The sequence below is a fragment of the Pinus tabuliformis genome, chromosome X, assembly GCF_031772625.1.
Source record: "Pinus tabuliformis cultivar Carrire ecotype Pingquan chromosome X, CPIR1, whole genome shotgun sequence".
Taxonomy (NCBI): Eukaryota; Viridiplantae; Streptophyta; class Pinopsida; order Pinales; family Pinaceae; genus Pinus; species Pinus tabuliformis.
The window spans coordinates 1,354,360,029-1,354,432,117 of NC_142308.1; the positions used below are offsets into that span (position 1 = coordinate 1,354,360,029).

A 72,089-nucleotide genomic window follows, 5' to 3' on the forward strand; every position below is an offset into this window, starting at 1 on the left:
TCTTTTGTACAAAGGAGGCGGAATAACAGCAAGGAAAAGGGGTTTCAAACAGACATATACTGATCACAGGTAGCAAAATTCAGGAATAGAACTAGAAATAATGAATCACAGAAGCTACAACTGCACAGAGCTAGTCTAATCAACGCACCTGTAACACAGAGAATCTGAAATGCAGCGCAGGTTGTCCACTCGGGAAGTGCACTGAAATTCAGAATCTCTGAACAGTACCTGCGCTGGGCTAGAAACGAGACTCTGTTTGGGTTCCGGGTCACAGTTTGCAGTTCAGTTCTTGGGTTTTGGCCGAGAAAAAAGCAATCAGTAATGCAACAATCAGGGGTAGATCTAAGGAGGATCTAAGAGCTATCACAAGGGCAATCAAATAGTTTGTGAATCAATTGTTTAAATCATAAACATATCCAGTAGATGGATTGAAGTAGCAGTTATCTACTTTGCATTTGTTATGGCAAATGTAGTTCGAACGCTACTTGTAAGTTTATGAAACAAACAACAAAGAATGATAAACAAACAAACTAATTAGCTCCCCAGTGGAGTCGCCATTTTGTTACAGGGAAAAGTGTCTATATAGAACTGCTCTATCCCACTAAGGTGTGACAACTGCCTTAGAAACAAACAGAGAAAAGCTACTTTCATTTTTCCTTTATGAATTATAGATAAAGAGGAACAGAAAGACCAACCTCTATCTTGCGCTAATCTGCTGATTTGATCCCTCTCTTCTTTGATAGTCCTCAGATACCTACTCCCTTGCACGCCCAGCTTCACAAAGTACCTGTAAGATCACAGAATCATAGCACTATACAAAGACATGGATATATAATCATAAACAATCTAGGATCAGATGTAAATTGACCATACAAATGTAGCAAGCATCAATGACACAAAAGCATGGAGGAAAACTCAAATAGCTTTTATTGATAAACAAGAAAAGAGCCAAGAGGAGTTACAACCAGTTGTTCTGACCCAGCATCAACCTCCCAGCAAAGAAGCCCCTCTTCACCTCAAACAAAGCTTAGATCACCCAACAATCTGATGTTTGTCTCAAGAAACCAACAGCAATTCCTTACAATATGCAAAATTCCAGCCTCTGGATCTCTGGGATGAGGGATCCATATATAGATATCTATAAGGGGAATGAGTCAGCTTGTGATTTGATTAGTGTCTTCTCTCTGATAGTTCTTGCTTCCACTTGGAGACTGATGGTCTCTTACTCATCCTTGGTTGAATTCAGTGAGGCAAGTGTCATAGGAGAAGATTCTGGAAGCTTCCATTGCCTCTCCACCTTGCGGAATGACACTACCATTTGTCATTTCTCGCCCATCGCACCCCACAAAAGGGATTTTTGAAATGAAATGCACCCACACAGTGTATTTAGGTGGGATGCAACGCACTTAGCCAGTGGAGCAGCTGCAATGATCCTATTTTGACCAATTCTGAGCAGTTTCTCGTGGAGAATTTCTGGGAGAAGCTGTAATTTGTTGACCTTGTTCCTTTAGGGGTTAGAACAACACTTTTAGGGACTTAGGAGCCCTTGGTTTATGGACATTTCATGCTTGGGGTTGTAGGGCCCAAAAATGTCTATAACAATGTGGTTATATGTGTGTGATGCACACTATGTTTATGTGCACATGGTTGAGGAGAAGGCACTGGGTGTTTGTCGTGTGTGGCAACTGATCCCGTTTTCATACGAAATAAGGAAAAAAGTAGAAGCTAAGGATTGATTAAAGGATAAGTATTAGTATTTTATTCTATTTCAGTTTTATTATGAATGTGATTTATGATTCGGTCTACGATGATTACATGTGATTTATGATTTTCATCTATGATGGTTGTCTTTTAAGCTAACCTAATGTGATATATTTATACATGATGATCTGGTCAAAGATGCTAGTTTGACTTGTTGTGACAGGAAGTGAACGGAATTGCAAGTGTACCTTATTAACGAGCTACTAATGAGGTATGATGTGAATTTATTTCAATTTATTTTAAATCTAATGGAAGTTATGTGCTTGGTAAAGGAAGCATGGGAATGTCTAATTTGGTGGTCCAAACTAACGGCAAGCATTAGTAACAACAGAAAATGGAATTGGAAAATGCAGCAGTATGCTAGTAAAGTATTTAGGAGTAAGGCCATTGTGTGACATTAGTACCCAATAGTGTCAATTTATTGCCATGAGCATGCTACGGCTGATATGATGGTTTTAAGGCATTGTTGTGGTGACTACAAACACCCTCCAAAATTTTTCCTTAGCTTTGTTTTGGAGCCTTCCTACCACCAATCCTCAGTAGCATGTCTTGCACTGTTAAGCATATAGGCTTCAGTTATTTCTCAGTGTCTTATCAGCTTGTGCATGTCATTTTGCTTCACTCCCCTCACAAGATATCTTTCCGGACTTAGACCATGTGCTGGCCAAGCATCTCCCCTAGAAAATTGTGAAATTATGGAGGCGAACCAACCTTCCCTCCAGAAATTACACAAATCATTTGGCCAACCTATTGAGCTCAAGAATTGCACAAATCAATCTGTCAGGGTTCCCCCAGAAAATTGCACAATTCTGGAGTGGAACTAGCCTTCCCTCCAGAAATTGTGCAAATTAGTTGGTCAACCTACTGAGCTCAAGAATTGCGCAATGTTGCCTGTCAAAATTCCTCTGAAAAATTGTGTAATTCATCCCAAGATAGCTGTTCAACCCAGGAATTGTGCAATCTGCAGAGTCAGTCACCTCACTGGTACAAAATGGATAATTAGTTACTAAAAAAATGACTAAATTTTGTATTTAAACGACCATTTTTCAGTCGGTGACCAGTAGTAGCTAATTTACAGTATCTTATAATGAAACCAACTTTTAGTCATTTTTAACTTAGTCATTAATTGGTTGTCTCAATTTTATCATATAGTAGTATATTTAGTCCTTAATTTGGTCATTAATTTAGTCACTTATTTAGTCATTAATTGCCACAATTAATGACCAAATATACAAAAAAATGTATTACTATATGATCATCCGAAAAAACCAATTAATGAACAAAACAATATGACTAAATTTTGGTCATGTTATAAGATACTGTAAATTAGCTACTAATAGTCATATATATGCAAATTTTAGTCATCGTTTGAAACCAATTAATGACCAATGAAATATGACTAAATTTTGGTCACATTATAAACTACTATAAAATAGATACTAATAGTCGTATATATGCAAAATTTAATCGTCATTTGTAATCACAAATTTATCATTTGTAGTAGTCATTTATCTTTTTTTGGTAATTTCATGTTCATTATATAAACAATTAATTTAATAGTTTATATTCATTTCATTTACTTTCATTAATATTCATTATCAAAGACTAATTTAGTCGTATATGCATTTTATTTGTGTTCATCATTAATCTATATAAACTACTAATTTAGTAGTTTTAGATTAATTTTATGTGTTCATTATTAATTAACAGAAATTAATTAATATGATTTTGCAACTTAATTAAAAAAAATTCCATACAACGTGCATGTTCATCTAATATGAAAACACAAAGTTACATATGTTAATTACAATACTAAATAATATCAAATGCAACTATAAATAACTTCAACCACATAAATTATATTATATGAAATGTCAAGAATTACAATGTGAGTTTCCAACTTAATATTGGTTGGACTACAATTTACACATGAAATATTCTTTCATCACTTCAAAACATCATCATTATGTTGTCAAAGCATTGTAGGTGAATTCACCAACTCTGAATATTTGATCATCAGTCTCTATGTTTGTGTCTCATGCGAGATATTGTCTTTAAGGGTATCACTAGACCAGTTTTCTTCCCTCTCTCTCTTTGCATTTGTCGCTCCAGTGTTATTGTTCTCCTCTTTCTTCAATTCCTATTTTTGACCATCAATATTGAGTTCCTCTTCTAAAATCAAAGAAGATATCATGCAGAGTCTAAGACATGAAATATTATGAACACTAGAATATAAACTAAAGTAGAATACAAATGATTTATATGACATATACCTCAACATCAACTATGTCGATGCCATTTTTTCAAAGAAAAGAAAAAATCTCAAACAAGTTTTCTTCGGTTGGCTATAGTAGCCAAATGACCTATATAAACAAAATGAATAAAATGTCACAATAGAAAAAGAACACCATGGAAACTTAATAACAATCATGTCAACTAAGTTACAATATAAGAAGATCAATTTATAGATATCTTATGAAAGTAAATTGAAAGTGAAAGACAACATATAATAAATAATGTATGACTGCTAGCTAAAAAATGGAATCATAGAAGAAAAAAAATCTCCTATGGTTACTCATACATGTGGGTGGATAACATGCCCCAATATGTTATGATCCTTAGGGTCCAGAGGAAGTAAACCTTCTACTAACATAACGATTGATTGGTTGCATTTTGGCCTTGTCTCTCCTTTGCGAGTCCAAAAAAATAAAAATAAGTCCATAATTAACTAGTTGTACTCCATAGTATAAAATGTCATATATGCCAAACAAATGGCATTTTGGAATTGTTTCTAAAACTATGTCATTTATACCCCCTTCAATTGTATCTAACCAAATGTACCCACTTGATTTTCTTCTTTCATATTCATTTACATCCTAAAAAATATTCATTTCAAAAGTAAAAACAACCCCAATATCTCTAGATCCTAATGCCCATCCATATTTTACATAGACCATAGGAATTAATACTTTCTTATGATCAACATTGTACAATAAAGAAGCTACACAAAACTAAGTATTCATATAAAACAAAAATGAAGCTATCGGTATAAAACAAACAATGAAGCTACACAATGAAGCTTAATTTCTATTAGTATAATGAAACTTAATTTCTATTGGTGACTACATAAAATAGAAATGAAGTTATAGATATAAAAGAAACAACAATGAAGCCACACAAATTACTCAATCAATTGGTATAAATTCCAAACATAATGAGAAAATGAGCAGTGCATCATTCTCTACCATGTGTTCCACCAAATAAAATGGTAAAAATACTAAGAGGAAAACTCTCTTCTTTACAATGCATTTTAAGAAGAATAAATGGATATTCAGTTCCTTATATTCTATTTTAAGAAATCCATTTGCATTCCAATGTCAAAGTACCTCCACATAAAGAGATATAACATTTCATGTTTCCAAATACATCATAGAAATTTAGGATGATACTTCCATAAACAAGAAAATGAATTAGAACCAGACAAATCACATACTTGTGACAAGAAAAAGTATGCAAAGCATTGGTTATCTTGCACAGATCAAAAAGTTTCATTGTTTTGTCTGTGGATCCTATAGCCAATACCCACTCACTGAAATAATTGAACGTAAGACAATTAAACTGAATAAATAAGAATACACTTTATCAGAAGAAAGAAAAATAATACCTCAACCCAAAATAAAACTCATACTACAATAGAAACAAGAAAATAAATGCTATTTATATGTGCATGAAATGGAAGAGAAATGAGAACAATCGCACAAGAAGGAAAGTGCAAGAGAAAATCAAACCATACACTCTATATTATATTATGTATATACAAGAGTAGAGTTAAGAGAGTGATAATTTTTCACCCACCTCATTGTAATAAACTTACATATGTATAAATATTGGACCAAATCAACTAGGCCTAAGTCTCATCACTCAACTAAGTTACTAAAATTACATCATGGAAGAATAGGCTAACCTCAAAAGCAAGTTTTGATACAAAGAAAAACATGGGTTATTGTGAGTATTGGCTCCATTTTTTGTCTACCTCATACACCTTATTTGGATGGTCTTTATAAATTTCTCATTCAATCTAATTTAGCACCTTATAAGTTATATCTTGTTAGGCCGATAGGCCTTCCTTTGACTGAGCTTTTCGTCTACACTTTGTTTCTCTGCTTGACATTTGTTATATGCTTTTCTGTTTGACATCTGGCAGCAAAAGATATTTACCAATTCATTATCCTCGCCACATATCACATCTGGCAAGCATGCACTCATCAGGTTACCTGTATTCCCATGTTTCTAATGGAAAACAGTTATCGAATAGGCAAGCATGCACTCATGGATTAGAAAAATGTGAATGCAGATTATCCTAAAAAGGGCGTTGTGTAGCAGAGGATTTTGGTGTAGCCAGAGGATTTTAGTGGGTGGATTGATTTATTTCGAAGGGAATTGCAATCCATAATGTAGAGGTTGAGGTTGAGGTAGAGGTTTTCTTGGTGTATAATTGTTTTTATTGTGTTTTTTCTTTTCTTTATTGACTGGTCTTATACATACAGCATATGTGAAGAGAGCTCATGAAGGGACATCATTAGCACCGCCCATTCCAGATGCTACCGCCACAGCTTTGCATTGCTTTTTTGGAGCAAAGGTGCCATCTCCTTCTAATTGTAATGGAAGGATTCGAAGCATTTCACCATCCCCATCAGCGGCTAAATCAGCCAAAAGAATGGTCTGTTTCTTTTATCTGTGAATCTACTTGGTTTCTTTGAGTTGGGATTCGGAGTTTTTTGGGGAGTTGGTATTTTTCTTTTCTTGACCGTGTTTGGATTTATTGCAGAAACCAATTGGAACAAAACCCCGTCCTACAAAATTTCTAAAGGTATATCGATAGCCTCAGCCAACTGCTGTGGCTTATTCTATTTTGTCTATTTCCAAAGGAGATTTATTGTAAGCCATTGGGTTTTTCAAAATTCTACAGAAACCCAAAAATGGATTCTGTTTGATTGATAATTTGTCGGGATTTAAATTATGTAGGTGTCGGCAGCATTTTCAGAGCAAGAGGTGGAAGTTGCGGAGGTGTTGTTTGGATTTTCAAGCCAAATTACTAGTGCATAAGAAAATTTAAATGATTTGAAGGCGGCCTCGTCATCTTCTCCTTCTTTGCCTCCAAATGTTTCATCTCCTATGCGTGTATCATCTCCCATTTCTGCTTCTCCGTCCCGATTGGCTCAACCGACCGAGGGTATATTTGCCTTTCTTTTGATTAGCTGCAATCTCATGCTTGATCTTATTTTTTTCCTCATTGATTTTTTTAATTGAAATGTACTGAAATCTCTTTGCAGGTCCCAAGAAGAAAAGGCCTCGCCCCACTAAGATTCATGAAATTGGATCCCTTGCTGCTCCTGCAACTACACTCGCTTATTGTCAATCTATGAGGATTGGAGATTGGTTCTTCTGACAATGTAGATGGTGTTGGTGGGTTTACCAATGAAATTACAAATGTGTTGCCTCCTAAAAATTTTGCAACTTAGAATCATACTACATCTTTGTCCTTTGGTCAGAGATATGGAGAGCTGACTAGGGAAACAGTTACAGTAAGCAAAAAGATTAGTGTTAAGTTTGAGGATTTAGATGTTATTGCCCCCCTACCAGAGGCAAAAACGGTGGATATTCCTGTAAAGGTGGAAGGCGTTTCTGAATTTGAAAGAAATCAGATAGAAGCAAAGAAGATTGATAGGTAGACTGATGTATTGCCATCTAAAAATTCAATAGGGAAATTTGAATCTCCAGTGATGTAAGTCTTTCAGAACATAGATGCACATGCATGCAATTTCCTATAGTTAGGATTTTTTTTTCCTCCAATTCCTTAAGCTGCTTTGTTGGATTTCTATCTGGACAGGTCTCCTTCAATCGTGGATGCTAAGACTACTTCTTTAGAGAAAATGGAGATAGACCTGATGGTATGCTTTTTTGTCAATTCAATCAACTTTTAATTTCTGATTTTCCCGATAGATAAAGAGGTGGTCTAAATAACTATATGATGGGTTTTTTTTCAGGTACCTCCAGAGAAAGAAGCTAACATTTCAGAGATTGACAGTACCGTTGTTGCGGCAGACAGAGCCACTACTGAATTTCCAGCAGAAGGAACTGTAAGAGTGCTTCACTTTCTGCATCCCACGTTGTGTAGTAGTTTTTTGAAATATGGGATAAATTTCCTATAACAAGGATGAAGTATATTAGTGTATAAAAGTTTATTGCAGACACTTAAGTAAGAATGCATGTCATTGTTGAAGTATTTCATGTAAATTCTACTTTGTGATTGTAACAGATGGGAGTCAGAAGTGCATTTGAAGGAAAATCTATATCAGTAGATAAAGTAAGACATCAGGAGAAAAGGGAAGATAGTGTAGACTAAAAAGAAGGGGAGAAGAGATCTTGTAAGGGAGACCTCATAGAGGGGAGTGTTGTTGAAAGACATATAAAGGTGGAAAACATTAAGGAAGAAAGTCAGGTAGACAGTATGCGAGGAAACGATAATGATTCAAGCAAATTTTTGCCACAGATTCAGGAGGGAATCACCAAGACTGATTCAAGAATGCAGAAAGAAGAGAAACCTAGTTAGTGAACTTGCTCTTTTAGTGACAAAAGATTAATCTGAAAATTCAATTTATGGATTTTGTTTGCTTGCTTGTTTTCCATCTAAAAAACATCTTCCATTAGTCATGGTCACGTTTTCATTCTAATATACATCATCATATTTCTAATTGCTGGGTTCCATCAGATGTTCCATCTCTTATCGTTTCAGCTTCGTGTGTTGTCAGTTGCTCCACCAATGGAGCTGTTGGACCTTCACCCATATCCATGGCTGTAGCAGGGTGGCCTGGAGCATTATCTGCTCTTTGGTATGAACATCTCTCTACCCTGTTATGTTGATCATGTTGCTCAGCAAGTATTTTGGACTAGCGGCAGCTACTTGGCCTGGAACATCTCTGCCTGGAATGATGCCTATTGAAGGAAACTTGATGAAAGGCATACAGGTAGCTAATTTGTTTCCACTGATCCTTTAGTTGTGGACTATTTTACATTGCATGGTGAGTCCTTGTAATTTGTTGATTATCGATGTACACTGGTCAATTCTTGGTAATGAAGAAGGGAGCATGTAGGCTTTCATATTTTATATTTTATTGTGAAGTTATTTGTGGCTTCCTAAGGGTTGATTTTCCCATGCTTTAAACCTGTCATATCATTGGACTGTCATAGCTCCTGGCGTGCATGTTATTGTTGTATCTATGAATTGGTTTTTCTGCTTCTTGGCTTCGATCGTGACCTTTTGTGGTGGCCTTCTGCAATGATTTCCATCTGCCTTCATCATCATGAGCTAGAGAGTCTATGATGTGTTTTGTCTTATAAGTTGGCATGTGTTTTGTTTGATCATTCTTTTGTGTCTTCGATCATGGTTTCAGTATTCCTGGATATAGTGACAATGCCAGTGGCTCCTCTCTCCTCCAATTGAGGTGTTATATTTGTTAAAAGATGTTCATATTTTCTCATTTTATCATGAGATGAATCAGTTGGGATAATGAAATGAATGTGTTGGGATATTGGTTTTATGTTTTCCTTCATGAAACGTTGTTCAAGTTGGCATCTTTGAGACTTTCTAATATATCACTGCTTCACTTCATTAGCTGATCTGAATAGTGTCCGGTGTGTTGTTCCTCCTTTCAAGCGTGCGTGCTCATGTTTAAATGGTCGTCTTCAAGCATGGTTGTCTTCAGGTGAGCGTGCGTGTTCATGTTTAGATGGTCCTCTTCAGGCGAGCGAGATCACAATCAAGAAGGCATCCATGGGGAAGAAGTTCTTCTATTATTCTTGATACATGTAATGTTAGCAACGATTTGGTATTTTCTTATTTTTGTTTTTTCCTTTCGGCCTCCTAATTTGGCATTGACCATGATTTTTTAAAGTCTCTATAGACATGGTCTTCGGAATGGCTGTGGTCATTTAATTTCCAACTTCTAAGTTCTCCTTTTGACATTTAAGGTTTGTAATGTCATATTTAGCATGGTTTCGACTATTATATTTTGACTTTCTAATCCCAATCTACAATTATGGTTTTCAATGTAGTATCATTCTATATATTTATATTATTCATTATAAAATATAATAATAATATCATGGTTTCTAATGGAATTAAATTTTTAATAGCAATATATCAACATGTTTTCTAATATTATGTTTTGACTTTCTAAATACAATATATAATTATGGTTTTCAATCAAACATATTGGTAGGGGATAGTCATGGTGGTTATTGCCTTGGTCACTAGCAAGCTTAGTATATGCTTGGCCATCTATAGAGGTTTCTTGATTTTGGGATTTAACTTACTCTAAAATGAAATAACACATTCAATGTGTTCTTTGTAATATAGATATAAACAAAACATCTAAAGAAAAGTAATTGCAGAATGATCCAGTCCAAGAAAACAAGGTTTTCCACAAACCAATCAAGCCTTTCAACCTTTTTGGCTTATTTTCTTATATCAAACATTTGTGCAGGGTTTCAACCAATTAACATTTCATTGAGTATGTATTTACAAATCAATGATTTTGGGATCAAATCCCACAAAGAAATTCTATACCTGCTCTTCAAATTCCTTCAATCTTTCGAAAGCAAAACCAATGAATTATCAATATAATTTTACCATAATAAAAAACAATTAGAAAGCCTTTAGCCAACTCAAATTGCTCATTCGTTAGGCTTGAACCAACATCTCTTCTAGAAAAATTCAACAATTCCAATTTAATAATCCTATCGGCCTCTCTTTGTACCTTTTGGGACAATTGCTAGTTTTATGTCTTCTAGATTTCTCTTGGTTCAGAATCTAGCTTTTATAACAAACATGGAAAATCTTTCCTAAACAATAAACCTCGAAACCTGGTATAATTTGTCACAATCTTGCATGGTAACTGGGTTAAAAGATAAATTGTTGATTTTTTTGAGTTAATGAAGAAATTATTAATCCTTTTTCCATTTTCTATGTATCACCAAAAGAAAAATAGAAGTAGGGCATGTTACATCTATCTACAAGAGATCATATTAAACCCATCTCTATAAGTAATTGTAGTTGAATCCTTGGGTTACTTGATATATATCACATAGAATGAACAAGGTTTAATCAAAGGCACTCCCCTCCCTAAACAAGGTACTGGGTAGCCAATTAATGGGCATTTTGCAGATGATTTCTCACATCCTAGAGGAACATGAATGAGAGGAAAACATGATGGACTGCCTTAAAACCTACCCATCTTCAGGATCATGAATTCAATGTGTCAAAACACAACCAAGTGTTCCAAGAAATGTTTGTGAGACCACACTAGTTTGTTAGTTGATCAACTCTCATCCTGAATTCAACAAGGTCAAAGATGTAAATTCATTGGTATCCCCTTCAACTTCCAGGCTTTACACAAGAATATTTTGGACATGGTCATTCATGGAGTGGAAAAGTAATTCAAAATTTGTTGACCAAGGTAATGGCTAACATTACTAGATTTCAAATATGAACTAAGGTTCTAGATGCTACCCCATCTACATTCATCATGTTGGGGTTCATCATCTAATGCATAACAACATCATGAGAAATCTCTCCAAAAATATCTAGGCTAATAAGGGAGGAGGCAAAGGCTTCCATTGCATCAACAGGAACACCTATTGCATCCAAGGAGACATGAGGTATATGAATCATCAAAGCCTATATCTAAGGCTCAAGCCTTATCTTTTTTTATTTCCTGTGGATTCCTTGAAGTTTAGAAACTTGGTTTTTAGAACAAACATATCCAAACTTTGTGCACAAGTACTTCACCTTGTTGACCACAATCTTAGAACATTCATTCATAAAGGCATTTTACAATTCTAAAAAATAGAGTCAATATATTGCAGTTATATGGGGGCATTTATATGAATTGGGGGTTCTAAAAAAGGTATTTAATAAAAATAGGGTTTTTTATTGGAAATATGTATTGGTAATGGGGTTCAATAAAATACTTTTGGAAGAAGACTAATAATCAAATAAATGTATTCCTGAGGGAGGGCTGAGATTTCAGGGGTGATTGTTCTTAGAGATTGCACCATATATCAATGCTCTTAGGAGGATAGATTGGAGATCAATCATCATATTCTGAAGCTGAGATAATACATATGTTTCTTGCAGAAATTTGAAGCCAAATCCTTTGTGTCGAGAAACATCATTAAAGGGTTTGGAATTTCTAAAGGAGGCTAACATTTTGTACCTTCTTTCTAAGTTTATACCATTTTATACCAGTGGGCCGAGATTAGTCAAAAGTTGTCACCAAGTGAAGCTCCAGTTTCCTTGATCTTCCTATATTGTAATAGCTTTTAAATTAAGGAATAAAATTAATGATTGCCTCTTATTTCCTGTTGTTGTAGTATTTCCCTTACTGTCCATGCCAAGTGTTTGATGAAATTATTGCACTCTAATTGTTTGTAAAAAATTATCAAAGAAAATTTGTTTATGAAGGAAAAAATTGCATAATTTCAAACTGGTACATCACAATGGTATCAAAGCATGCTCCTGGCCAACTACGGAACTAGAACATATTGAAAAGGAATTCTGGAACTAGAATAAAAAGGTCTAAGGTAACTAGGAAGAAAAAAAATGTTTCCAAATAAAAAGTTTGAAGACTATAGACAAGCCTTCATAAAGGTAACAGAACTCTTGGAAGCCGAGGTATCATCAAGGGTTGCCGAGAAGGGAAGAAGTAATGAAAAACTTGAATTTGATACAAGCAAGACTGAAGGCTTAGTACATTTAGTTGAGAAGACAGATAAGGATGAAGATGTGGAAGCAGTTGATTCCATAGAGGATCCAGATGCAATTAAAGCTTTGAAAAATCCATTTAGAGGGAGCCAAAAGGTAAATAAATGTATGGGAATGATGTTAAATCCTACAAAAGAGACAACACCTATATTTGAAGGTGAAGTCCAAGATCGAGATATCAAGGACAAATTTGGAGGAATTTTTCGTGTTGAAGAAAAGTATAGGACAAATGAATTAGTTTCATTATTTTTTGACCAAAATCCTTCTACTCAATTATCTGATATCACAATTATAGTTTATGATCGAGGCAAGGGAAGATATACGCTTAAAATGTGAGGTTGCAGTCTCTTTGAGGATTGCTCAACTACGAAGGTGGGCCATTCTATAGACGTTTTGGAGGCAAAGAAGCTAAAGTCCCATAATCCACAAGAGGTGGATCATTATACACAGACACTACAAATTTTCCCAATCCTGCAAGTTAAGTGGCTCATGGTTTCTCAACAAATGCAAGAAGTAAAATGATATGGTAGTATATGATATCAAAATAATGGAATAAACTCTAAAACCAACATACTGGAACCCATTCCTAAGCAATCAAAAAGGCCTGACAGTCTAACAAATTGCAATGGTTTATTGGAAATGAGCATTATGCAAATGAGTGATGGCTATGTGAAACTTTGGAATATTAATCAGGAAGAAAGTGTTATTCAGTTTCCACTAGGTTCTGTATTGGATACTTGCATTCACATCTGCAGATTATAAAATATATTGTGACAATCTTCGAAAGATAAAAACACCATGGTGCATTTTGGCACATCACAGGAAAACTATGGATAATATCAAGTCTCTTGATTCAACCAACCTTGCCTCAACTTCAATTGATGGTACACTCAAGCCTTGGAACCTGGCAACAAGTACAAAAAGTGTACATTGCAACCCTATTCTGACATATTTTGGGCATAAAATGAAAAGAACCTCATGGGGCTTTCTACTACTGATAGGTATAATTCTACTAGTTCAAAGTCAAATAAAGTGTTTTTCTATCATGAATATTTTCTAATACTAGTGGCATCTTATAAGTTTAACTATGTAGACCTAGTGAATGGTTAAGAGGTATATGATGCCAATGGGTAGTTGGTTTCCTCTGTGTGCTAAAGAGGGTAGACCCAAACTTTGGTTGCATCACCATTGTTAACATTTGGAGGCCTCTATTACACTTCATTTATAAACTTCTTGCATCTCACGCAGTTGTCAAGGCATATGCATAATGTTGCATGAAGAGCAAGTCTGACATTATAGAATATCAGGTATTTGTACCATTTTTTTCAAATGACCCAACCCTCCTTGAACAATGTTGGATTGGGCTTCTCCAAAATCATACACTTCTACATATGTGTGTGTTCTCAAAGGAATACAAGCTATTTCTGGATGGCACTCAATCAATAGCCATTGGATCAGTTGTGCTACCATATCTACATGAAGTCAGACCAATTATTCTTCAATCTAGTGTTTTGGATGCAGCCCCAACGAAGTTTGGGAATGGAAACCCTTACACCCAAAATACCAAAGAAATGAATTCATTGGATACTAACATGTCTGGTTGGATCGTGGTTCAATTGGGAATACAAGATTTTAGTTTTCTTTGGGGCCTTGCAATACTAATTTTGTGTGAGCAATACCATGCAAAATCATTACCATCATCCAGCTCCTATGTCTACATTTAATCCAAGTGGATGTTGGTGGCCACGCACCTATCCCACATGGATACCCACAACTGTCTCTTTTAGCTTTTCAATTTCCTTACTTGTAGCACAATTTACTATTTTTGGAAGTTTTTCAGGTCCTGAACTTCCGAAGTTGGTTTTTAAGGCCCTAAACAATTTTTTTTGGGAAAACCAAGAGCAACATGGGTCATGGACTAATGTTGCTCATTTGAAAGTTTTAGTCCTCAGATATAACTTTCTAATGAGGTATTGTGTGCACCAAATGGAGATCATATGCCAAAGTTATGACCCCAGGAAGTTGATGTACCAATTTACCCAAACGAGGTCCATAGTTTAGCGCTTCATCTCCTAGGGTTAGTTTTTTGGATGTTTAGGGTTTTCCATTGTTTCTCAACAATAAATAAGCCTTCGAGCCTCATTGTAACACAATGCAGAGGCATGTAGTCGCCACATCTCTCCTCAGAGAAAAGCTACCATCGCCCGAGCTACTTTATTTCCATTAATGAATGAAGTGTTATTTCTTCTACATTTTTGTATTTATGGTTATATCTGTAATTTTTTGCGTTCTTGTTTAAATCTAGATCAGTGGTATCATAGTGATCTGCTCTTTCTCTGTTTTTGGTTGCATGTCCTTAACGAGGTTGGGATTTCAGGAGTTATGGTTTGAATTGGTCGAACCTTTGCAAGACCAACCTCACGATTCCTGATGGCCTCCCATGGTGGATGAAAAGAAAGATGAGGGGGTAGGAGATCCTATCAAAATCTTGCTTGAAGAATCCCTCAAGTGAAAAAGAGACATGATTAGGGACAACTTTGCCCAGATCTTTCAGCGGCTACCCAGGGGCGACGAAGCTACTTCCAGCAACTACTCTGGAAACACCGCACCCTTTAAGGTACAAGTTAAATTTGAAATCCCCATATTCAAGGGTCACATAGATGCAGATGTCATAGATAAATGGTTAAATCTTCTATAAGGGTATTTTTTTGTTCATGATTTTTCCAACCGAGAAAACATTACTTTTGCGCTTCTCAAAGCCACACCCCACGTCAAGGACTGGTGGGAAACCTAGTGCGAGCAGAAGGATGAAGGTACGACCTCACTATTTTCAGCCACACCCACTTGGAATTCATTCTGGGATGCCATCAAGGAGTAGTACTACCCTCTCAGAAGCTATGAGGATAAAAATGGACCACGCTGTGGCAAGGAAGGGACCAAGATGTGTCAGATTTTACCATTTTTTTCCATACCCTTCACACGAAGTTGGGTATCAAGGATTCTAAGAAACATTTGGTACTCAAGTACTGTGTCTACCTACACAGGCACATCCATGATGAAATGGAGTTCCTGGACATCTCCTCGCTTGGCACAGCCCGATACATTGTCAAGATTGAGTAGAAGTTTAAACAAAAGAATCAAGACTTTGGATCCACAAATACGAAGCAAGGGAAAGGCTTTCCCAAACCGCGGAACCGAGGACAAAGCCAAGATGGTGTGACCTAAGACAACCCATCAAAGCCGCAAGAAAAGAGCAACACCACAAAGTCAAAGAAGGACACAGGAAAGTGGTGTGAGTTCCATAGCAGCCCCACTCACAACACAAGTGAGTGTCGAGCCAAGCAGTTGCTAGTGGCTGAGTTGAAGGCTTCAAAATCAGATGCATGTTCTAACCCCAAGTTAGAACCCGACAAGAGGAATGGCAAAGGGAAGTAGATCATTGATGCGGAGCCTAGTGTCATTGTTGCCACCTCCAAGATTCAGAAGAATGAACCCAAGGATCCAAAGGAGTGAGAGTGTCTTTTCCACTCACAAATGTGTGTGAAGGGTTCACCACTACAATTCATTGTCGACAATGGAAGCCAAAAGAACCTCATTTTAGTATAGGTCATGGAAAAACAGGGCCTACTGACCATACCACACCTGCAACCATACAACATCAGGTGGCCTCACCAAGGACGAGATTTCCGAGTCCGCCAGCAGTGTCGCCTTCCCTACAACATCAAGCCCTTCATAGATGAGGTATTGTGTGATGTTGCACCTCTTGATGTTTGTGATGTATTATTAGGCCAACCATACTTGTGGAAGTGACATACTGTGTATGATTCAAGTCCTTGCACTGTTATTATTTCTTTGGGTAATTCATTATACAGGATACCAGAGGTAGCCCCACCTACCTCCACCTCTTTGATCTTTGTTAAGAAATGCAGGAAGATCATCTCCCAAACTAGCAAATTCATTTTCTTTCTAGTTCGCTCTCAAAGTAAGGGGAAGATCGTAGCCACATCCATGGCCCCCGGGAAGGGTTCCTCCATGCAATAGAAGCATGTCGATACAGTCATGAAATAATACAAGAACACCTTCTCCTAACCCACAGGGGTACCGTTGCACTGTCAGGTCAAATATTCGTTCGATCTTACTCCCAGAGCACCTCTACCCAACGGGCTGATATATCATCGCTCCATTCTAGAAAATTCCAAATATAAGCAGCGACATGATCAACATTGGGTGCCACACGAGTTTCAAGTGGGCAACAAAGTCTGGTTGCATCTATATAAAGAATTCCTTACAAGATCCCATTAGAAGCTCATACCACTCTGATATGGTTCTTACACCATTACCAAGGTTGTGGGAAACAATGCTTTGGAGCACAGAATTTCCCCATTCATTGTCTTACACTGAGTGTTCAATGTGGACCACCCTCAACCATGCTTCCCACCATCACTAGACACATTAGAGATTGCAAAACAGCTCACCAGGTACCAAGTTCAGCAGAAGTTTCCCCATCTCATGGAGGTACTCAACGCAATGGGGACCATTGCTTCCTAAGGGGGGAGGAATGATCTAGGTGGATGTTGGTAGCCAGCCACCTATCCCACTTAGAACCGCACAACTATCACTTTCATTTTTTTAGTTTCCTTAATTGTAGCACAATTTACTATTTTTGCATTTTTTTGCATCCTAAACTTCCGGCGCTGTTTTGAGGCCCTAAACGACGTTTTTTGAGAAAACCGAGAGCAACAAGGGTTGTCAACTAATGTTTCTCATTAAAAAGTTGTAGTCCTCAAATAGATATTTCTAACAAGGTATTGTGCACGTCAAATGAAGATCATATGCCAAAGTTACGACCCCGAGAAGTTGATGTACCAGTTTACCCAAACAGGGCCCATAGTTTGGCGCTTCATCTCCTAGGGTTATGTTTTTGGATGTTTAGGGTTTTCCATTGTTTTTCAACAATAAATAGGCCTTTGAGCCTCATTGTAACACAATTCAGAGGCATGTAGCCACCACATCTCTCCTCAGAAATAAACTATCATTGCTTAAGCTAGTTTATTTCCATTCGTGTTTGTAAGAATATTTCAATATTTTACATTAATGAAATGAAGTGTTATTTCTACTGCATTTCTGTATTTATGGTTATATTTGTAATTTGTTGCATTCTTGTTTAAATCTGGATCAAAATTATAAATGTAATACTAGTTCAAGGCATCCATACAACTGTAGACTCCAGGTTGCTCTTAAAACAAGACTTTTATGACAAAGAGATGTTTTCCTGCAAATTTTTTCTAGAGCTCTTGCAGATGCTTGTATGGGAAATCACTTCGGCCTTATCAATATTGGAACAGGTTCTCAAGTTTTATCCAAATGATCGCATAAACAATGAAATCATTTTATTTATTACACCTGAACTTTGTATGTATTGCAACATTTTTGGAAATGATAACTCTAATATTCCTAATCATGGTGATCTAATAGCTACATTTTAAAGAATTGTTGCAAGCTTTGAGTATTGGCTGGCTCACATGTTGTTACTTTCAAAGGTCCCAAAAAAAAGTTGAATCATGCTAAGCTTTTGAACAACTGTTTGGAATTTTTAAATGAACAATAGCATTTCGTGGTTTGTGCATGTGCTCATGAACAACTCAATTCCACAATGAACACTAAAAGTGATGTGCAAGTTCATGTTGTTGGGGACCTTAATGCTATGCTACAACAAGAGATGCTTGTCAACACTATTGAAATGAAGGAATATGACACCGCACCAATAAAATTTGACAGGGTTTCAGAGATCTCATTAAACAAATTTTTGAAAATTGATGCTATAGGTTATGATGCCTTACAAATTTTTCAAGTTGATAAGCATCTAAGCAGCATGGGCATTGGAAAAGACAAGGAAGGATTTTTGTTATTTGGCATGTTTAACAATTGTTTCATTGTCATGGTTGATGTCTCTTAAGGACTTGATTCTTAAGGCTATATTAGATCTCAACATTTTGAATGGTTGTTTCAACACTATACCACTACTCTATCATTGTGACGAAATGATGTCAATATTGCACAACACTTTGAAATCTGTGAAAGATATTCCACACCTACTCGAGATTTTGGTGTCCAGGTTATTTTTAAACATTGGATGATTGGCCAACAATTTCAAAGATTATGAGTTCCATTTTACGTACAAGGAAAAAATTTTAAATTGGGATTTTAGAAAGACAACATGAGCATGTAGAAATGTTCAACTTGAATATTGTAAGATAGGATTTTACATGCATTACAATTGAGCTTGTCCATATCTATGAAGTTTGAACTCATAAATGGAGTCTTTGACTTTAATCAAAGCAATAGAAACAAATATAGAATGATGATTGCATTTGACATTTTTCTAGAGTTGGATGAATTGAAGGAAATATATGAGGGCTTGCTGGAGGAGATTTTAGAACTTGAGCTAAAATGCCTCCAATGCCAAGTTAATAATACCAAACACAGGTCCATTGTGTATATACCTCAAATTGGTTATCAATTGTGCCTTTCTGAACTAAAACTCAACAATAGTGAATTGGAAAATCTTAAAGACCTAGAGTTTGCTTATGTAGGTGAAAAGGAACATCAGGTAGCATACTTTTATCGTACTTCAAAGACAAACGAGTTGGATCTTCTTCTAGGAGACATCTATCATAAAATGTTAGATATGGAAAGACCCATAATAAGAGATTTTGAATTGCATCTTTATCCTTTCTCAATGCATTTTCATATGACATTAAAGCTTGTTGCAGCGTTGGACTGCATGCTCTCGTTGGCATTAGTCGCACATTAGTACATGTATGTAAGGATAGTGCTCACTTCAGAGGATGTACTTGAGATATTAAAAAAAAGAAAAGAAAGAAAACAATGAAAGCACTCATTTTCTGTAGGGAATAATGCCTTCTCCCTCTCAGAAACCCCTGCAAGCATTGACAGCCTGACTATACAGAATGTTGATGGCACTATTGTCATTGTGATCAAAAGTTCAATACATAAAAAATTGGATACTAAGGAATCTAATCTATCTTGAACTGGTTTCCTATGCATGCTAAATAGGGTAGACCCAAACTTTGGGTGCATCACCAATGTTAACATGTAGAGGCCTCTATTACCCTTCATTTGTGAAATGGATTAGATGTAAGGTGAAAATCACACTTCTTGCAGCTCACATAGTTTTCAAGGCATATGCATATTGTTGCATGAAGAGTAGGCATGACATTACAGAATATCAGGTATTTGTACCCTTTTTTTCAAATGACCCAACCCTCCTTGAACAATGTTGTATTGGGCTTCACCAAAATCATACACTTCTACATACGTGTGTTCTCTCAAAGGAGTACAAGCTATTTCTAGATGGAACTCAATCAATAGCCATTGGATCAGTTGTTCTACCATATCTACATGAAGTCAAACCAATTATTCTTCAATCTAGCACTTTGGATGCAACCCCAACTTAGTTTGGGCATGGAAACCCTTACACCCAAAATACCAAAGAAATGAATTCACTGGATACCAACACGTCTAGTTGCATCATGGTTCAATTGGGAATACAAGATTTTAGTTTTCTTTGGGGCCTTGCAATACTGATTTTATGTGACCAATACCATGCAAAATCATTACCATCCTCCAGCTCCTGCATCTACATTATAAATGGAAAACTAGCTCAAGACATCCATACAAATGTAGACGCCAGGTTTCTCTCAAAACAAGACTTTTATGACAAAGAGATGCTTTCCTGCAAATTTTATCTGGAGCTCTTACAGATGCTTATATGGGTAGTCACATTAGTCTTATCAATCTTGGAACAGGTTCTCAAGTTTTATCTGGATGATCGCATAAACAATGAAATCTTTTTATTTATTGCACCTGAATTTTTTATGTACTACAACATTTTTGGAAATGATAACTTTGATATTCCTAATCATGGTGATCTAATAGCTACCTTTTCAATAATTGTTGGAAGCCTTGAGCATTGGTTGGTTCATGGGTTGTTATGTTCAAAGGTCCCAAAAAATAGGTTGAAGCATGCTAAGCTTTTGAACAAGTGTTTGGAATTTTTGAATGAACAAGAGCATTTGGTGGTTTGTGAATTTGCTCATGAACAACTCAATTATATGATGAACATTGAAAGTGATATGCAAGTTCATGATGTTGGGGACCTTCTTGCTATGCTACAAAAAGAGATGCTTGTCAACACTATTGAAATGAAGAAATATGACACCACACCAATAAAATTTGATAGGGTTTCATAGATCTCATTAAACAAATTTCTGAAAATTGATGCTACAGGTTATGGTGCCTTGCAAATTTTTCAAGTTGATAAGCATCCAAGCAGCATGGGCATTAGCAAAGAAAAGGAAGGATTTTTGTTATTTGGCATGTTTAACAAATATGTCATTGTCATGGGCTAACGTCTTTTAAGGACTTGATTCTTAAGGCCTATATTAGATCTCAACATTTTGAATGGTCATCTCAACACTATACCACTGCTCCATCATTGTGACGAAATGATGTCATCCCTACACAACACTTTAAAATCTCTAAAAGATATTCCACATCTACTCGAGATTTCATTGTTCAAGTTATCTATCAACATTGGATGATTGGACAACAATGTCAAAGAGTATGAGCTCAATTTCACATACAAGGAAAATTTTTGAGATTGGGATTTCTGAAAGACAGCATGAGCATGCAGGACTGTTTAATTTGAATATTGTAAGACAGGATTTTACATGCATTACAATTGAGCTTGTCCATATATATGAAGTTTGAACTGATAAATTGAGTCTTTGAATTTAATCAAAGCAATAGAAACAAATATAGAATGATGATTGCATCTGACATTTGTCTAGAGTTGGGTGAATTGAAGGAAATGTACGAGGGCTTGCTTGTGGAGATTCCAGCAATTGAGCTAAAATGACTCCCATGCCATGCTAATAATCCAAAAAATGAGTCCATTGTGTATATACCCCAAATTGGTTATCAATTGTGCCTTTATGGACTAAAACTAGGCGATAGTGAATTAGAAAATATTAAAGACACATAGTTTGCTTGTGTAGGTGAAAAGGATCATCAAGGAGCATAATTTTATTGTAATTCAAAGACAAAAGAGCTAGATATTCTTCTAGGAGACATCTATCATAAAATTTTTGATATGGAAAGAGCCATAATAAGAGATTTGGAATTGCATCTTTAGCCTTTCTCAATGCATTTGCATATGACATCATCGTTCATTGGGGAGCTGGACTGCATGCTCTCGTTGGCATTAGTTGCACACCAGTACATGTATGTCAGGTGAGTTCTCACTACAGAGGATTCAATTGAGATAAAAAAAAATAAAAAAAAAATTAAAGCACTCATTTTCTGTGGGGAATAATTCTTTCTACCTCTCAAAAACCCCCGCAATCATTAGTAGCCTACATATACAGAATGTTGATGGCACTATTGTCCCTGTGATCAGAAGGTCAATACATCAAAAATTGGAGACTAAGGAATCTAATTTATTCTGGATTGGTTTCCTCTTTTTTCTAAAGAGGGTAGACTCAAACTTTGGTTGCATCAACACTGTTAACATCTAGAAGCCTCTATCACCCTTCATTTGTAATATAGATTAGATGTAAGGTGAAAATAAGACTTCTTGCACCTCACCCAGTTGTCAAGGCATATGCATATTGTTGCATGAAGAGCAGGCCTGACATTACAAAATATCAGGCATTTGTACCATTTTTTTCAAATGACCCAACCCACCTTGAACAATGTTGAATTGGGCTTCTCTAAAATCATACACTTCTACATATGTGTGTGCTCTCAAAGGAGTACAAGGTATTTCTGGATGGCACTCAATCAATAGCCATTGGATCAATTGTTCTACCATGTCTACATGAAGTCAGACCAATTATTCTTCAATCTAGCGCTTTGGATACAGCCCCAATGAAGTTTGGGCATCGAAACACTTACACCCAAAATACCAAAGAAATGAATTCACTGGATACCAACACGTCTGGTTGCATTTTAGTTTTCTTTGGGGCCTTGCAATACTGATTTTCTGTGAGCAATATCATGCAAAATCATTACCATCCTCCAACTCCTACATCTACATTGTAAATGGGAAATTAGCTCAAGACGTCCATGCAAATGTAGACTCCAGGATGCTCTCAAAACAAGACTTTTATGACAAAGAGATGTTTTCCTACAAATTTTGTCTAGAGCTCTTGCAGATGCTTATATGGGCAGGTCACTTTAGTCTTATCAATCTTGGAATAGGTTCTCAAGTTTTCTCTGGATGATCACATAAACAATGAAATCTTTTTATTTATTGCACCTGAACTTTGTATGTACTGCAAAATTTTTGGAAATGATAACTCTGATATTATGGTGATCTAATAGCTACCTTTTTAGGAATTGCTCGAAGCCTTGAGTATTGGTTGGCTCACAGGTTGTTACTTTCAAAGGTCCCAAACAATAGGTGGAAGCATGTTAAGCATTTGAACAAGTGTTTGGAATTTTTTAATGAACAAGAGCATTTGGTGGTTTGTGCATGTGCTCATGAACAACTCAATTCCATGATGAACATTGAAAGTGATGTGCAAGTTTGTGCTGCTGGGGACCTTCTTTCTAGGCTACAACAATAGATGCTTGTCAACACTATTGAAATGAAGGAATATGACACCACACCAATAAAATTTGACAGGGTTTCAGAGATCTCATTAAAAAAAATTATGAAGTTGATGCTTCAGGTTATGATGCCTTGCAAATTTTTCAAGTTGATAAGCATCCAAGCAGCATGGATATTGGCAAAGAAAAGGAATTATTTTTTTTATTTGGCATGTTTAACAACTGTGTCATTTTCATCAGCTAACGTCTTTTAAGGACTTGGCTCTTAAGGCCTATATTAGATCTCAACATTTTGAATTGTCATCTCAACACTATACCACTGCACCATCACTGTGATGAAATGATGCCAGCCCTGCACAACACTTTGAAAAATGTGAAAGATATTCCACATCTACTCAAGATTTCAGTGTTTAGGTTATCTATCAACATTGGATGATTAGACAACAATGTCAAAGAGTATGAGTTCCATTTTACATACAAGGAAATTTTTTGAAATTGGGATTTCAAAAAGATAGCATGAGCATGCAGGAATGTTCAATTTGAATATTGTAAGATAGACTTTTACATGCATTACAATTGAGCTTGTCCATATCTATGAAGTTTGAAATGATAATGGGATTCTTTGACTTTAATCAAAGAAATAGAAACAAATACAAAATGATGATTGCATCCAAGAGTTGTCTAGAGTTGGATGAATTGAAGGAAATATACGAGGACTTGCTTGAGGAGATTTCATCACTTGAGCTGCAATGCCTCCCATGTCAAGCTAATAATCCCAAACACGGGTCCATTATGTATATACCTCAAATTGGTTATCAATTATGCCTTTCTAGAGTTAAACTCGATGATAGTGAATTGGAAAATCTTAAAGACACGGAGTTTGCTTGTGTAGGCAAAAAGGAACATCAAGAAGAGTACTTTTATCGTACTTCAAAGACAAAAGAGTTGGATCTTCTTCAAGGACACATCTGTCATAAAATTTTAGATATAGAAAGACCCATTATAAGATATTTGGAATTACAGCTTTAGCCTTTCTCAATGAATTTTCATATGACATCAAATTTCATTGGGGAGCTAGACTGCATGCTCTTGTTGGCATTAGTTGGAAACCATTACATGTATGTCATGCCAGTGCTCACTACAGAGGATGCACTTGAGATAAAAAAAGGAAATCCCTCTTTTTTTGTAGGGAATAATGCCTTCTCCCTGTCAGAAACCCCTGCAAGCATTGACAGCTTGCCTGTATAGAATGTTGATGGCACTATTGTCCTTGTGATCAAAAGGTCAATACATAAAAAATTGGGCACTAAGGAATATAATCTATCCTAGACTAGTTATGTCCAAATTGCTTATAGCAGAAAACCATTAGACAATGAGGAAAGGGATCCTATTAAGTTCAACCTTGGAGTATTAGCAAATAGCAAAGTGGCAACAAAAGAAGTGGAAGATGTCAAACATAATGTCACATAGGAAAATGTCACACATAATGTGAGGGTACCCAAAGAATATTTTTGAATTAATGGAAACATGGAGTTAATGATGGTCATCCATATATTCTCAATCAAATAAGCCTAGATTATTTATGCCCTCATGGACTTTCATGTGCTATACTACAAAAATAGCTTTCTATCAAGACAACATCAACACCTATATCTACTCATTTGTGAGAATATTCCTAGAAATCCACAATAAAAGATGTTGTGGCTCCAAAAATTTACAGGTTGGATAAGTCCTCACAATATATGTGGAGTCTTTTGTAATACAAAAGTTTATTCAAAACTTGTTCCCATAGTAAATTTGGGCAATTGTGTTTCTACTGTTTTCAAAAATTTTGTTATTCCTATACTCCTATGTTAGACTAGTTAGTTTGCAATGCATTTATAGTAGCTTTTCATTTACACATTAATTATTGTATCATTCCATTTCCCAGTTTCCTAGAAATTTGTATGTGGCATTTTTAAACATTTACCATTTCCCAATTCCAAATGCACTTTTTGATTCCTGGTGGCAAGAATCACATTAAGTGGAAATATTTTGCTATTGAATTGTGTTTGTATGGTGAAGCACAGATCTTAAAAGCGTATATATGGTAGTTGTCCATTCTTCCCAACCCAAATTGTCCTGCAATGATATTGTACCACCACTTGTTTCTACAAAGGAGTTGCAATCAATCCAGTATGACAAAGATGACACCATAGTGCATGGCTTTATGACTCATATTCTAACAGAAATTATATCAAATGATAGAACAAAATCATAGGTTGAAGTACTTTGTCCACTTAAAAAGCATCTAATACTAGCCAACAAGATGGAAATTCAATAGTGAGGTAGATGGAATGCTAAGCCACCACCATTGTTCCATTCCTTCAATGCTCTCAATAAATTCCTATCTTATTTGTTGGAGAAGGGCCATTTCATAGGAAAGGGGAAAGAAAACTTTAGGAAATATTATCAAACCATGTAGCACATATCCTAGTCTTCACTCTCAAAAAGGACTTCCATTTTTTTTACTAGCATAAATTCCCATTACCTCCAAGGACAACACTTTAATTACTAAATGAGAGTTACAAAAATACTTAGACAAATTACAGGACAAATCATACTAAAAGACATTTACCTATAGAATTTGGTTCTTTAAATAAAGAAGAAGTTCCTTCCATATTTTCGACAAATAATGTAACTTCCCACTACCTAGAGAGACAGTACTCTAATTACTAAATGGAAGTTACAAAACCACTTGGACACATTAGAGGATAATACATATTAAAATACATGTCCCTATTAATGGAGATAGTAATGGGCCCAAAAATTTCTTATAATCTAGATTAAAACACCCATGATCTTCTCCCTACTCAGTGAAATTGTCTCAACTTTTCAATAAACAATTTTCACCATATTTACAGACCATAAAAAGTCATAAAACAATCTTAATCTCGTTCTGATGTAATTGGATTAATACAGATAGTAGAGATATGTCCTTACATATTGTGAATTGGCCTTTACTAGTTGTTGAAGCAGAACAATGATATGCTACCAATGGTCCTCGCTTGTTCTATTGAAGAGGAAATGTCATCCATATAAGTTATTGCATGATTAGTCAAAATCTCAACTATATTTCATCTTTTTGATAGTTCGTCAACACAATTTATAATTGTAATGATTTCAAGATGTACAATTTTCTAAACTATTTCAATGTCCTCTAAAAGGAGGTAGCAAAATAACCTACTTTTTTACTTTATTTTAAGTAAGGAGCAAAGTATAAGAGATGAAGGAGGCTTTCTAGTCATACAAGTATTCACAGAATCATAACTCCACCCTTTTTATTTCCAATCTCGGTATTCTCTCATTTATACTCTTGAGCTTTAGAAGCAACTAGTTTTTATTGACCTCAATAATCCTTTGATCTTCTAGAAACTATTAGGTTCCTATACCAATAGGAGTCATAATTTTGAATCACTAAGATTAAGCCTTGTAATATTGTGTTATGAAACCAGCTCACAAAAAGATAGAAAAGAGAGATCCACGCCTTAGAATTCAGCCTCTTCGAGGGGGCAACCTCCTTTACATTACATAAATGAACAATTCTTGGATGATACAAATGAAAAAACCTCCTTTCTATATATAGGAGTCTATGGAGTCACAATATAATCCAGCCGACCTAACAATAATAATATAAAGCCACAAAAATAACAATAGAGGGATTCTATGGGCACATTAATAACAATATGGGGGTAATGGGGGCACAACAATATAAATAAGGGGTATAACTACAATAGTAATGGGGTAATCACTAGTATTATAGGGACCCAACATGCCCCTCTCCTTCAAAAAAGTGTTGTCCTCAACGCTTGAGTAGTTCTGGATACTTCTGCATAAAATTCTCATCCTCCCATGTGGAATCTTCAGCGGATAAGTTCTTCCACTTGATAAGATACTCTGAAATTGATCGATTTCGTAGCTGTCGAGTTCTTGTTTCTGTGACTGCTTCCGGTTCCAATATAATTTTTCCTTCCTCGTCAAGTTCTGGCAATATTGTTTGAACTGGGAGCTTGTCGCCTATAACCTTCTTTAAACATGAAACATGGAAAACTGGGTGCAATCGAGAAGCTGCAGGAAGCTCCAATTTGTATGCCATAGTACCAATCTTTTGCAACACCTTGTACGGACCATAATACTTTGGTGATAATTTATTATCCTTCTTAGCTTGCTTGAGGGACATTTGCTTATATGGTTGTAGCCGTAGGAATACCCAATCACCTACATCAAAACTTCTTTCACTGCGATGTTGATCTGCCTGTTGTTTCATTCTATTCTGTGCCAACACGAGGTTATCCTTTAAGAGTTGGAGGACTTGTTGTTGATGTTCGATGTGATGTTCCACTGCCTGAACCTTAGAATTTTCTCTTAAATATGATGTGATGGATGGTGGTTGATACCCATAAAGTGCCATAAATGGGGTCATTTTTGTTGCTGTATGGAAGGAAGTGTTATACCACCATTCAGCCAGAGGCAACCATTTGACCCATTGTGTCTGTTTATCAGATACAAAGCAACGAAGATATCCTTCCAAACATTTGTTTACTATCTCAGTTTGCCCATCAGATTGAGGATGATAAGATGAGCTATGAGCTAACTGAGTACCAAGACAAGAAAATAATTCTGTCCAAAAATTTCCAGTGAAAATGGGATCTCTGTCACTTACAATAATCTTTGGGTTTCCATGTAGCTTTTGAATTGTTTCCATAAATGCAGTAGAAACTGTACTGGCTTTAAATGGATGTGATAATGCACAAAAGTGTGCATACTTGGTAAGTCTGTCAACTACCACCATGATGACACTCTTTCCCTCAGACTTGGGTAAACCTGTGATAAAATCCATTGAAACCTCCTCCCAACGTTGGCTTGGAATGGATAAAGGTTGTAATAGACCCGGTGTCTTAATTGTTTCAACTTTATTTTGTTGGCAAACCAAACATTCTGCCACAAACTTTTGAATATCTGATTTAAGGCCATCCCAAAAAAATTCCTTCTTAACCCTGTGGTAAGTTTTTAAAAATCCTGAGTGCCCTCCTAAGGGAGAAGTGTGCAATTCCATAAGAATCTTTTGTTTTAGCTGGGAATTCTTACAGAGGTATAAGCGATCTTTGTACCATAACGAATCATTTTTCCAGCTAAATGTATCAGACGTACTGGAATCTTGTTGTAGCTTTCGAATAAGTGCCCACACTTCTTCGTCATTCTTCCATTCCTCCCTTGCTTCGTTTATCCAATCTGGTTGGATAATAGAAATGGCACAACAATGCTTCCACATCCTCATCCTTTCTTGAGAGTGCATCTGCCACCACATTTTGCTTCCCTTTTTTGTAGATGATTTCAAAGTCATAACCCAACATCTTTGTGACCCACTTTTGTTGCTCTTCAGAGGATAATCTTTGTTCTAAAAAGTATTTAAGGCTATCATGATCCGTTTTTACCTTGAAGTGTCTTCCCATTAGGTAGGGTCGCCATTTCTTAAGTGCATGGAGTATTGCCAACATTTCCTTCTCATAAATAGCTTTGCTTAAAAACTTTCCCTTGATTGGACGACTTTCAAAAGCAATGGGTCTTTCATCTTGCATTAGAACAGCACCAATTCCATTTCCTGAAGCATCACATTCCACAATAAAGGTTTTTGTGAAGTCCGGTGTAGCTAAGACCGGTGCTTGGCACATTGCCTCTTTAAGATGTTCAAAGGCCTTTGTTGCTTCCGGAGTCCATGAAAATGCATCTTTCTTCAATAATGTTGTTAGAGGTGCTGCTATTCTCCCATAATTCTTAACAAACTTGCGATAATACCCTGTCAACCCAAGAAATCCTCGCAGATGCTTTATGGATGTGGGGATTTTCCATTCCTTAATGGCTTTAATTTTGCTAGGGTCTACCTTAACTCCTTCATGAGATACAATATGACCCAAATATTCCACCTCCTGGACTCCAAAGAAACATTTGGATCTTTTTGCATATAATTGTTTCTCCTCCAATAGTTGTAGCACCCTGTCAACATGTTCAACATGATCCTTCCAAGACTTGCTGTAGATTAGTATATCATCAAAAAATACTAACACAAATTTTCTAAGGAATGGTTTGAAAATTGAATTCATCAAACCTTGAAATGTTGAAGGTGCATTGGTAAGGCCAAAAGGCATGACCAAAAATTCATAATGACCCTCATGAGTTCTAAATGCCGTTTTCGGAATGTCTTCAATCTTCATTCTGATTTGATGATATCCTGAACGAAGATCCAACTTGGTGAAGTAAATTGATCCATGCAATTCATCCAGTAATTCATCAATGACAGGAATGGGGAACTTATCTTTAATAGTGAGCTTGTTGAGCTCCCTATAATCCGGACACATGCGCCATGATCCATCCTTCTTGTGCACCAATACTACTGGAGCAGAGAAAGAACTTTGACTCGGTTGAATTATACCAGCCTCTAGCATTTCTGCAACCATACGTTCAATTTCACTTTTTTGGACATAGGGATATCTGTACGGCCTGATGTTTGGAGGAACACTTCCTGGAATCAGATGAATAGCATGATCATGATCACGCATAGGTGGGAGACCTTTGGGAGTCTCAAATACCTTGGAATGATTGTCCAGGACTTTTTGGAGATCTGGAGAAATAGATGATTCCAATGTGGAAACATCTAGCGAACATAATTGTGCAATTACACCTCTTTGCTCCTTTTTTAGAAGCTTTGTCATACCATTAGAGCTGATTATCTTTCCTGGTTTCCCTGCAATACCCCTTAATTCAACTTCCTTTCCTTCCACAGAAAATTTCATGAAAAGTTCTTGAAAATTAAAAGCTATTGTACCCAAGGATTGTAGCCATTGGACTCCTAGTACAACATCAGCACCTCCCATTGGAATGGAAAGCATTGGGCTAGTCAATACATATTCTCCCATGGATAGCTTGATATTATGGCACTTTCCAGAGCAATTTATTGTTCCTCCATTTGCAATCATCACTTGACACTCTGGTGCTGGATATAGGAAGCAATTCAATTCTTTTGCTACCCTACAATGAATAAAATTGTGGGTGCTTCCTGAATCAATCAACACTATTACCTTTTTCTTCTTGATTTGTCCTTCTATCTTGATGGTTTGAGGAGTGGTAATTCCCGCCAATGCATTACAAGATATGGTCGGATTTATTTGTTCTTCATCTAGGCTTTGTTCCTGGAGTATATCCTCTTCTTTTGACCTTTCTTGCTCCTTTTCTTCTTCCTCTTCACAATCTATGTAGAATAATTTCTTCTCAGCACACTTATGACCTTTAGTGTATTTGCTATCACAACTGTAACAAAGCCCTTTTGCTCTTTTTTCTTCCAATTGTTGTGGTGTCAACCTTATAGGTTGTGGAAGACTAGGGGCAACAACACTTCCGTCTTTATAGTTGTGAGTGGTATGCTTCCTGGTTGCCATAATTTTGCTTTCCATTTTTCTTGCTAACCTGAATGCCTTCTCTAATGAATCAGGTTCCCAAAGGCGAACATCATGTTGGATATTATCCTTTAAAGACCCTATGAACACATCAATCCTATGCTCCTCTGGAATATCTTTTACCCTTATGTTCAATTTTTGGAACTCCTCAATGTGCTCCATTATTGAACCCTTTTGTTTGAGACTTATCAATTGGCTAAAAAAAGTGTTGCTTTTTGTATCCTCATAATGTGCTATCAATTCTTCCGTAAAAATTGCCCAAGTGATAAATTGTTTACGAGAGCAAAGCCATTGATACCATACAAACTGATTTGGTTCCAAATATAAAGTTGCCATACGTACCTTTTGTGTGTTTTGCACATTATTGAGATCGAAGAATTGCTCCATCTGTAATATCCATGTGGCGGGATCCTTGCCATCAAACTTCCTCATATCGATTTTTGGAATATGGTGATTCTTCGATCCAACATTAGATCTATGGAATCATGATTAACATTTCTTTTGTTCTCATCATGAGTTTCCTTTACTACCCTTTCACCATTAGTGACCATTTCTTGTAGCAACTTATTCATATTTATCTTCAATTCGTCCATGTCTGTCTTCAAATCTATCTTCAAATCATCCATCTTAGCTTCCACGTCAATCATCTTAGCTTCTACACCTTTCTTTAAATAGTCCATCTTAGCTTCTACACCTTTCTTTAAACCATCCATCTTAGCTTCTACATCTTTCTTTAAACCATCCATCTTAGATTCTGTTCCTTTTGTGCAAGGGACATTTGTTGCACTTGTTCTTGTAATTTTGATATATCATGTAGCATTTCTTCCTCTTCTTCATGAGTCATGCTAGAGCTTTCAGGTTCCTTACTAGGTGTTTGCATTTTCTTTCCTCGGGGCATCAGTTACCGATAATAATGCTTTACTATGCCCTTTGAATTCCTTCAAACCAAGCTTATGCAAAAATAAAAAAAAAAACTACACACCTTTTTTCACTTTGTAGAAGCCTGATATTGAATCTGATGTATCTCTGTAATTTCGAATCATCTCAGTTCTGAAATTGTGACCTGTAGTAGCCTTCTATGTCCTCTTTCCAATGCCACTAGTCTGAACCAAATTGGATTCTCCAAGAAAGAGTTATGCCCAATCTCCCACAGTGACCTGATTATAGACTAGTTCAGTAGAGCGAACTTGTATGAAGTGCCACGTGTCACTGTTTCAACCTTTGACTCTGAAAAATATATAAACAAAAACTACAGTCCGTCCTCTTTCTGTACCTTCTTACGAAATTTCAATCCGATGCTCAGAAAGAAAGTTATGACGATTTTTCCCAGGTCACCTGTTTTGAATGTAATTCAGGAGTCTGCAAAAAGACCAACTTCCTCAGATCATATCTCCGAAAATATCGCGCGAAAAGCTCTGAAATTTGGACCCAAGGTTCAGCGCGATTTCTTCTCAAATGGGTTTTTTTTGCGACTTCTGAAACGTCACAGAAAAAAGTTATAGCGAAAATGCCACGATGACCTGTTTGGAGCAGCGAAACCCTAGAATCCAAAGCTCTGATACCAAATGTTATGAAACCAGCTCACAAAAAGATAGAAAAGAGAGATCCACGCCTTAGAATTCAGCCTCTTCGAGGGGGAAACCTCCTTTACATTACATAAATGAACAATTCTTGGATGATACAAATGACAAAACCTCCTTTCTATATATAGGAGTCTAAGGAGTCACAATATAATCCAGCCGACCTAACAATAATAATATAAAGCCACAAAAATAACAATAGAGGGATTCTATGGGCACATTAATAACAATATGGGGGTAATGGGGGCACAACAATATAAATAAGGGGTATAACTACAATAGTAATGGGGTAATCACTAGTATTATAGGGACCCAACATATTGTACATACCTTTTCTTTCTACAAATGTTTTCCATATAAAAAATTAAAAAATGTAAAGAGGGTATGTCCTAAAAGAAATATCAAAGCACAAAAAGAATAAGAAAAGGTTAAAAAATGAAAATATATGAACCCCAAAAACAAAAAGAGATCATGAAAGTGTGTAAGTCTAAATGCCACTACTATTTTACTGTTTTACTGTCTTAAATAATGGTTGTGTGCAACTTTTCATTCATGCCACAAACCATGGTAATCAAACTGTTTAATCTTGATCATATCATGCTTTGAATTTTATGTTTATAGTTAGAGAATAAAATATGACCAAAAATTTTAATCTTGGCAGATCAGTAGATAGGTAGAGAAATAAAAGGAGCTCATAAGCTTAATCTGAGCCCTTGGAAGACATAAGGTTAGAAGTAGATAGTTTGCTTTATAAAAGAAAAGGTAAGAAAGGGTTTGCTAGCCTAAATGCACCCAAATAAATGAAGAAGAATAAAATGTTAGGGTAGATAATGGGTAAGTAGAAGAAAGGTTGCTGAAGTATAAAGTTGACTGGATCAAAACACATGCATCATGCTTAGACATATACTTCAATATGTATGATCAATTCTGGAAGCAACAACGAAGGTTACAAGTTAATTTAATTAACTCCCCCTCATTCAATTTTTCCCCTTACTAATTTCCTATCCAAAATTATGTTCTAGTACTTTAAATCCTTCAAGTCAAAGAGGCTCAGAGCATTTCTCTGACTTTTGGTGGGACGGGATCCTCAGCTTAATGACTTATGGACATCGAGTGTTAGAATCCCCTTCATAAAAGTCATCCCCCTTTATTTTCCTAATAAAACCCCTTTCCCTAAGGTTAAAATTCATTTTCCTAGGAAAAGTAAGCAACTCCATGTTAATCACATTTCATTTAAAAAACCCACAAAAATATTTTATCCTAAGCATATGTGAATAAAATGAATAAACATCACATTTTTTCTTAGGGTATGTTCACTCCACTCATCACATTTCAAATTAATTTTTAACATATTTATGTAAATCCAGATATACCTTTTCCCATATATTAATTAAATCCCCTATGTAAATATCTCAACCCTTAGTTTAATGATAAACCATAGTTTACCCCCTACAAAATCTTCTTAACTTACCAGTTTTAGGTAATGTTGAGATAATCCTGTCATTTAACCCCGCCTGATCATGTAACCCCAACATTAACTCTAAATAAATGATAATCCACTGTAATTAAAACCCTTGGCCCCCCCCCAAACCTCTGTCCATTTCCTCCATGCTAGTCCAACACCCGACTACCATCCGATCATCATCGCCTGCATCTAACATTCCATATCCATATTGGATCTGCCCGATGCCCAAACTTTACCTGCGCGATAAAGCGGTTTTTGCCCCGAACCCCATATTCTACATGTCAAGCATGGACGTAGATTGGGTAACCCCTTTGAAATACCACTTCCTCCATAAAAGTGGCACGGTGGCCTGGGAAACCACCTCCCCACTCACCCGATAAACCACCTACTATTATTCATAAAATTACCCGCCAAAAAGTGGCTGTTGCTCAATAAAAAGGCCGAGAAGCCCTTTTTCGTCTTTTTTCGCTTAATCTCTTTGAAAACCTCTGATAACCACTGTGACACCTGCAAACCTAAAGACTACCAATTAACCTCAATTTAGTCCGCAATGAAGCTGCAGAGACCACCTTCAAAGCTCTCGGAGCCCTTTCAACATTCCACCATCACCCAGAACGCCAATTGGAACTACCTCATCTAAACTCTAGGCATTTGTGAACGAATTACCAGATGCCCTTTCAAAATTTGAAAACATTCACTCTCAAAGTGCTTTAATTAAGTAAAATTAATTGAAAAATACTTTCAAGTCAACAACACACACGCAAACCCTTCTAAAAGTTTCCAAATTTCCTTCCAACCCTTTGATACAACCCTACGCTACCAAATTCAAATCCAAAATAACTAAATTAAGGTTGTCCCTGTCGCCATGGATGTCAAACCTATCACAACTCCTCATTTGGACCTAGACCACCTTCCCCTAGTGGACAAAGATTTCCAAATTAAAGATACAGTTGCCCAGGAACTCTTGCTAAAAATTCACTATTTAAGTAAGGATAGATATCTGAACCATACTGATGACATTGGTCTTTGGGAGTCTGACTTGCCCAAATACCAGTTCCCACAAGTGCATGTTTTTCCTGAAATTGTTCATATGTGCCATGCCTGTTATATTCCCAGTCAAAGAGCTATAATGTCCCCAGACCTAAAGGTCTTGTTTTATATTACAGCTGAGTCCATCAATAAAATGCTGCAAGTGCAACCAGGTCCCAACCTGACCCCACTCTCCATTGGGGATTTGTTAGACCAGTATGCCAAATTGAGTCCCTCTAGACTGGCCCAAATATTTCAAACTTTAATTCGAGAGAAGCAACATATTCCTACAGATACCCCTCCATATGTTTCTGCAAATTTCTCTGAAAGGGGCAAGCACATTATAACAATGATATCATGTATTCTGGGCTATACCACTGATGAATTTACTGATGAGCTCATCCTGGCCTTCATGTCCATTTTCACCCAAGGAAAGCCTCCTACTACCTTGTACAATTATGCCCAGTTCATAGCTAACAGGATGCATGAACAATTCACCAGAATGCATAATGAAAATGTATTCAAATATTCATCTGTCCTTTACCACATGTTTTTATATTATCAGCCAGATAGATTTCCATTAACTCTCCAGAAGTTGGATACTAAAGTCCAGCCCAGAGCAGTTATATTTTGCACCCCAAATTTCCACAAATTTGCATCACCATAAACGTATACAGACTTCATTGACTCTTTTGTCCATCCAAACATGACCATGCTGACAAGAAGCCCTCCATCAAGAATAAGTTAGGACATCAAAAGAGTACTTCAATTGTCTAAGCAAAGTAAGGTGGGATATTGGTATCTTTACCAAAATCACATTGAGATAAGAATCTATGAATGCCATCTTGCCCCATGCAAACTACCTAAATAGCTCCCCATGAGGTTATTTGATCTAGAGTATTATAGAAAAATTATGAGCTCTGATGAGATTAACTTTGTCTCAGCCAAGAAAAAGAGTTAGTTCAAAGTCAAAAACCTATTAGGCCCTTTCATATGCAATTCTAGAGAGGCAGGGAAGGAAGCAGATCAAATTCTACAACAAATGAAGTTTCAAACAAGTTTCATGTGGAGGTATGACCCTCTAGGGTTCATAACCAAACTAAGGTAAAAGGTCAAATTGGGACCTTATATTCATCACCCTCTACCAGACATAAAGGGACATGCCAATCAATTTGAGTGGGTGGAAAACACTCTTATAGATAGCGATAGCACAAAAGTTGATATTCAAAATGCCTTAATTGATCTAGAGAGACAGCTTGATGAAAGCTCATTTCTGCAGGTACCATAACAAGAAACAACCATGAGCACCCCTCCCATTATGAAGAATCCTCGGAATGAGGAAAAGAATCCAAAGAGGAGTATAGAGGAAGCCTCCAGTTTAGGAATGGATACTTCCAATGTGCAGCAGGAAGCTACCCAGAGTAAGAAACCTAGACTCAATCCTATTTCAGAACAGAAAAACACAGAAAGCTTAGTAGAAATAACTGATGTTGAGCCAGACATGAGCAAAGTCATAGCTCCTTTTGGGGAAAAACAGGGGCCATCCACTTCACAAACTCAAATTTTGGAAAGGAAGCTCAGTGTAGAAGTATCTTCATTTAGGAAACTTGTAGATAAAGATAAAGGCATCAAGGATAGGTTTAGGGAGATTAAAATTACAAATGAGCAAGTAAAGGCACAATCATATGCTCAATACCTTAGGCTCACACCACCTAATCAAAATAGGTTGATGTCAGCTTTTGACATAAAGGAAGGAAAGCTGCAGATGTCTTTCATACAGCCAACTACACAACAACCAAGAGCAGCCACTGATTTCAAGAAAATTGATTTTGAAGTGTTGGCAAAGGATATTCATCCCATTTACCAAATTGAGTTGCACAAGTAGGCAGGAGAAATGATTTAATCCACCCTAATAGGAAATCCATAACTGCCCATCAATTTCAAAATTCACTGAACAACATCTCGGCCCAATATCAGTTGGAAAAGGCCTCCTCACATGCCAAAGACACCAGAATCAAGTCCTTGGAAGACTTGAAAATTGAATTGGGACATGATCCCAAAGATATTAAGGCCACAGAGCAGCTGATCAGAAAAAGAATGATGACATTGCTGCCCTCAAAAAAAATTTAAAAATACCTCAGCTACAACATCCATAGACACAGGGAATCTTGGAAAGCTAAGCCAGACATGAAGAGTTGATGGACATAGTCTTGAAACTAAATTATCAGTTGAGGGAAACTGAGAAAGAATTGGATAGCCTAATCCAATTGAAACACAGTGATCTTGGCACCAGTTCAGCAAATGTCATCCCAGCAGTTACCATTGTTGTTCCTTCTACATTGGTAGTCTCATTGGCCCCCACAGCTCCTACTGCCACAACACTGCCAGTGTCCATAGCATCTACATCAGCAACAGGTACAACAGGGGATGAAGCAGCCAAGTTGGTTCAAGCTATGTAAGAGTTGTCGATACAAACCAATGAGATAAATAAGCTCAAGGAAAAAGTGGAAATCTTGGAAACTGATTACAAGCTTGCCAAGATCATGCAGAAAGAAGAAGTCCAGAAAGCCACCAGGATGAGTGAAAGACTCAAGGCCATGGAAAAAGAATTAACATTAGAAAAACCCCTTGGGAAATCTAAGGAAAGATTATGGACCAATATCATTGACTCTGTCAATGATATTTGGCCTTCTATTCAGGTAATCTTTGAACAAATAGACTTAATAAAACTAGCCACAAAGGCTATTCAGAAGGTAAAAGCAGAACTAGGTGAAATGCCAGAGGAAGCTACTAGGATTATCCAGTTCCTCAATGCCAAGAATAGATATGAGCTTCAGGAACTGGGGATAGATGATAGGACAGACACAATTTTGAAGGTTAAAAGGGTCCTCTCCAAGAGGAACCTAATGCAGAGCTTAGAATAAAAGTGTCAAAATATGTAATTATCCGTTGATAAGTTTATGCCCAAGTTTCAAATTTTGATAGAAAAGGGCTTACCCAATCCCTTAGTAATAAATGATAGATTAATGACCCATGATGACTACAAAAAAAGAATCAGGGAGGTGGCCAAAGGTCAAGCGAGTAAATCAGTAATGAAAGCATTGCCAACATGCAATGTACTTTATCACAATTTTGAGAACTTATTTTACCTCCAGCATGAGGTAAAACATTTATTTTTCAACAAACCGACTTTTGCCAAATACATAGAGGCAAATGAAACATATAGGAAAATGTTAAAACTCCAATTGCCTGATGCTAAAACTTGGGAGTCATTAACTAGTTTACTATAGAAATATGCAGTAAAATGTCAATGTACAATAAAAGTAAAGAAGCAAGGTAAAAGGATGATTGGCAGAATAGCAGAGTCAAAGAGTATCAGTCGAAAGTGTATAATATTAAAAGGCTATAGTCAACAAAGCCTACATCTTAGAAGATGAAGGCGAACAACACCAAAATAAAAGGCACAACAAGAAAGCAATTCAATAGCTGTCCCTATCTTCTTGCATGAAGATACTTCTTTTTTCCTAGATTATTTTTGCATACAGTTGCAGATTCTTAGACATTTCTATAGATTTTTAATCAAAAAGATTGTAAAGCTATTGTATCATTGGTTGAGCTAGCAAGCTAGATTAATGAATAAAGAAAAGATATTTCACAAGATTCATGTGTTGAGTGAAATTAAGACAAGTATTTTCATGTGTTTTTGTAATCTTTCTCAAGTTATTCACAGTCTTTAATGTGTTTCTCAATATTAATGTTATAATTGGAAAATTACTTTATAATTTGGTTGATTACACTCTATTTTAATAGTTATGCATTTCAATGTTTTCCACTGATATCTCAGTTAAGGAATTCTTAATTGCTCCTTAGTTAGGTTGTACTCTTCAAAATCTAGGTTAAAGGATTCTTAGATGCCATTTGACCCAGAGTATCCCTCCATTACTCATTCATATCCCAGTCTAAGAACCCTTAATTTCTCTCTCACCTTCATTGAAACCATTTCACCCCTCTGTTCAAAAGATCTGAACTTTACTTTGCTAGCTTGCCCTTTGAACATTTCCTTTAGTGAGTTGATCCAGTTTTGCTACCCTATTGTTGACTCCATAGCCCAATGGTTTAAAGACATCATTTTATCCATCTGTTTCAAGGATCCCACCATCCAATCTTCAATACAAATCAAAAACCCCCAAAGCACTCCTAACTAGCCTAAAATCCAAGCAAACAAAGCTAAATCATATAGAGAGAGCCCTCTCTGAGCCTAGGTTGGCTAGAGCCTATGCTCCAAAGTTGGTTTGTGGTTACCTTGGTCATTTTTTTTCTTCTAATAACTTCTAGAGAAATTACTGAGTGCTAACATAGTGGCAACCATACTAGGGAACAACGAATCCTCAGTCCTAATAAAGCTTTAAGAAAATTCTAAATCTACATTCTGAGCCTCTTAAAGTCATTTGTTAGAAGTTATTTGGAAAAAATCTCACAAAAACAACTAAAAATTGGAAATTATGGCTTCCAGGAAGACTCATTTTACTAGGGCTAATCCAGATCCAAACCCTACCCCAATAGTTGATAACCCCAACCTAATTTCAAGAAAATCCAAAAAAGAAGAAAGCCAGGATAACTATACACCATTAGTGAAAGCTGATTCATGCCCTGATGATTGGTTAGTTGAAGAAGAACTTCCCTTTGATGTGTCATTTGATTTATCATTGTTTAGAACAAAATCTGAAAATGCAATCGATGAAATTGTTCTAGACCCTGATTTTATTGTAGACATTGAAGTTCAACATGCCAATAAATCAATAGATGAATACATTTTGAAATCCCCTCAATCATCCATTAATATCACCATGACCCTTGAGCTTTCTAAACAATTGTCCATTACTTTGAGTTCACCATTGTTCCCTTCAACTTCAACAATAATACCTTCTGAAGTCCATTCTTCACCACCATTTATACCTACACTCCCTCACCAACCTATCATTACTTATTCATCATCTACTAGTCCTGGTTCTTCATCCACTACTACATCATCTCCAAGTACCTCAATCCCACATCTCACCCTCTCCCAACTTATAGCCATGGTAGCCAGATATGCTCCCTTGAACTTTAATGTAGCCTTATCTCCTATGCCAGTAGACTACCAAAGTAAAATTGTTCAATTTGATGGCACAGGACATTACATTGCACAACAACATGTTAATAAGATGACATATTCTTTTGAACTACACAAAATTAATATTGGTGATGTTCAAATGAGGCTGTTTGCTCAGACTTTAGTTGGTGAGGTTAGGAAGTGGTTTAGAGCATTACCTGCTAAAAATATTGATAGTTTAGATGTGTTTTACCAGCAATTTCTGAACAGATGGGAGAAGAAAAAGAATCCCCTACAAATACTTTCAGAATATGAGAGTATTAGAAGGGGACCTAATGAAACCGTTCAAGATTACTGCACTAGATTCAATAATATATATAATTCAATCCCAGTTAACCTTAGACCCCCACTCGACTTAGCATAAATAAAGTTCCCTGATGGTTTTGACACAGATATGGCATAACAACTTAGTGAAAGAAACCCCCCAACCTTAGAAGAAATGGAAACTGTAGTAGTTAGTGTAGAAGCCAATTTGTTAGCTAAAAGAGCTAGAGTTAGAAATGAAAAGGGAGGAACTGCAAAGGATGAAACTTCACCATCTAACATTAAAATAGATAGTTTAGCCAAAAGTATGGAAAGACTAATGGATAGAATAGAGAACATAGAAAGGAAACCCCAATGGGATAACCAACAAGCACCTCAAGTTAGAAACCCAAATTTCAAGAAAAATCAAAATGCTGGAAAAGCTAGGGAAAATGGACCAGATCAGAACGTTAGGCCTCCATTTCAAGAAAAGTATGCCAATACATCCCATCCAGAAGATCTAGATCAAGATGCTCAAATAAACCTAATGGGAGTAAACAATTAAGACACTATTTTTCTAACCCAAGACGAATAGGAACTATACATGCTGCAGCAACTATAGTTACAGTCTGGGGAATCATTTGATTACAAACAGGGATATGATTCTGCTATTTTTGAGGTTCATAAATAGTACAATCTAAGAAGTAGAAAAATATTGATATCCCTGATCCACCTAAGAAATAGTACAAAACAAAAACAAAAAAATCAAAGAAGCCCCTGTAGCAAAAGTCCTCCTGATCTTCCCTAGGGAAAACCAAAAACGTGTTAGCCATAGAATTGTAGACATAACCTCTGAGCAACCATCTACTACCAATCAAGTCATTTGGCCCAATAAACCACCGAACAAAACTCAAAACACTAGGTCAAAAATCCCACAAAAAGAAGGTCCCAATAAAAGAAAAGAAGACAAATCTTCTCAAATCCCTGCTGCAAAAATTCAAAACCTTCAAACAGAAAAAGTCTCTTTGCCATTCAATTTGGCAGCAGAGATATCAAAGCTAAATATTTCAGTTCCTTTAACAGAACTAATCAAGAATGAAACTTATAAATCACAGATAACCCAGAATTTAGACATTGCTAAAAATGAGGATTCAGTGAACTTGTTTGATGACCAACCGAAACTCATATTTGGTCCAGATGTTAATGGCAAACCACTTGGAGGAGTTACACCTTTTTACATTAGACTTAGTATCCATGAAAAAATTCTACACAATGTAATGTTGGATTTTGGGGCCTCTCACAACTTAATGCCAAAATCGGTGATGGAGAAATTGAACCTAGACATTACAAGGCCTTACAAAGATTTATTCTCATTTGACTCCAATCAAGTAAAGTGTCTAGGATTGATTAAAGACCTATGTGTTACTTTAGTTCAATATCCTACCAAAAGTATCCTTATGGATATTGTAGCTCCTGATTTCCCACCAAAGTATGGCATGATGTTATCCAGATCATGGGGAGCCAAACTCCAGGGATCCTTACAATTAGATATTTCATATGCAACAATCTATATTTTCGGTCAACCTAAGAAACTATACAAAGAAACTCTAATGAAATATATGGTAAGTAGCTAGGATCGGCCTCAAAACTTTCCTATATACTGCATACACTCTGACTTGGATTCATTTATTCTGTATAATGTTGATCAAACACAAGAAAATATTTTAGACAGTACTTCTACATTACCAAAAGAAATTGTAGTTTCTACAGAAAATAAAGTAGACCAGACTATAGAACTGTTTAATGAAGAAGACAATCAAATTTTTATAAATGATGAGAAGTTTGTGGCACCTGATAGTGTGAACATAAATCACGATATGTTATGGCATTTAGATTTTGATGGATCAGTCAATAGGCATGGAGCAAGAGCAGGAGTGTGGATATATAACTTGGAAAATGATTACTCAAAGGTCATGCATATAGATTAAATTTCATATGTTCTAATAATATGGCTTAGTATGAAGCATTAATTTTAGGTCTTATGTTAGTTAGGAATCTAGGAGCTAAAATAGTTTCTGTCATGGGACTCTGAACTAATTGTAAAAGAGATTAATGGTGTATATATGACAAAGGACCCTAGATTAAGTTTTTATAGGGGAACTATCATAGAAATACTTAACACTTTTCTAGAATCAAGGCTTGCAGTAATTCCTAGAAAACATAACATGTAAGCCCATAGTTTAGCAATGTTTGCTAGCACCTACAAATTACCCTTCCAGCCCAACCATCAGTACACTGCTGAAGTTAGTCATAGGCCTGCAATTCCAGATAATTTAAAGAATTGGAAAATATTTTCTGATGATAAACAACTAAACAACTTTTTAATTTCAGAAGAAGAATTTAGCAATAAAAATATAGATACTGATACATCAATAGATCCTGACACTAATGATGAGATAGAAATAAATGAGATAGAAGGTGATGAAATAGATAGACTTAACTGTACTAAATTTACCAAATGAGATGTAGATAACTTAGAGCAAATTGAGATTGATGAAATAATCAGTGAAGAAATCGAAGTAATTAATCTCAAAGATAATTTCTTACCTAAGAGATTAACCCCTCTGGAAGATTTATTTGATTTGAATGATGTACCTAGGAAACCTAAGATGGAACCTTTAAGGTGTGACATAGAGGAATGTAATATAGGCACCGATGAAAATCCTAAACTGATCAAACTTTCAAAATCATTACCCCCAACTGAAAAAGTGGAATATATTGAGTTGTTGAAAGAATTTCAGGATGTCTTTTCTTGGAGTTATGAGGACCTCAAATCCTATGACACCAACATCATCCAACACACAATTCCTATTAAAGAAATCAAAAACCTTTCAAACAAAAAATCAGAAGGATTAATCTTGTCTTATTTCTTGTAATTGAAAAAGAAATTCAAAGGATGTATGATAACAAAATAATTGCACCAATCAAATTTTCTGATTAGGTCTCAAACTTGGTGCCAACTGGAAAGAAAACTGGTGAGATCAGACTCAGTGTGGATCTCAGAAACCTCAACAAAGTGTCCCTAAAAGACAATTACCCTCTCCCCAAAATGGATCACATTTTATAGAGAGTAATTGGATCAACCAGAATCTCATTGTTGGATGGGTTTTCTGGTTATAATCAAATCTTCATTCATCCAAATGACCAACCCAAAACTACCTTTACTATTCCTTGGGGCACATTTATGTTTGTGAAAATGTCGTTTGGGCTAATGAATGCAGAAGCCACTTTCTAGAGGGATATGGATATAGCCTTTGCAAAAGAAATCCATGATTTCCTTGTAATATATCTAGATGATATTACTATATTTTCAAAATCTAACAATCAACATTTGGATCATCTGAGGCAAGTTTTTATTAAATGCAAGAAATTTAGAAACTATTTGAACCCCAAAAAGTACTTGTTTAGGTTAGAAAAAGGAAAGTTGTTAGGTCACATAATTTCAAAAGATGGTATAAGAATAGACCCTGCTAGAATAGAAGCCATCCTACAAATAAAACACCCTAGGAACATTAGAGAGTTACAAGCTTTCTTAGGAAAAATCAATTTTCTTAGAAGATTTATATCTAATTTAGCAGAGTTAATTAGATCACTAAAGAACATGCTGAAAAAGGACTCCACCATAAAATGGACTTTTGAGGCTAAAAAATCCTTTGAAGATATTAAACTAGCCTTGACTAAAACACCTGTGTTAATTAGTCCTAAATTTGACAGAGATTTCATCTTGTTTTCCTTCCCTTCTAAGCACACCATTGCTACAATTATATTGCAAAAAAATGACCAGGGCTATGAACAACCCATTGCTTTCTTTAGCAAAGCCCTTAGATATGCCACCCTAAAATATAATAAAATGGAAAAACAAGCCTTGGCTTTAGTCAAATCCATTAAGGACTTTAGGGTATACATCTTATATTCTCATATAGTAGCCTACGTTCCTAATTCAGTAGTTAAAAACATCCTAACTCAGGATGGTCCTGATGGAAAAAGGGGAAAGTGGATTGCCACTATTTTAGAGTATGATATAGAAATCAAACCTACTAAGTTAATGAAGGGCCAAGGTTTAGCCAAACTCATGGTTGAATCAAACTATCAGGCCTTGGATATAAACTTTATTGCAGCAATAGATAATGAAGAGGAGATGGCGACTCCACTAATCAGCCAAGCCTTTTTTGAACCACCTTGGTATGCTGATATTATTTATGTTTTACTAAATTCACAAGCTCCTCTTAAATTATCTAGGACTAAAAGTGGGTTTTTGAAGATGAAATCCTTGAAATTTTGTATATTAGACAATGCTCTATTCTGGAGAGATCATGAAGGTATTCTTATCAATTGCTTGTTAAAAGAGGAATCTGACAAAGTTTTGGAATAATTTCATGCAGGTGACTATGGAGGACACCTTTACTGGAAGACCACTGCAGATAAAATCCTTAGAGTTGGTTTCCACTGGCCTACCTTGTTTGTTGATGCCGAAACATATGTGACCTCCTGTCACAAATGCCAAATTTTTGAGGGGAAGAAAATGCTCTTACCTTTACCCCTCAAGCCAATCTCTGCAGAAATACCTTTTCAATAATGGGGTTTAGACTTCACTGGTTAAATCCACCCACCCTCCTCTGCCCAACACAAATGGATTCTCATAGCTATAGACTATTTCACAAAATAGATAGAGGCCATACCTTCAAGGCAAGCCACAGATATTGTCATCATAACCTTCCTTGAAACCAATATTTTATCAAGATATGGATGCCCAACTAAGCTCATTACTGACAATGCAGCAGCCTTTAAATCGAAAAGAATGATAGATTTCTGCAATAAATACCATATCACCATTCCACAACCTATTACCCTCAAGGTAATGGACTGGCAGAATCCTCAAACAAAAGCCTAGTAAACATCATCAAGAAGTTACTAGAGGACAATAATAAAACTTGGAATAAAAAGCTAGTCAATGCCTTACGGGCAGACAAATTGACTATTAATAAATCAATTGGTACTTCTCCCTATCCACTAGTCTATGGGATGGAAGTTGTTTTTCCATCCTCTTTGTGAGTACCAATAATGAAGATTCTTCAAGAATTGTAGGTTGAACCAAATAGTTTCCAAAGAATAATCAACCAAACTATTCATCTACAACAAACCAGAGAAGAGGTCTATGTCAAGTCTCAAGTGGTGTAGGAAAAGATTAAAAAGATCTTTGACAAGAGAACCAAGGCTAAAGATTTCTACATTGGTGAAAAAGTGCTTAAGTGGGATTCAAGGAGGGAAGAAAAAGGCAAACATGGGAAATTTGATTCCTATGGAAAGGTCCCTATGTCATCTATGCTTACAGAGGAAATAATGCTTTCTTCTTGAAAGAACTTAATGGTACAAATGCAGAAGGTGGGCCAATGAATGGTCGAATGCTAAAACATTACTTTGAACCAAGTTGCTAATTTTCATATCCCATTTGTACATAGTTTATTTACAAAGTCTAGTTTGGATTGGATGGTCATCTTTGAAGTTGAAGCCCAAAGAGAAGGCCCTGAGCTTTGGAGATATAACTATCATAGTTATTAAAAGACAAAAATCACAGAAGCACAGTTACAAGGTAACCACATTCTTAAGTCAAAGGCCATTTATCTTCATTAGTTCTTGACATCTTTCAAAAGATGCCATCCCCACGTGGAGCCATTGTTAGGTTCCTATACCAATAGGAGTCATAATTTTGAATGACTAAGGTTAAGCCTTCTAATATTGTACATACCTTTTCTTTTTGCAAATGTTTTCCATATAAAAAATTAAAAAATGTAAAGAGGGTATGTCCTAAAAGAAATATCAAAAGACAAAAAGAATAAGATAAGGTCAAAAAATGAAAATATATGAGCCCCAAAAGCAAAAAGAGATCATGAAAGTGTGCAAGTCTAAATGCCGCTACTATTTTATTCTTTTACTGTCTTAAATATTGGTTGTGTGAAGCTTGTTAGTCATGCTACAACCCATGGTAATAAAATTGTTTAATCTTGATTATATCATGCTTTGAATTTTATTTTTGTAGTTAAAGAACAAAATCTGACCAAATAGTTTAATCTTGTAAGATCAATAGATAGGTAAAGAAATAAAAGGAGCTCATAAGCTTAATCTGAGCCCTTGGAAGACATAAGGTAAGAAGTAGATAGTTTGTTTTATAAAAGAAAAGGGTTTGATAGCCTAAATGCACCCAAATAAATGAAGAAGAATAAACTGTTAGGGTAGATAATGGGTAAGTAGAAGAAAGGTTGCTGAAGTATAAAGTTGACTGGATCAAAACACATGCATCATGCTTAAACATATATTTCAATATGTATGATAAATTCTTGAAGCAACAACAAAGACTGCAAGTTAATTTAATTAACTCCCTCTCATTCATTTTTTCCCCTTACTTACTAATTTCCTATCCACAAGTATGTTCTAGTACTTTAAATCCTTCAAGTCAAAGAGGCTTAGAGCATTTCTCTGACTTTTGGTGGGACCAAACCCTCAGCTTAATGACTTATGGACATTGAGTGTTAGAATCCCGTTCATAAAAGTCATCCCCCTTCATTTTCCTAATAAAACCCCTTTTCCTAAGGTTAAACTTCATTTACCAAGGAAAAGTAAGCAACTCCATGTTAATCCCATTTCATTTAAAAAATCCACAAAAATATTTTATCCTAAGTATAAAGCATATGTGAATAAAATGCACAAACATCACATTTTTTCTTAGGGTATGTTCACTCCACTCATCACATTTCATATTAATTTTTAACACATTTATGTAAATATCGATATACCTTTTCCCATATATTAATTACATCCCCTATGTAAATATCCCAACCCTTAGTTTAATTATAAACCATAGTTTGCCCCCCTACTTCATACCCCCGACAAAATCTTCTTAACTTACTAGTTTTCAGTAATGATGAGATAATCCTATCATTAAAACATGCCCGATCATGTAACCCCATCATTAACTTTAAATAAATGACAATCCACCGTAATTAAAACCCCTGGGCCCCCCTAAACCTCCATCCATTTCTTTCGTGCTAGTACTACACCCAACTACCATCCGATCATCATCACCCACATCTAACAGTCCATATCCATATCGAATCTGCTTGACGCCCGACCTTTACCCGCCCGATAAAGCGATTTTTCCCCTGAACCCCGTATGCTACATGTCAAGCACGAACGTAGATTGGGTGACCCCTCCAAAATACCACTTCCTACATAAAAGTGGTGTGATGGCCTAGGAAACCGCCTCCCCACTCACCCGATAAACCACCTACTATTCATTCATAAAATTACCCACCAAAAAGTGACCATTCCTCAATAAAAAGGCCGAGAAGCCCTTTTTCATCTTTTTTCGCTCGAGCTCTTTGAAAACCTCCGCAAACCAATGCAACACCTACAAACCTAAAGACTACCAATTAACGTCAATTTAGTCCTCAAAGAAGCTGCAGAGACAACCTTCAAAGCTCTCAGAGCCCTTTCAACCTTCCACTGTCACCCAGAAGCACCTCACCTAAACTCTAGGTATTTGTGAACAAATTACCAGACGCACTTTCAAACTTTGAAAACATTCACTCTTAAAGTGCTTTAATTAAGTAAAATTAATTCAAAAATACTTTCAAGTCAACACCACCTACCCAAACCCTTCTGAGAGTTTCCAAATTACCTTCCAACCCTCTGATACAACCCTACACTGCCAAATTCAATTCCACAAGAACTGAATTATGGCTACCCATGTCACCATGGATGTCAAACCTATCACAACTCCTCATTTGGACCTTGACCACCTTCCCCTGGCAGATAGAGATTTCCAAATTAAGGATACAGTTTCCCAGGAACTCTTGCTAAAAATTCATTGTTTAATTAAGGATAGATATCTGAACCATACTGATGACATTGGTCTTTGGGAGTCCAACTTGCCCAAATACCAGTTCCCCCAAGTGCATGTTTTTCTTGAAATTGTTCATATGTGCCATGCCTATTAAATTCCCAGTCAAAGAGCTATAGTGTCCCCAGACCTAAAAGTCTTGTTTTATATTATAACTGAGTCCATCAATAAAATGCCGCAAGTGCAACCAAGTCCCACTCTCCATTGGGGATTTGTTAGACTAGTATGCCAAATTAAGTCCCTCTAGACTAGCCCAAATATTTCAAACCTTCATTCTAGAGAAGTAGCATATTCCTACATATGCCCCTCCATATGTTTCTGCAATTTTCTCTCAAAGGGGCAAGCACATTATAACAATGATATCATGTATTCTGGAATATGCCACTGATGAGCTTACTGATGAGCTCATCCTGGCCTTCAAGTCCATTTTCACCCAAGGAAAGCCTCCTGCTACCTTGTACAATTATGCCTAGTTCATAGCTGACAGGATGCATGAACAATTCACCATAATGCACAATGAAAATGTATTCAAATATTCATCTGTCCTTTACCACATGTTTTTATATTATCAGCCAGATAGATTTCCATTCACCCTCCAGAAGCTGGATACTAAAGGCTGGCCCAGATCAGTTATATTTTGGACCCCACTTTTCCACAAATTTGCATCACCATAAATGTATAAAGACTTCATTGACTCTTTTTTCCATCCAATCATGACCATGCTGATAGGAAGCCCTCCACCCAGAATAAGTCAGGACATCAAAAGAGTACTTCAATTGTCTAAGAAAAGTAAGGTGGGAGATTGGTATCTTTACCAAAATCACATTGAGATAAGAATCTATGGATGCCAACTTACCCCCATACAAGCTGCCTAAATACCTCCCCATGAGTTTATTTTCTCTAGAGTATTATAGACAAATTTTGAACTCTGATGAGATTAACTTTGTCTTAGCCTTGACGGAGCAGTTCGGTGGACCTGCGCTCTAGGGTTTTTGGTTCATCTGCAATGGCAGATCTCCTCGGAATCTTGCAGACCTGCCAGATACGACACCTCAGAGCCATCACAAAGCGACGAGAGTAGTCTAAGGACCAATGAATCCCCCCCAGGGGGAGGGCACAGAACCTCCCCCATTGATCAATGATGAAAGGCAGAAAAATAAGGAAGGTGAATATCAAGAGGTTCAGAGTGGGGATCACGTGGATCTGAACCAGCAAGGGGGGAAAAGATGACAAAGTACAACCCAGAGTAAGCTCGACCACATGCAAGCCAGTAGCAACAGAACGGACGAAAGTAGAATTTCCCAGCCAATGCATCAATGATTAGATACAATACATGCGGGATCATGTGCTCATAGGCAAGTTCATAGGGATATGGCCCACTGAGAAAGCACTGCGAGGCTGGATAGTAGCGAAATGGAGCCCAAAAGGACACATCACATTGCAGTTGGGACCTAAAGGATTTTTTACAGCCATTTTCAATTGTTTGGAGGACAGAAATAGGGTAATGGATGGAGGCCCGTATTTCTTCAATGCCGCTGGATTGTATCTCAGAGGATGGGTTGAGCGCTTCAACCCTGACAAAGAGGACCTCAGCTGGGCTCCTGTCTGGATTCGGCTTTATTCGCTTCCTGTGGAGTATTGGGAAGAGGTCTCTCTACAAGAAATAGGTAATGTTCTAAGATAATTCATCAAAGTAGCAGAGGAAACAAAAATCCGCAGATACACCTCTTATGCAAGAATCTGCGTGTACATGAACCTCAACAAGGTGCTCTTGGATGTGGTAAGTTTACTCCATGATGATTATGAATGGGTTCAGTTAATTGATTATGAACATGTTCTGTTTAGGTGCAGACAATGTCATGCCCTGGGTCACCTATTCAGGGACTGTCCCCTAACTCAAAAATCCTCTCCCCCAGGTGCCTCTGATAAATCTGAATCTGATGGTTTCACCAAAGTATCCAACCACAGGAAAAACCACAAGAAAGTAGCTCCAAATCCCAGGGGGTCTCAAGCTACTGCTTCCAAGCCTTCAACGAGCAACAATTTTTAAGCTTTAGCTAATGAACCTATGATCAATCTTGATAATCCAACTCCCCCAGAGCGGGGGGAAAAGAAGGATAAACAACCAATTTACACAGAATTCATGATGATCCCAGTAGATCCGATGATCAACAATCCCTTTTCTTTTGCTAAGCATAAAACCTCAGAATGGTATCTTCAAGGAATGGAGGAAGACATTAGAGAACCTGACTCAAGAACAGCAGTAGAAATCAATGAAGAGCAAAATGACTCTCAGCTCATGGAGGAGGACCCAAAAAATATAGACATCGGGGAACTAGACATTCAGGGCCTTGAGCAGGGATGCAACGCAAAGAATTTTGACAAAATTCGAGATTAGCAGGTAGAGGATCTGGAGGAAATATTATCAAGGGCACACAAGCAAAAATCTCTAGGTATTCAAACTGGAAGCCCTTGGGATGGAAGAGTCATCACCAAAGACATCAAAAAATGTGGAAGAAAAACAGATCTTCAACGAACAATCAGAATAGGAGAAATTTTAGTGGAGTCTGGCAGATACTCCAAGCTAACAAAGTATTACAAATACCTCCAAAACTCTTCCCAATTAAGTTAATGTCATGGAATATTAGAGGGCTTAATAGCCCGGGGAAAGGGAGACTTCTTAAAAAAATGATAATGCAATAAAAACCACAAATTCTCTTCATACAAGAAACAAAATGCAACTCAAGTGCAATAGAAAGGATTGCAGCAAAAGCCTGGCCAGGAGGACTTAATGTGGCTATAGATGCAGATGGAGCATCTAGAGGTCTTTCAATCCTATGGGACGCTCATTCTATAACACTCTCCAACATTCATGCAAACAAGAACTTCATCCAAGCAATATTTCACATCACAGGAACCAACACACATGAGCATATTACCAATGTGTATTTTCCCCAGGAATCCACGCACAAAATAGAAATCCTGAATGCCCTCTCGGAACTCAACTCAGCCAGAGTGCACCCATTGTGGATAGCTGAGGTTGATTTCAACATGATTACCAGACTGGAAGAAAAGAGAGGAGGCATGAACATTGGGAACCAAGATGGGATTCACCTCAAGGACTTCATTCAGAAGAATTGGCTTATTGATATGCCTTTCAACAACAGTATTTTTACATGGAATAATAAAAGAACAGGGCTGCAGCAAATGCTATTCACTTGGACAGATTCTTAATATCAGACAATGCTATTCACTTAGGGGGAGACTTTGCAGCGTCAATCATACCGATCGGGGGATCGGATCATTGGCCAATCTCATTACAATGGACCCGGCCGGGAAGCACCATTCGAAGACCATTTCAATTTGAATAGTTCTCGATGTCTCACCCAGACTTCAACAACCTGATCAGCACAGAATGGAATAATTTTACACCTTTTGAAGGAATGAAGATGTCTCAGTTTCAACAGAAGCTCAAGCATCTCAAGGGTAAGATCAAACAGTGGAATCATAATTCTTTTGGAAACATTTTCCAGGCTCAGTGCATTCTCGATCAGGATATGAAATGCCTACAACAGAGGATCATAATGGAAGGCCGATCAAAGGACCTGTTAGAACAAGAAAAAATTCTTGAGTCACAAATCTTAGAAAGGGAAAAACAGGAAGAAACGCTATGGAGGCAAAAATCAAGAATAAAATGGCTTAAGGATGGAGAAAAAAACACAAAATTTTTCCACAGTACCACCATCCAATGCAGAATGAACAATAACATAACCCAAATTCTAAATGAGCAGGGGGATAAGAAGGAAATTCATGAAGAAATTGAAAGAGAATTTGTAAACTATTTCCAGAAGGTGCACCAAGAACCTCACATAAATAGATCGAATGTTATAGACAAAATCACCAGACATATTCCGAAGTTAATTACAGAGGAGCACAACCAACTTCTCCTTAGACCGGTCGAATTGCAGGAGGTTGAAGCAGTTGTACGCCATCTGAAAGCCGGGAAGGCGCCTGGTCCGGATGGGTTCACTTCAAACTTTTTTCACAAGTTCTGGGACTTGATTAAAATGGAAGTATGGCAGGTGGTCAAGGAATCCAGATCTTTGAGATGGATGTTTCCTAGAATGAATGCTACATTTATTGCTCTCATCCCCAAGGAGGCCTAGCCCAGCACTCCTGATAAATACAGGCCCATTTCCCTTTGCAACATTATCTACAAGATTGTCTCCAAAATCATTGCCTCCAGACTCAAACTGTTGCTCCCTCTCATAATATCACCGGAGCAATCTGGATATGTCGAAGGGAGGCAGATTACGGATGGTATTATTCTCACTCATGAAATAATCCATTCCTTAAAGCAATTCAAGAAGCCAAGTATGCTCCTTAAAATTGATCTCTCAAAGGCTTTTGACAGTCTAAGCTGGTTGTACATTAAAAAAACCCTTACTGCTTTTGGTTTTGCTCCCCCTTGGGTTAGATGGGTTATGAGTTTGTTATCCTCCTCCTTTTTTTCTGTCCTTATCAATGGTATGCCCTCTTCTCCCTTCCGACCTTCTCGAGGAATCAGACAAGGAGACCCTCTCTCTCCATTCCTATTCGTTATTATGGATGAAGGTCTAGGCCGAAGCATCAAGCAGGCTCAACATTCTCAACTGCTCAAAGGCTTGTCTTTTCATAATTCCCCAGCCTTCACTCCCCAGCAATTCATTGACGATAACATGCTTTTTGGTCACCCCTCAGTCCAAGAGGCTTGTCAACTTAAGTCCCTTCTTTCAGATTTTTCGAAAGCTTCTGGAGCCTCTATCAATAAATCCAAATCCCAAATCTTTTTTTTCAACACGCCTATTTGTACTCAATCTGCCATAGCCCGCATCATAAGCTTCTCTATTGCTTCCCTTCCCTCCAAATATCTTGGGGCTCCTTTAACAGCCTCAGCCCTGAAACAATCCTCATGGAAACTTCTCTTAGAAAAGTTGGAAAACCACCTTTCCTTATGGACTCACCGAACCCTCAATATGGCGAGTCGGTTAGTTCTCATCAAGGTTGTTCTTCATTCCATGCCGCTATACCTGTTCTCTATCCTGGCAGCTCCCAAATGGGTGCTAAAAGAAATCAAGCGTCTTCAAAGATCTTTCTTATGGGGTAGCTCAGGTCAGAAACGTAAATGGGCTTTGGTTAAATGGGACACTATCTGCCTTCCCAAAAGTGCCGGCAGAACTGGCCTCAGGGACCCTTCTCACAGCAATAAGGTCATGGGGGCACGTATCTGGTGGCGATGGGTCACTATGCCATCCACCCCCTGGGCCTATTTATGGACAGCTAAATATGCAAACAATCGTCCTTTAGAGGAAATAATAAGAATATCAGAGGTAGGAATGGGCTCTTTAATTTGGAACTCAGCCAAGCAACATAGGAGTTTAATTCAACAACGCAGTTTTTTGGAAGTCAAGGATGGCAAGGATGCAAGGTTTTGGGAAGATTCCTGGCAGTAGCTGCCCAAGTTAAAGGATCTTCTTCATCCTATGCAAATCCCAGAGCAGGACCTACAAGACCACAACAAGGTAAAGAATTTCTGGAGATCTTCCCCCATACAAAATGCTAGGCAATGGTTAGAAGCACATCAAATCTTAAGAAATGGAATGGAACAAGATCAAAAAATTCTTCAAGCGGAATTAATGAGAAGAAAAATTCAATGCTCGGAGGAAAGAGATATTCTCAGATGGGGGTATGGAGAAAAGGGCGTCTTCTCAACAAAGGAAGCTTACAATATTATAATCCAGGAGCATATGGTCAAAGATAACCTCTGGAGCAAAGTGTGGGACCCCACCAACTGGCCGAAAGTTTCTACCTTCCTCTGGCTCCTTGGTCACAACAAGATTCTTACATGGGACAATCTCCGGAAAAGGAACTATCAAGGACCCTCAATATGTCCTAACTGCAAACAAGAGGAAGAGTCCATAAAGCATCTTATGCAATCCTGCATCATGGCGCGCAAACTCTGGGAAAAAGTAAGCTTCCGCTGCCAAAAGGAAGGTAGAATTCAGGGAGATGTCATAGATACGATGCGCAACTGGGAACAGAACCCTTTTCAAAGCAAGATATTAAATTTCCTCTGGAAACTTATTCCGGGCTTCCTCATGTGGACAATTTGGAAGGAGAGAAATCGAAGAATATTCAAGGACCAATCTCTGCCGATGGAGAAGCTCTGGAAAATCATGTGTCAAAACATCAAAGAAACCATATCTTTTCATACTTGGTGTCAGGAGGATCTCCCTTATATACCCCAAGAACAAAACATATGGGCCAACTGGAACCTTCAATGGCATCAAGAAAATATTGCCAAAAGAATTCATCCTCGGACAAGTCATTCGCCTGAAAAATGGATTCCACCTCCCAAAAATATTTATCAGTTAAATTTTGACGGGGCCTCAAAAGCCAATCCTAGAAATTCGGGCTTCGGAGGGATTTTTAGAGATTGGAAGGGAATTCCTCTGCTAACCTTCTTAGGCTCAAAAGGATGGGACACCAATAACTCGGCGGAATTAGAAGGTCTTTAGCAAGGGCTCATACTCACTCAAAATCAGCGATTTTTTCCTCTAATCATCGAAGCTGACTCTCAGATCATCATTAACATGGTCATCAAAATCATGCAAGGCACCCCTTCAAGCAAAGTAAGTAGCAGTTGGAGAATGGAAAAGCGGGTGGAACTCATCGAAACATGGCTCATCCATCACAGGGCGATCACTCTTAAGCATATTAGACAGGATGGGAATAAAGTGGCAGATCTTTTAGCAAACATTGGAGTGGAATGTGGAGTGAACCTTCATACAGGTTCAATTTCAGGTCTGGTCTCTGATTCCCAACTCAAGGACTTTCAAAACAGTGTGAAGAAGGAAATGATGCAGGAAGGAGAAGAGCACCCGGATGCGGGTGATTCATATCATAGTTAATGAGGTCATTTATGAACACTGCATAGTGTCCTGCAGTCTGAAGGAGAGCGCTCATCTCCAAGTTAGCGCAAGGCCCAAGCGGGTTCACATTATGCGTATTAAAATCATCATGCAGGTTGATTTAATGCTCCTCCTTGATAGATACATGGTCCAGATGGTTTTAATCAGGCAGTTCGCAGCCCTTCCATTCATGGTTTTCTCTTCGGCTTTTTGTTGCGGTCCATCCCTTCTAATGCATCCTCGTAGAAGATACACCTCTTCTATCATTGATAAGCTCAGGACTATTCAGGCGCTTGACTTCCACTGCTATTCCCCCTCCGGTTGGCCCTGCTCAGGGCATGCGAGCTTTATTCTCTGTTGTTTGTTTCGCCCCGGTGCTCCTACTTGTTCCATTATTCTTTGGTTCTGCAGAATAGCCATGGTCTGGCAAAGATTGCTAAGCCGTCGTGGCGGGAGCTGAGGAGGAGGAGGTCACAGGTGATCTCAGACTTCTCATCCCGCCCCCTAAGCTATGACGCCCCTATCTAGTCCCTCCCACAGACCACTCCCGTATCATGCTTTTCAGAACTTCCATTTCAGGTTCCAGAGTAGTTTAATCAGGCCTATCATATCTGCTAACATTTCCATTATCTTCACGAAGGAGGAGTCTTCTATCCCCGTCTCTGCAAGCGACATGGAAGAATCTTCTCAGAAAGGTCTCAGAATCGTGGGTGGCCATGGCGCAGAGCAACAGCAGGGAAATATTGGTCAGACAAGCAAGCAGGGTGGATTGCAGGCAGCGGATAAGGGAATTGAAGGCAGTTCGAGCAGTGCTCCTCAGGATGTGCAGCCAGGTGGTAGCATCCATGGCGCGTCGGCATCGGTGGAAGATGACGGAAGTTCAAGCAGTTCTCCTCAGGCTCTGAATCCCCCAAGTGGCAGCGGGGAGGGCGAGGCAGAGCATGGTGAAGATATATGGTATGGTAACGAGTGTCTGGTGGAGGAAGTGCAACCAGACCAAGATAAGCTCATATGATGACACTTGTTTGCTTTCTAAGCTCTCTTTTTGGTTGTTTTTGGGTTCAATGTTTATATGGTGTTGTCTGCGCGGTCAGGAGGTTTTTACTCTGGTTTTGTCTATGCACTTATGGTCTGGAAGTTGGAGGATCTTACTCCAACTTGGATGTATGTTCACTGTAAATGGTCTCCCCAAATATGGGATAGTTCTGTCAGTTTTGAAAGCATGCAGGTCCTCTCTATTGAGGCTCAGTCCTCCTTGTAATTTTACGGTTACTTTACTTTAATAAATTTAGCATTTAGTAAGAAAAAAAAAAAAAAAAACTTTGTCTTACCCAAGAAAAAGAGTCATTTCAAAGTCAAAAACCAGTTAGGCCCTTTCATATGCAATTATAGAGAGGCAGGGAAGGAAGCAGATCTAATTCTTCAACAAATGAAGTTTCAAACAAGTTTCATGTGGAGGTATGACCTTCTAGGGTTCATAACTAAACTAAGGCAAAATGTCAAATTGGGACTGTTATAGACATATTTGGGCACTGCAACCCCAAACTCATATGTCCAGGGATCTTTAACCCCTAAAAGTGTTGTTTCATATCCTAAAGGATCATGGTCAACTGATTACATCATTTCCCAGAAGTTCCACCTAAAAAACCACTCAGAACTAGCCAAAACTGGACCATATTAACTGCTCCATGGTCAAGGTGCAATGCATACTGGTTGCTACACTAGACAGTTGTGATGCATTCTGAAGAGGCCTTCTATAGGGTGCGATGAGTGAGAATGGGAAAATGGCAGAGACAATTTTCTAAGTGGAAACTCATGGAATATTCTAGAAACTTCTCCCATGACACTTGCCTCTCTGAATTCACCCAGGGATGAGTAAGAGATCAATGAACTCTCCAAGTGGAACCAATAACTATCAGTGGAATGACACTAATCAAAAACCCAGGGCTGACTCACACCCTTGCAAGACATCTATAAATGGATCCCTCATCTGAGAGATCTGGAGGCTGGAATTTTGTATTTTGTAAGGAAGTGTTGTTGGTTTATCTGTGAGAAGAGACATTGTTTTACTTTAAGCTTCTGTGGTAGTTTTTTGAAGTAGCATAATCCGGATTCTCCACAGTATTATTTTTCTTATGTCGACGTTTCGAACCCCAAAGGGGGTCCATCCTCAGGACCAAATTTGATAGAATATGAATGACAGTTATTTTTGAGAGAAGAATCTTCCGACCAGAGTATAAATACAAAACCTAGCAAAATTTTATATATATAAGCCGACCTATGAATTATTATTATTATTATTATTATTATTTTTCTTTTTAGTTACTTTTGTTTATTAATTATTCTAATTTTAATTATTTTAATTATTTGTTTTGATTAATTGTTAATTTAATCATTAATCCTTTATAACTAATTAAATTGATGAGATAAGTTTATATAATCTATTTGATTCCATTAATTATAGTTTTATTGTTTTAATTAATTTTATTATTTCATTATTACTTTTAAACTTAATAATCAGAAAAGTAAATGCTCTAATTATTTTAATTAATTTTTAATTAATATAATAAATTAATTAATTAATTAATTAATCAATTATATCAATTAATTCATAAATTAATTAATTAATTAATATAATTAATTAATTTATATAATTAATTAATAAATTAATATAATTAATTAACACATTAATTAATTATATTTTATTTGATTAATTAATTAATTAATATAATTAATTAACAAATTAATTAATTATATTTTATTTGATTAATTAAGTTTACAAAAGATTTTTCGGCGAAGATCACATGAAACACCATTTGTCGACGTGTTTCGAACCAACCAGTGTGGTTCATTGTCAGGACAAGTTGAAGAAACAGATCCAGATTAGCAAGTTAAATAGACTGAGCAAAAAGTAGCTATTTAACTTGCTAAGCTAGATCTGTTTCTTCAACTTGTCCTGACGATGAACCACACTGGTTGGTTCGAAACGCGTCGACAAATGGTGTTTCATGTGATCTTCACCGAAAAATCTTTTGTAAACTTGATATGGATCACAGAAGCCTCAAATCTACTATTGATTAATTAACTAATAAATTAATTAATTTTAATTTTATTTATTATTACATATATTTAATTATTATTATTATTATTATTATTATTATTATGTTTTGGAACTAAGCTTCTAAAGGTTTGGAGGGATTTTTCTGTCTAATTAGGGGGAGCCAATTTCCACTAATCTCACTCCCATTGTCCCTGTTGAGGTTCTGAGGAAGCTTCATAATTTCAATAGCCTCCCTAATTTTTCTCTTTTGATAATGCTCCTCCCTTGCAATGATTCTGGCGTCTTCTAAACACACATGATGTTTGGTCTTGGATGAGTGTTCTGCAAGGGCTGATGTACGAGATCTCCCATTCTTAATATCAGCTCCGTGCTCTTTGAGTCTTATTTTCAAAGATCGTCCTGTTTCACCAATATAACTCTTGCCACACGAGCAATCAATCTTGTACACACCCTTAAGTTGTTGATGATCTATGTTATCCTTTACTGACCTCATCATTTGCCTGATTGTTCCACATGTTGTAAATTGAGTGTTTATGTCTTTCTTTTTTAAAATTTTTGCAATTTTATCTGTAATCCCTTGGATGAATGGGAGGTAAACTTTACCACAATTTTCTTCCTTGTTTTTCTGGGGACTCTTAGAGAGGACCCTATCTTGGGCTATTTTTATGGCTTTCTGAATACTAAACTCCTTGTATCCTAGGTTTATGAAAACGAAGGTTAAGTGTTCAATTTCCTCATTTAGGTGATCAGAATCAGAAATTCTGAGAGCCCTAACAGCTAGAGTGTTTAAAACGCCAAATTTTTGTGATGGATGATGGTATGAATTAACATGTAGATAGCTTTCAGTATGAGTTTTCTTCCTATAGACCTAGTGCCCTAAAGTACCATCTTCTTTTCTAATGATCAGGACATCAAGAAAGGGAATTTTACCATTTTCTTCAAGCTCCATAGTAAACTTGATCTTGGAATATATACAGTTTATCTGGTGCGTCCTCCGAGTAGTCTCGTTGTTTCCTTTGATTGGAATCAACTAGCAAGACCTTGCCTGCCATCTAATGTACCATTCCAGATCATAGTACAATTTTACAAAATGATCATGTCTGGCACTATCATAGATGAAGGGGCTTCAGTGAGTATCCTTTCCTCAACTGCTTGGAAAGTGCTTGGTTCACCATCACTTCTGCCTGAGATGCAAAATTTGTCAGGCTTTAACAAAGGAACCAATCAACCGTTAGGGATCCTTCCAAAGTTACCGATAACTTTGAAAAGGAAAATCGTTCACTTGAACGTGATGGTAGTCCAAGGGCCATTAGATTACAATCTACTCCTTGGGCGTGACTATGTTTATAGCATGGAAGCTATTGTTTCCACACTCTTTCGAGTGATGTGTTTCCCGCATGAAGGCCAAATGGTGCAGCTTATCGACCAACTTTCATTTCCTGGTTCAAACACAGCTACGAGTCAAACATCATCCCTAAATGGTCTCTTTGCATCAAGAATGTCTCTTCAACCTTCATTTCATCCACCTAATTACCACAGGTAGTCCGGTGAATGTAACGAAGCTTAGGGGGCGTGCACCCTAGTCTGCTTTGGTAGGAAAACCCAGCTAAAAAGATAGGTTTTCCGATAGGTTATGTGATTGGAAGCTCACACCATTCACCTTCGTCTATTTCAATGGACAAAGCCAAGGAATTTTTTTTTCTCTACCGCTGACAGAAACAATCTTGCCTAACCGCAGGGACTTCCATATGGTGACCTAGAAACTCTCCTTTTCTTAATACCTAGGGGCATGAAAACCTTTGTATGCAAGTGAAAAACGACCAATTTCATTTTTTAGCTTTTTAGCGTTTTTAGATTTTTAGATTTTTAGTTCAACTTCTTAGGTTAGGTGATTGGTCTGATCCACCATTCACCTTTGTCTACATTGCACGGACGAAGCAAAGGAAGTGTTTTGCCTCGGTGGAGGACAAAACCATCCTACCTAACCTCAGTAGTTCCTTAGCTTTAGTGTAGTTAGCTTTGTAGTTTGGTCGTTTCTAGCTTACATAAAAAGGTGATGAGCACATGTTATCGTAGAGTTCAAGCTCACTAAAAAATAAACCTACCAATGAGAGACATTTGTAAACGACTAGCATGAGCAATGTTTCCGCAAGGTTCAAGCTCGTTAAAAAATAAACCCGCCTATGAGCAATGTTTCTGCAAGGTTCAAGCTCATTAAAAAATAACCCGCCTATGAGCAATGTTTTCACAAAGTTCAAGCTCGTTAAAAAATAAACCTACCTATGAGCACAGTTTCTCCTGGCTCAAGCTCATTAAAAGATGAATCCACCCTCAGTAAATAACCTTTGTGATTGCTCTGCTATTAGCCTTTTGAACCTTGGTTGTGTTCCTACTGTCACCTCCATTCTTTTGGCCAATCATACACTTCTACTTGATTGTTTACACTTTTGAGGAACAGCTATGACAAGTGGTCTTGTTAGCCACCCTCTTCACACTACCATGTTTTGAGAAGTTCCAAGCTTACCCGGAACTAGTTGCTACCCAAAACACCACTCGTTCCTAAAAAATAAGTCTCTTTTAAACTCTTTTTAGACTCGTTAAATATAAAAAGATTATTGAGCTATTGGCCTTTCCAGCTTGTTAAAGTAAGGGGAAGCACCATCCCTCCAATATATTTTAATCTTTTTGGACCTAAGGGATTATCAAACAAAAATATCGAGCGCTTGTCTTTTCGGCTCGCTAAAGCGATTGAAAATTCGTCCCTTTCATATTATTTTATACTTTTTTGGACTTAAGGGATTATGCTATGAAAAAGGACTGCTGGAGTTTCCTTTTCACCCCTTTTCAAACTCTCTAAACATGAAAAGGACCGAGTTATATTTGTCATTAAACTCGTTAAAATAATAGCGACAAACTTGTCCATCCAGACAAGAACGAGTTTCACTGTCGCTAGGCTCACTAAAACATAGCGACAGGTTTTCTCGAATGGAAAATTATAGAACAAGTATATGTTATCCTCCTCAAGCTTGACAAAAATAAAGAGGTACTGGTCAGCAATGACTGGGGAAAAAGGGGAAGAAAACTTGAAGAATTTTATTGGTAGCAGGTCGCTCTTGAACATGACACTTTCACTCCATCACCATGATTGAGTCAGGATGGGTTATTCCGTTTACCAGTCATATCACCATTGGTCCTCCATACCATCCATCTTTTGGGGTTAATGCTACGAAATCCATCTCAATGTCGCTGACATTTTCAAGAGAAGTCACTCAGAGAATTCACCATCCAGCTAACGCCTCATCCACTGCAATACCTTCACCCTTCATTTTTCATGACCGCCATTCCTGAACCTTGTATCACCAGATCGTTTTCACCTCCAAAAAATAATTTTCTCCGTTTCGTGTCATAGTTTTGGAATACATTAAGGCCCTCCTATGACAAGTCACTTCTTGTCGACATCAGCTCATTATCCAAGAAGTTGCCTTTTCAGTACTTTAAAGCTTGCATGCCTCAATGACATGTTTCTCGCTTTCGGCGACAAGTTTACATCAATGACCCTCGACCGAAAGATTTTGTGTGGTGTTCGACAACGGATCATATATTCACACCACATAAATTGTACTATAATACCTTGAGGGTCATTATCATTATTGGTGACTCCTCTCGCGCCTATTAACAACTTACATTATTGGCTGGTAATCAGGCGATGTCTTTCCATGTTCGACTTCAGAACATCTTTTCACATGGATCAACTTATACATCAGGCAAAGATTGAACGAGTTTGAAGACCCCGGATCTAGTTTCATCCATCCGGGCAGCGATATATTCAGGAAAATAAATACATCAATTGTACAGAGAAGTTGCACAGATAGTCATCTAAGCTGGGGAAGATGACTCTTCATGTGAAGAATCACCAGTCTGCAACAACAGACAATTATCTGTCCTATGTACATGAAAATGAATTTATAAAGCTGAGCATGGGAATGCCCACCTCAGCCAGATCATGAAAATAATATGATGATGATGTATTGTATTGTATCTTATACAAGTCACCTTCCAGTTCAAACACCTCGGATCCTCATGATAAAGCATTTCACACGACATCAAAAGATTTATGACCTCATGCTTTAGGGGGCAACTGTTATAGACATATGTCGGAACTGTAACCCCAAACTCATATGTCTAGGACTCTTTAACCCCTAAAAGTGTTGTTTCATACCCTAAAGGATCATGGTCAACTGATTACATCATTTCCCAGAAGTTACACCTGAAAAACTACTCAGAACTGACCAAAACTGGACCATACTGACTACTCCATGGTCAAGGTGCAATGCATACTGGTTGCTACACTAGCCAGGTATGATGCATATTGAAAAGGCCTTCTACAGGGTGTGATGAGCGAGAATGGACAAATGGCAGAGATAATTTGCTAAGTGGAAACTCATGGAATATTCTAGAAACTTCTCCCATGAAACTTGCCTCTCTAAATTCACCTAGGGATGAGTAAGATATCAATGAAATCTCCAAGTGGAACCAAGAACTATCAGTGGAATGACACTAATAAAAAACCCAAAGCTGACTCACACCCTTGCAAGACATCTATAAATGGATCCTTCATCTGAGAGATCTAGAGGCTGGAATTTTGTATTTTGTAAGGAAGTGTTGTTGGTTTATCTGTGAGAAGAGACATTGTATTGTTGGGTGATCTTGCTTTTCATGAGGTGAAGAGGGCTTTGATGCTGGGAGGATGACGCTGGATCAGACAACTAGGTTGTAATCCTCTCTTCTACTATTAATAAAGTTCTTTGAGTTTTCCTCCATATAATGGTGTATTTGTGAATCTTGTTATTTGTGAATACAATTGTATGGTAAATGTATTTCTGATTCTGCATTGTTTATGATATTATAGATCGAGATGCTTTGATGGTGTTTTGTTACTTTGACTCTACAGGTATTCTCTGAAGCGGGACAAGTAGGAGAGGAGTGGCAAGTTCTATCAAGGGAGAGAGAAATCAAGCAAGGAGCCAAGCAGAAGATTCAAGTTGGTCCCCTTTGCTTCTCTCTTATCTATCATATATGAAGGAAATCACAAATTGCTTTGATTGTTTGATTTCTAAGATAGCTACCCATCTTAGTGGGACTAGAAAATCGAAAAGACACTAGTGTTCCAGGAAACAGGGACCTTAAAGTCATCACCCTCTACTAGACATGTAGAGACATGCCAGTCAATTTGAGTGGGTGGAAAACACTTATAGATGGGGATAGCACAAAAGTTGATGTTGAGAATGCCTTAATTGATCTAGAGAGATAGCTTGATGAAAGCTCATTTCTATAGGTACCACAATAAGAAACAACCATGAGCACCCCTCCCATTATGCAAACTCCTCAGAATGAGGAAAAGAATCCAAAGAGGAGCAGAGAGGAAGCCTCTAGTTCAGATATCGATACTTCCAATGTGCAATAAGAAGCTACCTAGAGTAAGAAACCTAGACTCAATCCTATTTCAAAATAGGAAAACACAAAAAGCTCAGTAGAAATAACTGATGTTGAGCCAGACATGAGTATAGACATAGCTTCTTCTAGGGGAACACAGGGGTCATCCACTTCACAGACTTAGATTTTGGAAAGGTAGCTCAGTGTAGAATTATCTTCATTCAACAGACCTGTAGATAAAGATAAGGCATCAAGGATAGGTTAAGGGAGATCAAAATGAGAAATGAGCAACTAAAGGCACAATAATATGCTCAATACCTCAGGTTCACACCACCTAATCAAAACATGTTAATGTCATCTTTTGACATAAAGGAAGGAAAGTTGGAGATGTCTTTCATACAGCCAACTACACAACAACCAAGAGTGGCCACTGATTTTAAGAAAATTAATTTTGAATTGTTGGCAAGGGATATTCATCCCATTGACCGAATTGAGTTGCACAAGCAGGCTAGAGAAATGATTTACTCCACCCTAACAGGTAAAGCCATAGCTTCCCATCAATTGAAAAAATCACTGAACAACATCTCGGCCTAATATTAGTTGGAAAAGGCCTCCTCACAGGCCAAAGACACCAAAATCAAGTCCTTGGAAGACTTGATAATTGAATTGGGACATGATCCTAAAAATGTTAAGGCCACAGAGTAGTTGATCAGAAAAAAGAATGATGACATTGCTGCCCTCAGAAAGTAAATAAAAATACCTCAGCTACAGCATCCATAGACACAGGGAATCTTGGAAAGCTAAGCCAGACATGAAGAGTTGATGGACCTAGTCCTGAAACTAAATGACCAGTTGAGGGAAACTGAGAAAGAATTAGACAACCTAATCCAATTGAAACAAAGAGATCTTGGCACCAATTTAGTAAATTTCATCCCAATAGTTACCATTGTTGTTCCTTCTACATTGGCAGCTTCATTGGCCCCCATAGCTCCTACTGCCATAGCACTGCCAGTGTCCACAACATCTACATCAGCAACAGGTACAACAGGGGATGAAGCAGCCAAGTTGGTTCAAGCTATGGAAGAGATGTCGATACAAACCAATGAGATAAATAAGCTTAAGGAAAAGGTGGCAAGCTTGGAAACTGATTACAAGATTGCCAAGATCATGCAGAAAGAAGAAGTCCAGAAAGCCACCATGATGAGTGAAAGACTCAAGGCCATGGAAAAAGAATTAACATTAGAAAAACCCCTTGGGCAGGCTAAGGAAAGATTATGGACCAATATCATTGACACTGTCAATGATATTTGGCCTTCTATTCAGGTAATCTTCAAACAAATAGACTTAATAAAACTAGCCATACAGGCTATTCAGAAGGTAAAAGTAGAACTAGGTGAAATGCCAGAGGAAGTTGTTGGATTATCTAGTTCCTTAATGCTAAGAACAGTTATGAGCTTCAGGAACTAGGGATATATGATAGGATAGACACAATTTTGAAGGTTAAAAGGGTACTCTCCAAGAGGAACCTAGTGCAGATCTTAGAAGAAATGTGTCAAAATATGAAATTATCCATAGATAGGTTTATGGCCAAGTTTCAAATTTTGAAAGAAAATGGATTACCCAATCCCTTAGTAATAAATGACAAATTAATGACCCCGGAAGACTACAACAAAAGAATCAGGGAGCTGGCCAAAGATCAAGTGAATACATCAACATTGAAAGCATTGCCAATGGGAAATGTACTTTATCACACTTTTGAGCACTTATTTTACCTCCAGGATGAGGTAAAATAGTTATTTGTCAACACACCAACTTTTTTGAAATACACAGAGGCAAATGAAACATATAGGAAAATGTTAAAACTCCAGTTACCTAATGCTGAAACCTGGGAGTCATTAACTGATTTGCTATAGAAATATGCAGTAAAAAGTCAGTTTATAGTAAAAGTAAAGAAGCAGGGTAAAAGGATGATTGGCAGAACAACAAAGTCAAAGAGTATCAGTCGAAAGTGTATGAGATTAAAAGGCTATAGTCAACAAATCCTCCATCTTAAAATTTCAAGGCTAGCAGCACCAAAATAAAATGGACAGTAAGAAAGCAGTTCAATAGCTGTCCCTATCTTCTTGCATGAAGACACTTTTTTTTTCCTAGATTAGTTCTGCATACAGTTGCAGATATTTTGTAATTTTATTTGTATAAATACTCCACAATTCGGAGTATGGGATGTGGATTCGTAGGCATTTCTATAGATTTTTAATCAAAAAGACTGTAAAGCTATTGTATCATTGGTTGAGCCAGCAAGATGGATTGATGAATAAAGACAAGATATTTCAGAGGATTCATGTGTTGAGCGAAATTAAGACAAGTATTTTCATGTGTTTTTGTAATCTTTCTCAAGTTATTCACAGTCTTTAATGTGTTTCTCAATATTAATGCTATAACTGGAAAATTACTTCAGAATTTGTTTGATTACACTCTGTTTTAATAGTTATGCATTTCAATGTTTTCCACTGATATCTGAGTTAAGGAATTCTTAGTTGCTCCTTATTTTTGGTTGTACTCTTCAAAGTATAGGTTAAAGGATTCTTAGTTTCCCTTTGACCCTAAGTATCCCTCCATTCCTCATTCATATCCCGGTCTGAGAACCCTTAATTGCTCTCTCACCCTGATTGAAACCATTTCACCCCTCTATTCCAAAGATCTGAACGTTACTCTGCTAGCTTGCCCTTTGAACATTCCCTTTAGTGACTTGATCTAGTTCTGCTGCCCTTCTGGTGACTCCATAGCCCAATGGTTTAAAGACATCATTTTATCAATCTGTTTCAAGGATCCCACCATCCAATCTTGAATACAAATCAAACACCCCTAGAGCACTCATAACTAGCATGAAATCCAAGCAAACAAAGCTAAATCATATAGAGAGAGTCCTCTTTGAGCCTAGGTTGGCTAGAGCCTATGCTCCAAAGTTGGTTTGTGGTTACCTCAGTCATTTTATTTCTTCTAATAACTTCTAGAGAAATTTCCGAGTGTTAACAGCAACCATGTAGTAAAGTTTTTCTTCTTTTGATATGCAGGCTTTTGAACATGTATAATCAAAATTTCAAGATGGTTTTGTCCTCTTTGAGGTAATATGGCAAGTTTTTGACCTTAGGGGCCATGGCAGCTCACATGAATACAATCATTTGTTAGTTGCCCCATAGACGGAAATAACACCTCTTCTCTCTTGAATAATAATGTAAAGCTTCCAACCTTCTGCACAGCTCTAAGAACCATACGAAATTCAATGAATCTATCATCCAAAATGACAAAAAGTGTCTGGACGATGTTGAAATAGCATATTGATTTTTCTTTGAATTTTTTCTTATAGGTATCTGAGTAGAAGACACATCAAAGCAGATCTCTCTAAACCTCAGTAGACTGATCCATCTTTGTTGAGACTTCAGAGACTACTCCTAAGTACAGGAAGAGCATATGTAGATGTCAAAAAAGTTACAACCTTCATCCATCTATCATGGCCAAGACCAACCATGCTTACATGACAATAAGGAACTTTCTAATTTATGTCAGGGAGATGAAATTGATGTGATTAGTTCCAGATGCCGAGGCAAGGGTAGGGACATTAATGTTAAGATTGTCCCTCAAAGAAAGGTGGATTTGGAAGGATCAATGACATGCAAGGTACAAATACTATAGAGGATGTGGCATGGTACATCATGGTTGGTGAAAATGCATTGAAAGAAAATGAACATGGCCAGAGAGGTAGTTTCATATTGCACAATGGGATAATCTGGCAGTGAAGTGCCCTCCTAGAAAATGGTATACATAGGAATAGACTGTAGTTGAGGGATTCCTTGCATCATGAGAATATCTGAGTGTGTTGGTAATGGGAGTAGTCTAGTTTACGGGATGTTTAACCATATCTGGACACCCATTTGGCTACACTAAATACCCTGGTGATGTCATGTTAAATGGGTATGCATAGGGTATCATAGATGGGTATGAACGCAAGGACTTTATGCTAAACAGGGGTCCAATTTTCATCATTTTGAGGGAAAATGAAGTGAAGAATCACTTAGTCTATATAAATTCGATTGCACATTAATATAAATCATCAGGCATCCAATGGAGTTTTACATATTGGTTTAACACCAACTAAAATTCTGACAAATGGATAAAATCTCCAAATATGTGCAGGGTTCGTGCATTGCTTCTTTCACAATAATCATGTTTCTCTGCAAAGGTGACTACCTCAAAGTACTCACAAAAGAATGTGTTGAAACTTGTAGCATTTTCTCCAAGAGAACTCACCATCATTGTTACAATTTCTAGCCCTATGTACCATAACCCATCACGCTATCTATCTTTATGCAACACAGAGAATGGACCCTCTCTATCTCTAGAGCCTGATGAAATTTTGTCCCATAGCAAGTGACTAAATGTTGACAAGCTTGAAAAAATCCCAGCAGACTGGAGCATCTCAGCACCTCCTCTAACACATGCTAAAGATAAACGAAAATTCAAGATTACAGGAGCTGAATCTCTCCAACTATCATGTCAAAGCTAACTAATTACACATTGTGTGGGAAAGTTCTTTTGAAAAACATGCATCTAGGTATTAGGTGCAAGGAAACCTTTTAAGAGCATATCAATTAGAACTAAAGATAAGTTTGTAACATTGTTTTTTTCAACACAACTACAAAGAACATGCAGAAATCCAAAACTCATAAGAGAAACATCAAAACAGACATCTCCCACATTCTTCCTATGTCTCTTTCATTCTCCATTTACCTGGTAATTTTTATGTTGAGAATGAATAATCTCTAATAATGTTAGAAGCACTTCCTGAAGACATCTAAGAATTGTTTCAAATTAATCTGGAATAAATAGCTTGATATCCATCAATGATCTTAAACTTGTGATCATTGTTTTGATCTCCTTTGCATAGAGTGCCCAAGTTTGCATCCTATTTTTTTTATATATTATACAACTGGACGTCCGTCTCACAGAAATAAGCAAAAGTTGGGCCTGTTTTAAGAGAAAATTTAGCATGTAATTTGTTGGATCACAGGGCCTAACAACTACATTGATGTCGATAGATAATTGAAAATATCTTCAACACACAACCTTATTGATTCTTCTAACAAGGCTGCATTTAGGTTTGTTGATCCCAACTTCATCCCGTATTCAACAAGACACAATATGAGGTCCTATAAATAGAAGGATAAGCCCCAAAATAGGTTGATCCAGAAATGTTATACTAGAAACAAGGAATGTAGGTAGATTCTAAAGACATAACAAGCACATAAATTGTTTGGATAAGTATGATAGTTCTCAAGCATGAATGAACTTACAACATTTTTGTCAAATATTGACAAGGCTAACACAGTCATCCACGTTTTTAATGCATTCAACTGCAAATTTGCAAGACAAGAGGCCTTTTTTACATAGCTAAAGATTTCTAATGCCTTTTCTTCTGCAGCTATGAATCCTTTTTCATCAAAGTGAGACCACCACTCTATACCCAATTCTGTTTCAAGGGATTTGGTGTCGTAAATATACTTATCTTCATACAATGGATGAAGCTCCTTTAAATGCAATTGTTTATCAGTTCGCAAAATTTTATCTATCTCCAACTTTATGAGGTACTTTGAAACTCTCTGAAAGGAACCTAGAGGAATTTTTTGACCTTCTAACTCTCCTTGAAGATGATAATACAAATCATTTACAATCAAAGCATGAAGTTCCATACCGTAGATGCCAATCAAATAAAAATTATTGTTCAGGTTTCAAATACAAGAAGACTATCAATTTCAATAGTACATTTTCATGCACATAAAACTTAAAAATATAGCATCTTAGCTAAAGGATACAATCAGCCATCAATGGAGGAACTCCTTTATGGGAGTAATTGTGAAGACATTTCAATTAAACTTTAATACCCATGAATTTAATGAAAATTATTACATTTATGTTTTACTTAAAAAACATGATTTACATCTCGGTCTATATATCGTTTCTATAATTTAATAAAAAATTATGTATGTGTGTGTCCTCTGTATCCTGTTTTGGGGGATCTATGTGTCTGTGTCATACACTGTGATACCCATGTTAGGTGACTCCAAATCTTATGGCTCTGGCAAGGAAGGGAGCATGCTAGCCATAATTCTTCCTGACTCTGTAGCTCCAGAAAAAGTAAATAAGGTTCGCAAGATGATAAAGGAGGTAATTAGAGAAGCAGGTGAACTTTTTCTCAATTCGGGAGAAATGGGGAAACTGATAGATTATTTCCCCAGATCCATCCAACCATCTCAATGAAAATCATCTTGGAACATTTGGGGTTGCAATAGCAAAGGTAAGCTCCTATATCTGAAAGATAAAATCAATAAATTCAAACTGAATATTGTATTGTTACACGAAACCAAAATGATAATAGATAAATTGTTGGAAACAAGTCAATACAACTGGAAGTTCAGTGAAGTCATGATGATAGACACCATAGGAATGGCTGGCAGAATTGTGGTATTATGGAATCCCCAGTAAGTAATCTTCAAATACTGGATCGGAACATGCTACTCTCTCAATGGATCATGTCGGCCCATTGGCTCTAATGTCTAGCTCAGCTTGACGACAGTTTATGGACCTTCCACCCCTCATGCCAAGGAGTGCTTCATCAGAGAAATTTATGCCTTGTGCCCTCAAATCTCCTCCCCCCTCTAGATCCTGAGTGAGGACTTCAATATTATTCGAAACCTAGAAGAGGAAAGGGGAGGTGTCATAAGGTTCGATTAAAGCTCCATTTCCTTCAACAGGTTGATCGATGATCTCCACCTAGCAGATGTGAAAATGAAGACAGGGCTACACACTTGGAACAACTAGAGAGGAGGCACACACCAGATCGCCTGCTGACTTGATCACTTCCTCTTGTCAGAAGAGCTGCTCTTACAAGGCCCTCTCATTGAGGCTTCTATTTTTCCATCTCTGGGCTTGGACCACTGGCCAATTTTCCTAAAGACGACGACCCTCTCTCCCCCAAAAAAGAAGTTGTTTCATTTTGGAAGCTTCTGGTTAAGGCATCCTAGATTCATTGAGAAGATAGAGGGATGGTGGAATTCCCTAGAAGCTCGTCTAGGGATGTGCATTCAATATTTTTAAAAAAACTCCAAGCTCTGAAATTAAAGATCAAGGTTTGGAACCAAGAGGAGTTTGTGGATATCCTAAACGAGAAGCATAAGCTTAAACAACAAATGGAGGAGCTCCAAATGTAGATCGTATGCGATGGTCGATATGAGGACTTAGAAATGCAAGAAGGACACCTACTAGCCTAGATAGAGGAAAATTGAATCCAAGAGGAAACATTATGGTGCCATAAATCTCGAATCCAATGGCTCTGAGAGGGAGAGCGGAACTCGAAATTCTTCCACCGATAGATGATCAGTCATCGACAGCATAATCAAATGACCTCTATCACTAGAGAGGAGGGGGATCGCCTAGAAAACCACCAAGATATGGAGAGGGAATTGATTTTCTACAACTCTTCTCTCTTAACTGATGAAGATATCAACAAAGCCAAAGATATAAAGGGAATCACCTGTCATATTACCCAACTTGTGACTGAGGATCAAAATGAGGGTCTTTTGCGACATGTATCATATGAAGAGGTGGAAGCAGTGGTGAAGGAAATTCCCTCTAATAAGGCTCCTGGTCCGAACGGCTTCACTTAAAAATTATTCAAAGCATGTTGGCCTTTCCTGGGCCCTGAGATTGTAAATCTTATGGAGGATTCTTGCCAAGTGCATCAAATCTGGTTAAGCATCAACGCTACTTTCTTCACCCTTATCCCTAAGACTAAGGAGGAAAATACCCTACGTGGTTTTAGACTGATTACCCTTTGCAATGTGATCTATAAAATCCTGTGCTTTGTTCGGGTCCAAAGATTGAAGCCCATCCTTCACCACATCATCAGCCAAGAGCAATCTGGGTTTGTCAAGGGGCGACAAATTCTGGACAGAATAGTCTTCGCTCATGAAGTCATCCATTCTCTCATGAGCCAAAAGAAAAGGGGAATGTTGCTTAAATTGGACCTCTCAAAGACCTACGATCAGCTCAGTTGGTCTTACCTCATCTCAGTGATGTGAGATTTTGGCTTTGCAGATGAATGGTTGTGCTAGATTTACTCAATGATCTCTACCCCTTCTTCTCTATCTTGGTCAATGGGGCCCCTTCCCCTACCTTTCAGTCCTCTTGAGGACTTAGGCAAGGAGATCATATCTCGCCATTTTTATTTATTATAGCAGCTGAGGGCTTGAGTCGTGTGATTAGGGAAACAAAATTGAAAAATAATCTGAAGGGCATCCAAATCCTATGCACTAACATCAAAATGACCCACCAGCAATTTGTGGATGATAATTTATTGTATGGGGCGGCATTGGTTCGAGAAGCCTTAATGTATGATGGAACCATAGAAGAATTCCAATTTGCTTTAGGTATGCTTCTGGACAAGGAAAATTC

General features: G+C 37.2%; 1 pseudogene; it reads left to right on the forward strand.

Annotated features, from left to right (window-relative positions):
- Positions 1-20,139: 20,139 nt before the first annotated feature.
- Positions 20,140-21,983, forward strand: LOC149145102 (DNA mismatch repair protein MSH5-like; annotated as a pseudogene).
- Positions 21,984-72,089: the final 50,106 nt, after the last annotated feature.